Below are 72,089 nucleotides of genomic sequence, written 5' to 3'. Positions count from 1 at the left end.
TTTACCCTCCATGTGTTTGTATTTTTTACAGTATTTTTCCTGTGATTGATATCTAGTCTCATGGCATTGTGGTCAGAAAAGATACTTGATACGACTTCAAGTTTCTTAAATTTACCAAGACTTGATTTGTGACCCAAGATATGATCTATCCTGGAGAATGTTCCATGAGCACTTGAGAAGAAAGTGTATTCTGTTGTTTTTGGAAGGAATGTCTTATAAATATCAATTAAGTCCATCTTGTTTAATGTGTCATTTAAAGCTTGTGTTTTCTTATTTATTTTCATTTTGGTTGACCCGTCCATTGGTGAAAGTGGAGTGTTAAAGTCCCTTACTATTATTGTGTTACTGTCGATGTCCCCTTTTATGGCTGTTAGCATTTGCCTTATGTATTGAGGTGCTCCTATATTGGGTGCATAAATATTTACAATTGTTATATCTTCTTCTTGGTTGATCCCTTCATCATTATGTAGTGTCCTTCTTTGTCTCTTGTAATAGTCTTTGTTTTAAAGTCTGTTTTTTCTGATATGAGAACTGCTACTCCAACTTTCTTTTGATTTCCATTTGCATGGACTATCTTTTTCCATCCCCTCATTTTCACTCTGTATGTGTCCCTAGGTCTGAAGTGGGTCTCTTGTAGACAGCATATATACAGGTCTTGTTTTTGTATTCATTCAGCCAGTCTATGTCTTTTGGTTGGAGCATTTAATCCATTTACATTTAAGGTAATTATTGATATGTATGTTCCTTTTACCATTTTCTTAATTGTTTTGGGTTTGTTTTTGCAGATCTTTTCTTCTCTTATGTTTCCTGCCTAGAAAAGTTCCTTTAGCATTTGTTGTAAAGCTGGTTTTGTGGTGTTGAATTCTCTTAGCTTTTGCTTGTCTGTAAAGGTTTTAATTTCTCCATCGAATCTGAATGAGATCCTTGCTGGGTAGAATAATCTTGGTTGTAGTTTTTTCCCTTTCATCACTTTAAATATATCTTGCCACTCCCTTCTGGCTTGCAGAGTTTCTGCTGAAAGAGCAGATGTTAACGTTATGTGGTTTCCCTTGTATGTTATTTGTTGCTTTTCCCTCACTGCTTTTAATATTTTTTCTATGTATTTAGTTTTGGTAGTTTGGTTAACATGTGTCTTGGTGTGTTTCTTCTTGGATTTATCCTGTATGGGACTCTCTACACTTCCTGAACTTGACTGAATGTTTCCTCTCTCATGTTGGGGAAGTTTTCAACTATAATCTCTTCAAATAATTTCAAGTCCCTTTCTCTTTCTCTTCTCCTTCTGGGATCTATGTAATTCGAACATTGGTGCATTTAGTGTTGTCTCAGAGGTCTCTGAGACTGTTCTCAATTATTTTCATTCTTTTTTCTTTATTCTGCTCTGCGGTAGTTATTTCCACTATTTTATCTTCCAGGTCACTTATTCATTCTTCTGCCTCAGTTATTCTGCTATTGAGTACTTCTAGACAATTTTTAAATTCATTTATTGTGTTGTTCATCACTGTTTGTTTGCTCTTTAGTTCTGCTCGGTACTTGTTAAATGTTTCTTGTATTTTCTCTATTCTATTTCCAAGATTATGGATCATCTTTACTATCATTACTCTGAATTCTTTTTGAGGTAGACTTCCTATTTCCTCTTCATTTGTTTGGTCTGGTGGGTTTTTACCTTGCTTCTTCATCTGCTGTGTATTTCTCTGTCTTCTCATTTTGTTTAACTTACTATGTTTGTGGTCTCCTCTTTTCAGGCTGCAGGTTTGTGGTTCCCATTGTTTTTGGTGTATGCCCCCAGTCAGTGAGCTTGGTTCAGTGGGTTGTGTAGGCTTCCTGGTGGAGGGGACTGGTGCCTGTGTTCTGTTGGGTGGGGCTGGATCTTATCTTTCTGGTGGGCAAGGTGGCGTCTGGTGGTCTGTTTTGGGGTGTCTGTGAACTTAGTATGATTTTAGGCAGCCTCTCTGCTAATTGTGGGGTTTTGTTCCTGTCTTGGTAGTTGTTTGACATGGGGCATCAACCCTGGAGCTTGATGACTGTTGGGTGGATCTGGGTCTTAGTGTTGAGATGGAGATCTCTGGGAGAGCTCTCACTGATTGATATTGCATGGGGCTGGGAGGTCTCTGGTGGTCCAATGTCCTGAACTTGGCTCTCCCATCTCAGAGGCTCAGGCCTGAAACCATGCTGGAGGACCAAGACCCTGTCAGCCACATGGCTCAGAATAAAAGGTAGAAACAAAGAAAGAAAAACACATTTTTAAAATAAAATAAAATAATTAAAATTAAAAAATAATAATAAAAAAGAGCAACCAAACCAATAAACAAATTCACCAATGATAAGAAACACTAAAAACTATACTAAGATAAACATAAAAATCAGAAATAAGTCAGTCGCAGAGAGCAACCCCAAGTCTACAGTTGCTACCAAAGTCCACTGCCTCAATTTTGGGTTGATTCTTTGTCTCTTCAGGTATTCCACAGATGCAGGGTACTTCAAGTTGATTGTGGGGATTTAATCCGCTGCTCCTGAGGCTGCACGGAGAAATTTCCTCTTCTCATCTTTGTTCCCACAGCTCCTGGGTTTCAGCTTTGGTTTTGGTCCCACCCCTGCATGTAGGTTGCCCTCAGCCTTCTGTTCCCACCCAGACAGGACAGGGTTAGAGCAGCAGCTGCTTAGGGGGCTCTGGCTCACTCAGGCTGGGAGAGGGAAGGGTACGGTAGTTATAATTGGAATGTGGGGTGAGCCTGTGGTGACAGAGGCAGTGGGACATTGCAATAGACTGAGGTGTGCTGTGTGTTCTCCTGGGGAAGTTGCCCCTGGATCATGGGACCCTGGCAGTGGTGGGCTGCACAGGCTTCTGGGGGGTGGCATGTGGATAGTGACATGTGCTCGCACACAGGATTCTTGGTGGCTGTAGCAGCAGCATTAGCATTTCATGCTCATCTCTGGTGTCCGAGCTGATAGCCATGGTTTGTCCCTGTCTCTGGAGCTCTTTTAGGCAGTGCTCTGCCTTCTGTAGGCAGACAGGGAAAGAATCCCCTCCTCACACCCCAAAACAATGGTCTCTTGCCTCTTAGGCAGGTCCAGAGTTTTTCTGGGAGTCCTTACCAGCTAGCTGTGGTGCTCTAGCCCCCTTTAGGCTATGTTCACGCAGCCAACTCCAGTCCTCTCCCTGGGATCTGATTTCCGAAGCCCGAGCCTCAGCCCCCAGCCCCCACCTGCCCAGGCAGGTGAGCAGACAAGCCTCTCAGGCTGGTGAGTGCTGGTTGGCACTGATCCTCTGTGAGGGAATCTCTCCGCTTTGCCTTCTGTACCCCTGTTGCTGTGCTCTTCTCCATTGTTCTGAAGCTTCCCCCCGCCCACCCCCATCTCCACCAGTAAAGGGGCTTCGTAGTGTGTGGAAACTTTTCTTCCTTCACACCTCACTTGCAGAAGTGCAGGTCCTGTCCCTATTCTTTTGTCTCTGTTTTTTTTCTTTTTTCTTTTGCCTTACCCAGGTACGTGCTGAGTTTCTTCCCCTTTGGGAAGTCTGAGGTCTTCTGCCAGCATTCAGTAGGTGTTCTGTAGGAGTTATTCCACATGTAGATGTATTTTTGATGTATTTGTGGGGAGGAAGGTGATCTCCACATCTTACTCCTCTGCCATCTTGAAGGTCTCCCTGGTCAGGATTTTAGAATATCCCTCGATTGGAAATTCTCTGATTTTTTTTTTTTTTTTTTGCATGATTAAACTGGGTTTTTGTGAGGAAAGCCATAGAGAGATAAAGGGCTGTTCTTGTGACATCCTATGAAGGGTACATACTGTCAATGTGAATTATCACTGTTGTTGTTAAATTCGGTCACCTGGCTGAGGTAGTATTTTTTAGATTTCCTCACTCTAAACTTTCCGTGTTCTCACATTGTACTCTTTGGAAAGAAGGCACTATGAGCATCTCATACTTGAGGAATGGAGGATTATGCTTCATCTCCTTAAGAGTGAAATATCTACACCAATCATTTGGAATTCTTTTGCAGAAGAGATATGTTTATTCCCTTCCATTTATTTATTTATTCAATCATTTATTTATTTATCAATATGGACTATTCCTTTTTATGCTTTGGGTTACAATCCAACTTAGTTTCTCTCTCTCTTCTCCCTTTTCTCTCCCTCTCTCTCTATTTTGTTCAAACTGTTCCAGCCTTAGCCATTTAAACTCTTCCATGTGACTACAGTATGCTTTTAACATTATCTCCCCACCCCTTTTTATCTGAACACTTTATTACTTTCTGGTACAAGATGATCTAGATTCATCTTGCTCATTTGCTGCCCCAGTCCTAGAATCTGCCATTGTTCCAAGGAGCTCTGGTTCATTTAATGAGAGAATAGCACTAGAAACCAGTAGCTGAATGTTCATTGTACTCATTACTACTGGGGTGCCATTGTCTTTATGTCCTCTCAGCTGGCCAAGCAGGAGGCTATATGTATGAAGTCTAACCTGTGTATAGACACATATCTATAAACACTTCTATATGTAATCATCTGTGTCTATATTAAGCTACACTTAAGTTCACACTGATATCTCTAATTCTGATCCATTACCATGTGGAACATTCTAGCCTCCTTCCCTTGCTTATCTGTAACTTCCCACATCTACAGTGATACTCCTGGCTCCAGCCATTCATGAGTCATTTAATTAAGTGCTCAATTGCAGTATACCTGTATAGTATTTCCAGAATTGTTAACCTGTGCCCTATGGGACACAACTTCATCAACTAGAAATCAGTGTTTATGCACAGTTCCTTTTGCGATTAGTCTTACAGATTCCATTCATTTCCCTTCAAAGAGGTCAGCACCTTATGTCTCTGCTACCTTCACTAAGTGTGTTTCATATAATTTTAATACATTTAGATCCTTTGCCACATGCTGAATTCCATTCTTGGATCTTCTGACCTCATAAATGAATTTTTTAAAATTTGCTTTTGTGAATGATTACTCTTTGTCCTGTAAAGTTCTATGGATTTTGACAAATATATGTCTCATATTCACCATCAAAAAGAACAATCCCACCGCCCTTATAAAATCCCTTCTACTTCACCTATTCCATCCTCCTGCCCTCTACAATCCCAACCCCCACTACATGCACACACAGATATGCCTGACAACCAGTGACCTAATATCTCTACAGTTATGCATTTTCCAGAATGGTATATATGGGAGTCACACAGTGTGTAGATATTTCAGAATTTATTCTCTTACTTAGAACTATAAATTTTAGATTCATCCATGCATTTTTGTGGCTTGATAACTCGTTTCTTTTAATCACTTCATAATATTTTATTCTCTAAATGTTACATAGCTTATCCATTCACCTATTGAAGGAAATTTTAATTGTTTCCAGTTTTGGGCAATTATGAATAAGCTGCTGTGAATATTTGTGTGCATATTTTTATGCACATTTTTTAATCAGTTGGTAAATACTTAGAATTCTGATTGCTGAATCAGACTATGTTTAGTTTTGTAAGAAACTGCAAAATTGTCTTTCAAAGTAACAGTACTATGTTGTACCTCACCAACAACGAATGAGAGTTTCTTAACCATGTTTGGTATTGTCAGATTATTTGGACTTTAGTTATTCTAATGGGTGTGTACTGGCATTTGCCTAATGACATTATCCTCAACATCTTTTTATGTGCTGATTTGTCATTTGTACATCTCCTTTGGTGAGGTGTCTGTTAAGATAATTTGTTCATTTTTAATTATTTTTTTAGAGTTGAGTTTTAAAATATCTTTATATATTTTGGATATAATTCCTTTATTAGATATGTGTTTTACACAAATTTTCTCCCAAGGTCTCTCCTGTTATTTCATTCTCTTAAGAGTATCTTGTACACATTGGAAGTTTCTAATTGTAGTAGAGTCCATTTTTCATTTTTTTTCTTCTATGTTTTGTATTTATGTATCTGATATGTCATCATCAAAACCAAGATCATGTAGATATTCTTGTGATTTCTTCTGGAAATTTTATCTGTCTGTAGTTTACGTTTAGGTCTATGATCCATTTTGAGTTGAATTTTTGAAAAGGGTAAGGTCTGTGTCCAGAGTTTTTTTTGTTTTTTGTTTTTTGGGTTTTTTTTATATGGATATGCAGTTGTTCCAGCACCATTTGTTAAAAAGACTATTATTTCACCATTGATTTACCTTTGCATTTTTGCCCAAAATATCAGTTGACTATATTTGTATCAGTCCATTCTGGACTTTCTATTCTGTTTCATTCACCTATGTGTCTATTTTTTCCCCAATATCAATCTGTCTTGATTAATGTAGCTTTATATTATGTCTTGAAATCAAGCATGTCAGACCAACTTTCTTCTTCTTCAATATTGTGCTGGCTATTCTGAGATTTTTTTTCCGTATAAACTTTAGAATCAGTTTGTCAATAGCCATAAGGTAACTTCCTGAGATTTTGTTTGAGATTACATTGAATTTATAAAACAAGTTGGCAAAACTTGACAGCATAACAATTTTAAATCTTCCTATCAATAAACATGGACTAGCTATTCATTTATATTGATCTTTTGTTTCTATCATCAGTGTTTTGCTGTTTTCTGCATAAGATCCTATACATATTTTCTTAGATTTACACCTACATAATTTTTGTATTATTATAAATGGTATTATTTTATTCATTTCTAAATTCAATTGTTCATTACTGATATATTGAAAATAAATTTTAAAAACTATAGGCATTCTGCTACATTGCTTTGTCATTTATTAATTTCAGGAATATTTTTGTAGATTCTTTCCACTTTTCAGATAGACAATGATGTCATCTATGAATAAATTCATTTTTATGTCTTCCTTTTTACTCTCTGTACCTCTTATTTATTTTGTATTAAGAGTGGGGTGCTGAAATCTTCAACTATAACTGCCAATTTGTCTATTTCTTATTTCAGTTCTATTAATTTTGTCTCATGTATTATTGTACTCTCCTGTTAGTGCATACCTAGTTAAAATTATTATGTATTCTTAGAGAACTGACACTTTTATCATTACTGAATGTCTCTTTCATCCCTAATAATTTTCCTTCTTCTGAAGTCTGCTTTGTCTGAAATTAATATTGCAACTCCAGCTTTCTTTTAATTAATATTAGCATGTACATCTTTTACCATTCCTTAATGTTTAAGGTATCTGAGGCTTAATATTTAAAGTGGGTATTTTGTAGAGGGGACATGAAGATGGTGGAGTATGAGGACACTGAGCTCATCCCCCCCCATAAACACATCAAAATACATCTACACTAAAACAACTCTTGCTAAAAACAACTTGGAGACTGCCATAAATGCTTTTTTACAACCAAGACTATAAAGAAAGATCTACATGGAGTCAGGTAGGAAGGGAGGAAAAGCAATAGGATCAGGACCTGTGGCCATAGCAGGAGACACAGATGAGGAGGGGGATATCATGGGCTTGAGGATCTTCTATGAAGAATGAGGGGTTGAGTCACATATTGGGTATACCAGCCCTGGGGTCTGACACCAGGAAGATGAGTCCCCTGAGGTGGTTTGAAAACCAGTGGGACCTACCAAAGAGCTACAAGAAACCAAGACTCCATTTGTGAAGAGTGCATGCACATGCTTAATTCCTCCCAGGAACAGAATGGAGGAAGCATACTGAAAACTGCAGGGGGTGCTGGGCAGTTTCCCGTGACAATCCCAGAAAGTATCCAGCTCACACCGGTTGCCTGACTAGCCCCTTTGCTCTGGCACTGCTCTCCACTAGGGAAGAAGTGCTGTTGCCAAGGAGAGTGTGCACTCTTAGAGGGAACTGAGCTGGCTTGGACCCAACCCTGCCTCTGAACAAGGTGAAGGAAAACATCAGCATGCACAGAGGCAGCAGTTTGAAAATTGTCTGTGGCTCTGAGTGGCTTGGTGAACCATCCCAGCACACATCCTAGCCTGAAAAGGATGCCCCTCTCAATCCAGCTCTGCTCTCCACTAGGGTGGAGGCTGCTGTTGCCAAGGAGAGTACATACACTTAGAGGGAACAAAACCAGCTTAGACCAAAACCTAAGAGCTTCTACTTCAGCACCCGGAGCTCTGAACTCACACCTAATAGGGTGATGACTGACACTGAGCACAGTAGAAGCCTTGGATCACACCTGGCTCTGGCTCTAGATCCTCCATCTCCAGTCCACCTCCGACTAAGGACAGTATCTGCCAGCATACATCAGGGGAAGATGTGACTCATGCTCACTTCAGTTCCAGCTTTCCCACTAAAACCACTGAGCATACACTGACTGCATAGGGATGATCCCACCCAATGACATTCCTTAAAGACTAGGAGAGGTAACTGTTTCACCTGATTTCATAGAGACAGATAAAGTTAAATAATAAGAGATACAGAAGAATATGTTTCAAATTAAAGAAAAAGAAAAAACTTTGAAAAAAACCCTAATAAAACAGAGGTAAATGATTTATCACATAATGAGTTCAAGCAATAGTAATAATAATACTAACTGAATGTGGGAAAAGAATAGATGAACACAGTGAGAATTTTAACAAGAAAAAGGAGAAAGTAGAGGCAGAGAGTTGAAGAATACAATAACTGAAATGAAAAATACACTAGAAGGTATTAACAGCAGACTAGGTGACTCAGAAGAATGCATGTGACCTACAAAATAGAATAATGAAAATCACCCAATCAGAACAGCAAAAAGGTTAAAAATGAGGATATTTTAAAGGACCTCTGAGACAACATACAATCTTCCAAAACTGAATCAGGAAAAATAGATAATCTTAACAGACGAATCCTTGTAGTAAAACTGAATCAGTAATCAAAAAACTCCCAGCAAACCAAAGTCCAGGGCTAGATGACTTCACAGGGAAATTCTACCAAACATATAAAGAAGAGCTAATACCTATTTTTTTAAACTATTACAAAAAATGGAAGACAACGGAACACTCCAAATTCATTTTATGAAGCCACAATTGCCTTGATAAAACTAGGCCTAGACACTTAAAAAAACAAACAAACAAACAAAAAACAAAAAAAATTACAGGCCAATATCTCTGATGAATATAGAAGCAAAACACTTTAACAAAATATTAGCAAACAGAATACAACTGTATATAAAAAGGATCATACACCATGATCAAGTGGGATTTATTCCTGGGATGCAAGGATGGTTCAATACCTGCAGATCAATCAATGCAATACACCACATTAACAAAATGAAGGATAGAAATCAAATGATCATCTCAACAGATGCAGGGAAAAAAGTGACAATGTATGTATAGAGGGAACATATCTCAAAATAATAGGCCATTTAAGACAAACCCACAGCTAATCTTATACTCAATGGTAAAAAACTAAAAGCTTTTCCTCTAAAATCAGGAAAAAGACAAGGATGCCCACTCTCACTACTTCTAGCATAATTGGAAGTCCAAGCCACAGCAATCAGACAAGAATAAAATGATAAAATGATTTTTAAAAAAAAAGACCTATATGTAAGACCTAAAACCATAAAACTCCAAATTGGAAGGGAAGAAGTGAAACTGTCACTGTTTGCAGATGACATGATAGTATATATAGAAAAATTTAAAGTGTCCACACAAAAACTATTAGAACTAATAAATGAATTCAACAAAGCTGCAGGATACAAGATTACTATTTAGAAATATGTAGCTTTTCTATAGACAAATAATGAACTATCAGAAAGAAAAAGCAAGAAAGCAATACCATTTAAAATCATATCAAAAAGAATAAGATACCAGGAATAAACCTAACCAAGGAGTTGAAAGACATTAACTTTGAAAAATATGAAACACTGATGAAGGACACTGAAGATGATACAAAGAAATGGAAAGATATTCTGTTTTCATGGATTGGAAGAATTAATATTTTAAAATGCACCTACAACCCAAAGGAATATACAGTTTTAATGCAATCCCCATCAACATTCTCATTATGTTTTCACAGAACTAGAACAAATAATCCTAACATTTATATGGAACCACAAAAGACCCCAAATAGCCAAAGAATTCTTGAGAAAAAAGAGCAAAGCTGGTGGTATCACTCTCCCTTACCTCAGACTATACTGCAGAGCTATAGTCATCTAAACAACATGGTACTGGCACAAAAACAGATAAAGTGATCAATGGAACAGAATAGAGAGCCCAGAAATAAATGTATGCACATATGGTCAATTAATCTATGATGAAGGAGGCAAAAATATACAATAGGAAAAAGACAGTGTCTTCAATAAGTGGTGCTGGGAAAACTGAAAAGCTACATAAAAAAGAATGAAATTAGAAGATTTTCTCACACCACATACAGAAATGAACTCAAAATGAATTAAATATTGTAAAACAACTATACCCCAATTTAAAAAAATGAAACCAGATCCTCAAGGGTTTTATAGATATGTGTGCAGTGGCACAGAAGAGAGGAGGGGGGAGATAAAGAGAGAAGAAGGAAAGACAAAAGTAGGAGGAGAATGAGGCTCTAATTCTGCTTTTCTCTGGACTGTTACCAGCATCTTCTGAATTAGCAAGTTTGTTTACCATCCGTCCTTCCCCCATCTGAAGATAAACTCACTTCTGCTTTACATGAAGCTGGCATGCTAATGGCACAGTGTAAGTGGACATTTCTCTCTGTATAACATTCTACTGTCTAATTAAAGTCAAAATTACAAGGCATTCTGCTATGTGAATAAAGCCAAATTGATCCTCCAAAAAAAAAAAAAAAAAAAAAAAAGACCTATATGTAAGACCTAAAACCATAAAACTCCTAGAAGAAAACATAGGCAGAATACTCTTTGACGTAAGTCATAGCAATTTGGGAGGGGGAATTACCTATCTGCTCAGGCTATGGTAACAAACGTAAAAATAAACAAATGGGACCTAATTTAACTCAAAAGCTCTTGCACGGCAAAAGAAACCACTTACAAAATGAAAAGAAAACCAGTTGAAGGAGAGAAAATATTTGCAAGTGATATATCCAATAAGGGGTTACTATCCAAAGTATATGAAGAGCTCATACAACTCGCATACAAAAAACAACCCAATTAAAAATGGGCAAAAGACCGGAATAGACATTTTTCCAAAGAAGATGTACAGATGGCCAACAGGCACATGAAAAGATGCTCAACATTGCTAATCATCAGACAAATGCAAGTAAAAAACACAAGATATCACCTCACATCTGTCAAAATGGCTACTGTCAAAAAGACCACAAATAACACATTTTTAGGAGGATGTGGAGAAAAGGGTATCCTAGTACACTTTTGGTGGGAATGTAAATGTAAATTGGCATCCATCATGGAAAACAGTATGGAGCTTCCTAAAAAAAACTAAAAATAGAATGACCATATGATCCAGCAATTCCACTCCTGGAAATACAGCTGAAGAAAATGAAAACACTAATTTGAAAATATAGATGTACCCCAATGTTCATAGCAGCATTATTTATGATTGCCTAGATATGGAAGCAACCTAAGTGTCCATCAACAGATGAATGGATAAAGAAGAATTGGTATACACACACACATACAATGGAATATTAGTCATAAAAAAGAATGAAATTTTGCTATTTGCAAAATCATGGGTGGCCCTGGAGGGTATTATGCTTAGTGAAATAAGTCACACAAAGAAAGACAAATACTGTACGTATCCCTTAAATGCGGAATCTAAAAAATAAAACAAAGGAATGAATATTACAGAACAGACTCATAGAATAATCTAGTGGTTACCAATGGGGAGCAGGATATGGGAAGGGGCAAGATAAGGGTAAGATATTAAGAGGTAAAGCTACTATGTATAAATTAAATAAGATACCATCATATATTATACAGTACAGGGAACATAGCCAATATTTTATAAACCTTTAAATGGAGTATAATCTATAAAAATATCCAATTACTATGTTATACACCTGAAACGAATAATATAAATCAACTATACTATAATAACAAATTAAAAACAAAATAAATAAGTGGGTATCATTGGCTTGCTCTGTCACCCATGCCAACAATCACTGTTTTTTATTTGATGTATGTAGGCGGGTCACATTTAAAGTGATTGTTAATATAGTTGGATTAATGTTTATCATGTTTGTAACTATTTTCTATTTGTAAAATGATTTTCTTCTTTGCTCTCTTTTTCAGACTTAAATGGTCTCAAATGAACATTTTATGTGATTTCATTTTATCTTCTCTCTTAGCACATGAATTATACTCATTTTTTGTACTTTGGTGCTGTTTTCCCTAGTATTTTCAATATGCATTTTTAACTAATAAAAGTGTACTTTCTCATAACACTATTTTACTTTATATGTAGTGCAGGACCTTATAACAGTTTTCCAAATTTCTTCTTCCATCCCTTTTGATCTTGATACCACTCCTTTCACTTACCCAATATAATGTTAATATTACTACCTGGAAAAGACTATTTTTCTTTTACTTCAACTGTAAATAAAAATACTTAAAAGATATTTTACTACTAATGTTTTTTCTTTCTTTATGTAAGCATAAACTTCTGATCTATATCTCTGTATCATTTACCTTCTACCTGAAGAACTTTAACATTTCTTGTAGAAAAGAACCACTGGCAATGAATTCCCTCAGTGTTTGAGAACAACTTTATTTCCCTTCACTTTTGAAGAATAATATTGTTGGATATAGAATTCTAGTTTGGTTGACTTTAGTTTTCACTCAGGATGTTGGCTTGCCTTGAAATATAATTTCTCTGAGGAGTCCAAGAAAAGTCATTGATTTTCAGTTTGTTCAGAATGGTCTTATTTAAAGACCTAGTGATGAGTTCTAATCTCTACATGTTGGAATGAAAATCAGAAGTCACAGGTATATTTTTAAAGAAATTAGTGTTGCTATCAACAGTCATAAAATGGATTGCATTATCTAAGGTAAAATGATAATCAAATCACATATGACCTGTCTGTCTAATTATAACCAGTAGTGACACTAGCAGGTTATACTCACAGCTTCATTGGCTTCTTATGCCAGAGTATACCCATGACCCAACCTCACATTTTTCTCTATCTTTGGAGAGGTCCTTTATACTTTTTGTCATTCTTAGGTCATTATTATTTTTAAAGTCCTTATATGGTCTAATCAGGAATTCATGACCTGTTATCCACAAAATTCCCTATAAGCTTTATCTGAAACCTGACTTTCCCTGAAGACTTTCTTCTCTATCTATTCAATTGTGACTATTTTCTTTATCATATTTGTCTGACTTTGGTGTGTAGGTAAAGAAGATGCTCTTATTTCTTATTGATGCTTCCAGATTGATATTCATTCTTCCTATCAAAATACCACTCTTCCCATGAAGTTTGTAATATTAGAGTATATCTTAATCCTTCCAGTTGTTGTCATCTATAGAACTCTTTGCCATTCCTTGAAGAGTCACCCTTATCTCTAACATTATCCTCATCGAAGTCTTGGTAATTTTAATATACCCCTGTTCAGTCCTTTAAGTGCCATGGCTTTTCATTTCTTTGATCTATTTCTCTACAATGCTCTAGTCTTCATCCCTCTTCAACCATATACCTCATCCTTTTTCACCATCCTGACTTTGCCATTAAGTGTTACACATTATTTCTAATGTCAGTTATAATTCCACATTTTGATAGCCACTTTACTTTCTCTTTTTCTTTAATGTTGTCAACCCCAACAAGTTTTGACTTCTAATTTATTGACCATAACACTCTTCCATTTTTTTTTTCATTCCTTTAATGGTCTTGCTTTCTTCTTAGTCAGGTTAGATTGATGTCATATGATGAATACGCCTTCAAAATTTATGACCTCACCAACTGTATCACACTTGTCTGGCACAAACACAATCATGGTCTGCAATCTATCCCACTATTAGTGTGGAAAGTAAAAATGCAGAAAAAAAGACAAGTTCACAATGTTCTGAGTGGGTGAAAGTCGATGAAATGGAGGGCATAAATAATTAGAAGTGATGTCCTTACAAAGAAACAGTTCATATAGACCAACAGGAGGGGAGGGAGAATAGATGGGCACAAATTCAGGGACTGAAGGAAAAAAAAGTATTTCATAAAATTTGTGAGAAATGTGATTTGGAGGTAAATTTCTAATGTTTAGGATTACACTGGAATTAAAGAGTAAATATATATAGTGGAGCTAATTGGCATTGCTATGTACTAATTATCCATAATGTTTGCTGGCCTGGGAACAGAAAAAATCAAACAAATTGTTGTGACTACCTTTAGGTTTTGGACTGGAAAAAATATGACCAAAATTACAAAATGTAAGCTCTGTATAGTGTAGGTAAAAAGAATACTCTGCTGTTTGACCCATGAAATTCAATCTTAATTGGAAGGAAAATAAAATCAAACATGGGTAGTTTGACAGAAATAACAACAAAAAATGAACAATTCAGAAGATTAAAGGTCAAGAGAGTGTACTATTGCGATGATCTAAATTAATTTTGTCTCCACCTCTCACTCTATTATATTTACCTAAGCTCTGTCAAACCTTTAAGACATGGACATTGCACTCTGAACCAGTTTCAGTCAATTTGCTGCTTGCCTAGCAACCTGAGTTTGTGAACTACCATTCTTTGAATGGAGACCATATTTTATACAATGATGCAAATCACAATTTTTCTGTCTGGTAATACTGGCACTCTATAGAAACAAAACCACATAGTTCATAATTTGCGCCTAAACGATCTCAAATATGTACATCTAATATAAGCTCAAGTTCAGAATTAGAGAAAGCATGATTCATCCACATACCTCACTTAATAAATAAAGACTTTATGTAACTGACACATGAAAAGATGCTCAACATCACTAATCATCAGGGAAATGCAAATCAAAACTATAATGAGTTCCCACCTCAAACCTATCAGAATAGCTATCATCAAAAAGCACACAAATAACAAATACTGGCGAGGATGAGAAGAAAAGGGAACCCTCATACACTGCTGGTGGGAATGTAAATTGGTGCAGTCACTGTGGAAAACAGTAGGGAGTTTTCTCAAAAAAACTAAAAATAGAACTACCATATGACCCAACAATTCCACTCCTTGGAATATATCTGAAAAAACCAAAAACACTAATTTGAAAAGTTACATGGACCCCAGTGTTCCTAGCAGCATTATTTACAATTGCCAAGATATGGAAGCAACCTAAGTATCCATCAACAGATGAATGTAATTTTGCCATTTGCAGAAACATGGATGGACTTTGAGGGTATTATGTTAAGCAAAGTAAGTCAAAGAAAAACATATGATATCACTTATATGTGGAGTCTAAAAAATACAACAAACTAGTGAATATAACATAAAAGAAGCAGACTCACAGATATAAAGAACAAACTAGTGGTTGCCAGTGGAGAGAGGGAAGAGGGAGGGGCAATATAGGTATAGGGGGATTAAAAGGTACAAACTATTATGTATAAAATAAGCTACAAAGATATATTGTACAACACGTGGAATATACCCAATATTTTATAATAATTATACATGGAGCATAATCTTTAAAAATTATGAATCAATATATTGTACACCTGTAACATATATTATACATGTAGTATACAACTACATTATACATGTAGTTGTAGTCTACAACTACATTTCAATTTAAAAAAAGACTTTATGGATATCATCAAGTATATTCAATATTATAATGTCACTCATATATGAACTATCAAATTCATTATGAACCTAGTTGAATTCACAGTTGTTTCACTTAGCACATTTAGAATACCAATAACCTTAAAGAGAGAGAGAAATGTTCACAAAGGCACTCACAAAACTCTTTAAAACGTCATATTTTCTAACAAGTTATTTTTTCACCTTGAATACACTTGAAAAATTAGCACACTGAAATGTAGGCTTCATCAAAGCCAGCTTCCCTAGATCTGCTTTACATTAGTCCAAGTTCCAGTGGTAATTATTAGAGTTGGGTCATTTAACTGGCCTGTAATAAGAATACCAATGAGCCAGTTCTCTTAGAAAATTTCCCTATTGTAGATAGCTACCTCTTCAGTTTGAATATTTTAGTCATAAAAAACGGCTCTCTATACAAAACATATTATTTTCAAACTTGAAAAAGGAAAATGTGTATGCAGGCCATCCTTAATAGCCCCACAGGAAAACTGCCCAAGGTATTCTAATGAATTATTCAGCCATTAGATAGAACTGATACCCTGAACTTACATGAAGATGGACCAAACTTTTCTAAGCAGTTTGATTTTAAGGAGTCAGTAGAGGGTGATTATGATACACTGTATCATTATTCACTGGAGCTAGGATCTAGGGTAATTGATATGATGGAATGGCAGTTCTTGTGGGATTGGTGGGAAAAGAAGTTTGGCGAGCAATAATTAAATTAATCTAGCTTGAAAATCAGATTTGAAAAATACTTGAGTTATATCCCAGTAAATGTATTTTTCTAAACATTTAATACTTTGGAGTTATGAGTTCTTGAAGAAATGGTATATTGAAATGAAAATGTGTATACTTTGCTCCAAATGATGTCTCACAGCAACAGTTTTCAGGCTGATTTCTTTACACATTTTCTTTCTCTAGTTCCATTCCTCCTTCTGTGTGTGTGTGTGTGTGTGTGTGTGTGTGTGTGTGTGTGTGCTTTGCTCTTTTGCTTCAATCTTATTCTTTTTTTTTTTTAAATATTCCTTAGTAAGAACTTTTTTTTTTTAATAGCTACTTTGTTTATTTATTTATTTATTTATTTATTTTTATTTTTTTATTTTTTGGCTGTGTTGGGTCCTCGTATTTCGTGCAAGGGCTTTCTCCAGTTGCGGCAAGCGGGGGCCACTCTTCATCGCGGTTCACGGGCCTCTCACTATCGCGGCCCCTCCCGTTGCGGGGCACAGGCTCCAGATGCACAGGCTCAGTAGTTGTGGCTCATGGGCCCAGTTGCTCCGCGGCATGTGGGATCTTCCCAGATCAGGGCTCGAACCCGTGTCCCCTGCATTAGCAGGCAGACTCTCAACCACTGTGCCACCAGGGAAGCCCTGCTTCAATTTTAAATACAGTGAAGCAGGGATAGAAGAAAAATGGTTAGAGTCCACTGACTCTGGAGGTGGCATCCAATTCAATTTATACAGACTATGTTGTGACCTGGTTCCTCTCATATCCAAATCTAGGTTTTACCTTTCCATTTGTTTCTGAGACCCTCTCCTACCACCACCACCACGACGGCCACCACCACTACTACCATCTTTAATAGATTTCCCTATTGCATAAGTTAATTGGAGCCACACTCTTCCTAACAACCAAATAATCTGAGTGACACTAAGGTCTCTGGCTGGTTGGTTATATACATTTTTAATACCATGTAAAATGAATACATATATATGTCCACCTTTAAGGCATGAGTGTTGTAAATCTTTTCTCAAGAAATCTTTCTGTAATTTGAATTTCTGTATATAGAATGAGACATTCTATGCTATAGGGGTAGGTTGTATAACAAAATCAACATCTCATTTTTTTATTATGTTCTAACATAATCATGGTCACTCAGTTTATTTGCCATACATAACACTTGTTATTCCATTTGCTTAAGAATTTATCACTGCCTTTGAAAAACCGACCAAGATAGTTTAATTTATTTAAATTTTAATGCAAAATACATCTTTTTTACAAAAAAGAGATTTATAATTTTCTAATTGAAAAAAGTTAGGAAATTATATTATTTTAAAGTATTCCAGTGACTTCCCTGGTGGCGCAGAGGTTGAGAGTCCACCTGCCAGTGCAGTGGACACGCGTTCGACCCCTGGTCCGGGAGGATCCCACATGCAGCAGAGCAACTAAGCTTTCACGCCACAACTACTGAGCTCACATGTCACAACTACTGAAGCCCGTACACCTAGAGCCCGTGCTCCACAACAAGAGAATCCACCACAATGAGAAGCACGCACACCGCAACGAAGAGTAGCCCCGCTCGCCACTAGAGAAAGCCTGCACGCAGCAACGAAGACCAAACGCAGCCAAAAATAAATTTAAAAATAAAAAGTATTCCAGAAATCAGAAAGCCAAAAAAAGCCCAAAAAACAACCCAGAAAACAAAAAACCTAATGTCTAGCTGTAGAAACCAGAGCAGCAGCTCTAGAAACTGCTAGGGGAAAATATATCTGAACAAAATTTATAAAGATGCATTCCTAGTAAAATCTTGTATAATTATCATCTATTTCAATGAGTTATTCTTTTTTCCTAGTGGTTATTTTGCCAGGGTGTATAAAATTCTAAAAGGACACCTTTTCTGCCTATCTACTACCTAGTTCTTCTGACGACAACTCAGAAAAGGTGACTGCAGGGATTCTCTCGGCAATATTCCCTGTTTGAAACTTTTACTTTAAATCAAATCCCTTATGGTGAATGTCAGACATATGCCCTCATTTTGTCTCCAGTAGGAGGAAAATTCTTAAAGTATATTTTTTCAAGGACAGTTGTAATATTGTAGTGGTTAATAGCACCAGTTTCTAGAGTCAGAACCTTACCTCTGTCTCATATTATCTTTGTGATTTTATGCAATCTGTTTCACCTATTGAAGCTTCCATTTCTCATACATAAGGCAAGAATATTAAAGGCACCTACTACATCCAGGGATTACTGTTATGATCAACTGAATAATATGTGTAAAATTATCAGCACACTGCCTGGCATTAGTATGTACTCAATAAGTGTTTGCTATAAATTAATTGTATTTATGTGCACACTGCCTGGCATTAGTATGTACTCAATAAGTGTTTGCCATAAATTAATTGTATTTATGTAGCCTGTAAACAGATGAATCAGCATATTTTTTATTATCCTAAAAAATCATATTCATTGAAAAGACAATCTAAGTAAAATGTGTTATTCTTTCAAATATTTATTAAGTATCTCCTGTGTGATAAACATTGCTAAAAACTAATGAAATTTCATAGAGGAAGTATAGATCATAGGTGAAAATATCTAACAATTGTTTGCTGTGTGATTTTTAAGAGGAGTAGTTATTAATATCAACTAGGTCTATTTGGTTTTCAATTCTCAAACAAGTTTTGAATAGATAGTAATTGAACAAGAACAGCATAAATTCCTAACCCAATATTTTCTTCTAAGCCAAAGGACATCACAGATTTTAGCTGCTATAATACTATAAAGCCTTTTGAATACAAAGCCTCTAGTGCATGAAATGATTGATGATGATACCCCTGATGTTGTAAAGTTGTAATCTGTCTCTTGTTCAAATGGGATGCCAAGACAGCTAATAAATTTCCTAACACTGGAGAGACAGGCCTATGGCATGTAGAGGGTCAGTTGAAAGAGAATAGATCTTTTTCTGAGCTTGCTGAAGCACAGATCCAAAATCCCTAACCCCCAATAGTGTTTTTCTTAAGTCTGTTGCAGTCTTGGCAGACAGACCTGATGTGAAGGATGGGAGGATGTTATAGTCTTTAGTCTACAGTCCTTGTGATAAATAGCATATTGATATTTTTTATTAGAGTGTGCTGCTATAGGCTCCACTGAGAGTGTTACACAATATCCAGTCTATACATTGCATTGCCTTTAAAAATTGAAAAATGTTTAATTCTGGAGTATAACTGGACTCAGGGGTTCTAAATAAGTAATTGTGGACTTTTTTTGAGAAACTAGAAGTGTTGTTTTCTTCTTCTAAATTGTACTTTCTCATATTTGTCAGTCACTACGTGTGTGTGTTCATGTTTTAAACATATTTCGTATATAGATATACAAATATATATTAAACATGTTTTAATATGTGAATAAATGTATCTTACATTCTCATAAAATGAGCACAAAAATGCAGATAATTTTATAGTGCATGAAAACCAGTAATAAACTGTTTTTTCAGAAAATTCATATCACCCTTTATTTTCTTTTGATTATTTTAAATGTGATTGATATATTTTCACATATATTTCTAGGATTTTTATTAAAATAGGAATATTTTTATACCCTGATAATTTACATTTTGTCTTTTGTGCCTAATTTGCTCATATAATTTGCCCTATTTTAGGTCGACAGCCATTTCTCATTCTTATTATTTTACAGTTATATTACTTCAATATGTGTTACAATTTTAAAATAATATTTTTGAATATAGATATTCACTAAAAATACTTAGATAGAAAAAACATTTTAAAAATTTTGTTAATTCTTCCTGTAAAGTTACATTTTGAAGTTCTTACACAAATTTCAGGTAGTTACCAACAGATTTTCTTATGTCAAAAATTGCAAATTTTAGCGGTTTTAACAATATTTTTATAGTATTGATATTTACTTGTGTAAAGTGTGAAGTGAAAGAGTTATATTTTCCCAAAATAATTAATTCATTTCCCAGGAGTCTTAATTTAGTTTTCATTTAGAGTATTCATTTAATTGAATCACTATCTTTTCAAAATTAGGACAGGCAATGCTAATGGGCTTTATCTTGAGTGCCAATTTTGATGAAATGACTGTGAATATGCAATATGGTGAGAGTAACTGGAGTTCATGTTAAGACTTAGTGGCAGAGAGTGTCAGGATGGGTTATCCAAACTTCTCTTTGATGAAGGACAGGAAACTACTGGCACAGTTGCCTGTGTTTAAGCATATAAGTTTAAGGTTTTCATTTCTGCCTCATTTTTTTCTGAATATTTGATTAGTATCAAATCTCTTGCCAGCACTACCATATTGATTGTTAAATTTTCCATTTTATTTTAATATCTAGTATTAAAATTATCATATTGTTTTTTTCTTTTTCCCAACATTTCTTTTCAGTTCTCACATTTCATACTTTCAAATAAACCTTAGAATAATAATATGTATTGCAATATATTTTTAATAATGCATAACAGAGAATTTGATTGAAATATCTTTAAATCTGTTAACTAATTCATGGAAAACTGAATTTCCTACAAGATTTAGTATACAAATATTGATAGTATTTTGTTTCTCAGGAAGTGGTAATAGGTGTTATACAGATGCTATTAATTTTATTTCACTTATTATTCTTTGCATAATGAATAAGAACATCTTATTATTTTTTAACTAATAAACATAGAGAAGTTATGATTTTTTTTTTCCTACCAGCATATCTAGGAAAACTACAAAATTTTTTGCTTGGTTACTTTATGTCTAATGAATTTACTGAGTGTTTTATATTTCAGTTGAATATATTTGGTTAACAAGGTAAATATTCATATTTTTGTGAAATGCCATTGTACCACAAAAATAGTTGTTTATTTTTTCTTTGTATTCCTGATTATTAGCACTAAAAAGTCCCTAATTATCTTTGTTAAATAAAAATAATACTATAATAATAAATAAATAATAATACTAATAATGGTGGCTATGTTTGCCTCCCTCCTGATTTGAGAAGACTAAAATGATTTATGGCAAAACATACTAAGTTTAAGGATGGAATATTTTATTCTACTAAAAAAATAAGTAAGAAGCTTTAGTAGACTGCATCAAAAGATGTTACAGATTATATATCATGATGCTGTCATTCTTTTCCCCTTAGCTTAGTACTGCTCTTTATATATATCTACTACTGTTTATACATAAAAACACACAGTAATCAACAAAAATGCATACACAAATTTTATCTCTCTCTCTGTCTCTATTTATCGCTCTGTATATGTATCTGCTATCCTATCTGCTTTTCTGTTAACCACCTCTTCCTCTAATGCTCTGCCAAACTAGAAACAGTTTGTATGTCTGTCTCTCCTCAGAGGTGTTGAACATTCCTTGGAATTCAATCCTCTTAGTTGCATTGTGGCCTTAACTCTCTGATGGGTTAGAATAAGTTATGATTTTGTAGATTATTTGGATTTTTTCTCATTATTAGAATAGATACAATGTTTTTTTCTGTATTTGAAGCAGAATTCTACAGATTTATAATATATCATTTTTCATCAAAATTTTGTGCAAAATATTCTCTAATTTTCATTGGGATTTGTTATTACCCATGGTCAAGCTACTTAGGTAATTGTTATTTAATTCCAAAATATATGAGGATTTTAAAATTATATTTGGGTTTCTGTTGTTGTTTCTGGCTTAATTCCACCATGCATTTCAGTGCTTTTATATTTGTTGAAATCAGCTTTTTGTAACAATATTTGTTGAGATTAGCTTTTTGTAACAATGGCTAAATTTTGTAACTGTTTAGTTGTGTTTAGACAGTCATTCTCTATATATGTGTATATACACATATACACATGTTCAATTACATACACAAAGAAGAGAGAGAAAGATTGGGAGAGATTGCCATCATAATCCAAAAATCAGGTAAATTTTTATATGTGAATGATTATTATGTTACTTGCATGGCTTTTCTTTCTAGATAACCAAGTCTAGATGTCACACCATTTAATGAATTAAACTGCCAAACTGCTTTTTATAATATGTGAGTACACTTATAAATTGAGTAAAACAATGCCATAATTATGATTTGTAAGGTCTCTGATAAAAGTTGAAAAAAGACTGACAATGAAATTTCAATTTATACTTAGAACACAAATTTTAAAATACTACAATATGGATTTGTTCTTGAAACCAATTGTACTCTTTAGTTTTCTGTGGTTCCAACAAGAGCCAAGAAAATGTCTTTTTCCTAAGCTAATTTGAGTTTGTTATTTGCAAGTAAAGCTTTTCTTAGTCAAGTGGCTATACAACATGTGAAAATCCCTTTATATTTAAGGTAACCATATAATTTATCATCTAGGTTGGGACACTTATGAGAATGAAAGGGAATGCTATTGATAATTTACACTTGGAAATAGGCATAAACCCAAGCTGTTCAGGGGAAACTTGAAAGTCTGTCCACTTTACCTTACACCACTTTAAGTTTGATTGTAATCAAACTTACAATCAGCTCTAACAGTGGAAATGATATATTTTGCCACCAACATTAATAATATTACTGTTTTACTAAAGAAACACACTTAGGTACAAACTGAAGTTAGCTAACAATAAATCTTAATTCAAATTAACTCACAAATGAGACATTTATTTTTTCTGCTTTCTATTTCCTCTTCCTCCACCTTTAAAATTCATGTCGACATTCTTTCTAGTAAGCTCCCTTAATTACTATAATTCAAGATGACCAAGACTTTATAGGCATACTAGTGTTCAAGTTGATCCTTGTTTTGTATGGAGGTATGATAGGATACCATTCAGATCCGTTCTAATTCTGAAAATCTTAATAAAATTTTTATTAAGGTGGTTGAGTTATTCTTAAATTATACAAATAGAAACTAAACAATAGAATCAACAAAGTGATAGTTAATTATATGCACAATCAAGCCAGTCTTTAAACTAAGTATGAAGTGCCATAATAACTGAATAATTGAAAGTTTGCTATGTGCCAGTCACAGTTTTAAGTACTTTATATATAAATCAATTTGTCTCAGACTGCCATATTTTAAAACTCCAGGGGACATCATTTACACAGATACATGAGAATGGTAATTTTAGAGTGATGCAACTGTGTGGTCTTATTTAACCTTCTTAAAACCCTGTAAGTTGGTACTCCTGTTGTTCTCACTTTATGAATTAGTACAATGAGAAAAATTTAAATAACTTGTTCCAAGTATTTCAGCTAGTAAGTAGGGGAGCTGGTTTCAAAGCCTTCACTGTAAATACATTCACTCATCAAAAAACTGTTTATTGAGCACCTCCTCTGCTCAAGGCACTGTACTAAGCACTGAGAATATGATTAGGATTTGTGGTTAGAATGGGATCTCTATCTCTCTCACTCTCTCTCTCTGCTCCAGCAGAAATTGTGTTACTGGTGTATAAAAGGAATCTTCTTGAATATGTTTAGTAATTTCATTTAAATTTATTCACTGTACTGAGTCCTTGATTCCAATTTAAAATATAAATATATGATATTTAAGAATTGTATATGCAAAGGATATAAAATGTATACCTACATGAGCAGTCTCCCATTTCTTTTAGTTTTTTCACTTCTGACATTTCTACTTTAATGGAAAGCATTAAATATTACTTAGAGAAAAAAATTACATGCTGAGAAACTATCAGTGTAATTGAGGGGGGGCAGAAAATAATGCAGGTAAATTTGTTTGGTTTTAGTTTGTGTTTAGGGTTTTGGTAATGGCTTTATCGAAATGTAAAGTGGGATTCCAAGATCATTTATTTAGTAAAAAGAAATGTCATACAAATTATTATTTGTCACAAATGACATATTATTCTGAAAAATTTGTTTCTTGAACCTGTAATTTGAACAAATCAATGACTTCTAAATAATGAATAGTTGAAGGGAACAATTGCTAAATATTTCCACTACGTTTTGCCATAGCCATAATTTTTCTAATTTATACGGTGTTTTCCTATAAAAATATGAGAAAACAAGGCTTTTCTATTTTTTTGTAATAATTGCAAGACTGCTTTGGTAGCGTTTGATACAGAGTTATATAAAAGCTCTGGTAAATGGCATTATCCTTTTCTTCCTTAAAATCTTTACATAATAAGAATTTATTTCAGATTCAAAATGTGATAAATTGCCTGAAACAATATGCTACATTATTATTAGTATTTGAAAATCTTCCTATAAAATTCATAAAGATTTTCTTCATCTTCTTAAACATGTATTATTAATCTTTGAATTATTCAGTGCCTGAAAGCTGGTTAGCCACAATACACACCAACTGCATTTCATTTTTAAATACATTCAATGACTCAGCTCATTTTTCTTTTCTAATACAATTAGAAACAGATTATTGGCAATTTCCAGTTATTGCGCTTTGTCAAATCCCTCATTGACTACAATTTGTTAAATTTTCACTTTAAATGCAGACAGAGTAGGCCTGGGGAAAGTATACCAATAGTTATTTTTCATGACAATTATAGAAAAAGTGTAGTTAATGGAAATGTTATGCCTTGCTAGGCTAAATTCTCGTATAGAAATATCACTTTAGGTAATTTATTAAATACCAATTTAGAAAAAAATAACTTAAACTCTGTTATAATATTTCCTAATGCTTTTAAAACTTTATTCAATATTTTTAATCTATTTATTTTGGAGACATAGAAATACCCAAAAGCTTCCAAAAATTATTGTTACTATGTGGAATGCATGCTAGTACTTAACTTTCTTACTTTCAGATGTTTCATTTTGTAAAACGCTACTTATGAAAAATTAATTTCATGATGAATGCCTATAACAGTTACAGCTACTACCAAAAATGTACTAGTCCTTTGATAAATATATGTGTAATTGAATTGAATTGAATTGAATCATGGATGTTGAAACATTTTTTCATTTCCCATAGCAAAAATATTAATAGTATTTTCTTCCCAACCCTTAATTTTTAAAATTCATTTATTCGTATATTAGCCCCAGATATGTTTATTAAATATCTAATATCTAGAGAGAAAGCAGATAGAAATTTGAGGTTTGTGAGGATATATAAGATAGTATCATTACACAAAATGAGTTAATAACTTTAAAAGAGTAAGAAGGACATGAAGTATGAAAAGATAAATAACAACAAAAGGAAATATGCTTGAAATATTTATTTTCTATGAGTGTATAGGCCACTGAGGAATATGATTGCAATATTTTAATTCAAGGGAAAGAAATTAGTTAGATCTGTTGTCATATAAATAGTTACAGTTGAAAAAAGGTAGGTGCTAGAGCCATTCAATATTCAAGGAATATTTACTGATATTTACTGATCACCTAAAAAAAGCTTATAATCCCTATTGTATTGATTCACTTCATTAATTCTACTTAAACAGCCAAATATTGTTTAGTGAGTCAATTTACTCTACTGTTAACTAAGATACTTTTTTTTTTCCTTTAAGTAAATGCTCCTGGTTTAGGTTAATTTAGTTTCCTAATTATTGAAAAGATTGTGGTAATATTTCTGCAGTGAATGATATTAATGTTGAAAACTTCTGTACATTTAACTAATAAATAATCTATAAAGTTAGAAATATTTTTAAATATGAAATAAGATATATTTGTATTGTTTTATTATTTTATCTGACATCTTCTACCTCTGTATTCAATTCTGCGTTTTTTAATGAAGCTAGTGGCCTTACAGATTATAACATAGTGTGGCAATTTCATTAGTGTAAGAGCATAAAAATTCTTAGATCATCAACACATTCAGTGAATAATATAATTGGCTTATTTCTAAAGCCATTGGTTCCATGGATGATTTAACCTCAAATCTCAAACTCTCTGTGGAAGTTCCAGTCATATTGCAAAATCTAATTGGTCTCATGTTAATTTAGCTTGTAAATTATCTTCTTATTTTCCTTCTTGTCTAGTTTTGAATGATTTCCCCTTTGAAAATATTTAGAGCACCTTCAATACACATGCTTTCTCTGTTTCTTCTAACTGTCCTGTTATGATTGCTTCTGAAATCACATTTACCTAGGCCAATTATGAACCTGAGATATACTCTCGGGATCAGAGGATGGAATAAACTCTGGAAGAGGGGAAATTGATAGCAATCAAAATCTAATGGTTTAAGACACCCAGACTTAGTTATATATCCAGGGGAAAAGTATGCAAAAGTATGAAAAAAAATTGGTTTAGGGAACAGAAAGCTACAAGCCAAGGACATGAAAAAATGTGAGAAGACTATTGGAAATAATATTTGTTGACAATCAGAGACTCTCTCAATAAAAACTAGTTACTTCTTATCTTTTCTTCCGTTCTATAAATGCCTTATAATAAGATTTCAACTTCTTTAACAAGTCTACAAAACAGACTTCATTACAATAAAATAACTTAACGATAACCCCATAATGATTCTCATTTACTATGGGTCATCAAGCAATAAGAATTTATTTAAAAATATGGAGTTATAGTGAACCAGTTCTACTTACAGATTAAAAATATTAATTTTTCATAGGGACGTTTCCCTAGCTCTGAAACTATAAAAGGATATAAAATGCTTTAAGCTTTTAAATAAGGTAGATATTACAAATTTATATTGTTCATGGTTACAGTTTTTAAAATGTTTTTACTTTCAAAAGGCTTCAATTAAATTCTCCTTTCATATACTCCTTCAAAATTATGAAATAAATATAAAAATAGTACGAAATGTGTTACATGTATGCACAAGGAAGGGAAGCTCAAATTTATTTTTGAAAAATATTCTAAGAATTGAAACACATGGGATTGGAATTAAGAAAAAAAATATGTCAATTAGTCTGTGATTTGGCACAAATTAAGGAAGGCCCATATTGGACACCAGAAAAGATTTTAATACATGGAGGATTAAAAATATAATTTTGAGGGGGGAAGATAGAGGAGAGCTAAAGGGAAAGGAATTTCCTTAATTAAGGAAATTTTAGAATAAACATACCTAAACATATACTGGTGACAACATTTTTAAGATGGTAATTCCATCTATACTATACATATATACATACATAAAATATGAGATCATCTGTTACACTACCCACCAAGGTTTTACTTTAATGCAATATGGAGCCAAAAGTAACTGAGGCAGAGTACCCAGATGCAGTATTCAGTAAAGACAAAATTCTTAAACACGGAAGCCTACCTCTCTCACCTTCTCAAATTTAGGCAATTCAGAGCTAGTGACAATATAGGAAAGCCCAATCAACATAGAAATGTTTAGTATACTTTTTCCGTTACCAAGGTTCCTGAGAGCCTCAAGGCGCAGACAGTTACCTCCCAACACAACAGGCAGTGTCGTGTCAAACCACCTTATGGTGTATCCCTCCTGGATAACTTAGTTCTCTCCTACACCTCATTGGTAACCATGGTCCTGAAAGTGGTGATAATAATGTCCTGGCTTTCCTTATGTTTTACAACTGTATATGTGATACTTAACAAATTTATTTAATCTAGTTAGTTCAGTTTCACTCGTTTTTATCTTATAAGAATCTTTGTGTATTATTTGGTCATTTGCTTTTCTTGCATAACATTTTGTAGAGAGACTGATTTGTGTAGTTGTATGTGTGGCTCATTCATTATCTTTGTTGTGTTACATTTCTTTGTCAGAATATGTCACATTTTATTTTCTATTCTCATGTAGTTGGATTATTTCTATCTTGAGACTATTGCAAATTTTGCTGTGATGAATATACTTATATGTGTATGGGAATAATTGAGATTTTTTTCTTTGTCAGACACACACACACACAAATCAGGGCCTTTCAGAAGTTGCAAAGACACAATATTCAATAGAAGAACAAAATTAGAGGACGGACACTACCTGACTCTAAGACTTACTGTAAAGCTATCAAGACAGTGTGGTATTGGAGAAAGAACAGACAAGTATATCAATGGAACAAAATAGAGAGCTCAGAAATAGATTCTCATAAATATAATCAACTGACCTTTGGCAAAAGAACAAAGGCAATACAATGGAGGAAAGATAGTCTTTTCAACAAACGATACTGGAAAAACTATACATCCACGTGCAAAAACATGAATCTCAAGGCAAAACTTACACCTCTCTCAAAAATTAACAAATTGGATCACAGCCTAAATGTAAAATGGATAACTGTAAAACACCCAGGAAATAACATAGGAGAAAATCTAGATGCCCTTGGGTATGGTGATGACTTTTAGATATAACGCCAAAGGCGCAATCCATGAAGGAAATAATTGATAAGCTAAACTTCATTAATATTAAAAATTTCTATTCTATAAAAGGCACTGTTAAGAGAATGAAAAAACAAATCACAGACTAAGAGAAACTATTTACAAACTTTTCACTTATCTGATCAAAGACTGTTATCCAAAATATACGAAGAACACTTAAACCCCCCAAAATAAGAAAACAACAAGATTTTTAAAAAATGGGCCAAAAACCTTAACAGTCAGTACATCACATAAGATATACAGATGGGAAATAAGTATATGAAAAGATGCTCCATATTATATGTCATCAGAGAAATGAAAATTAAAACAACAATGCAATACTACTACACACCTATTAGAATGGCCAAAGTCCAGAACACTGACATTAAATGCTGGTGAGGATGTGGTGTAACAGGAATTCTCATTCATTTACGGTGGGAATGAAAAACGGAATAGTTTCTTTGGAAGACTATTTGGACATTTCTTACAAAATTAAAATACTCTTAACATACGATTCACAAATTTTGATCCTTGGTATTTTCCCAAAGGAGTTGAAAACATACCTCCATACAAAAGCAGGCATACAGATGTCTACAGCAGCTTTATTCATTGTTGCTAAAACGTGGAAGCAACCAAGATGTTCTTCAGCAGATGAATGGGTAAATAAACTGTGGTACCTTCAAAAAGTGGCATATCACTCAGCACTAAAAATAAATGAGCTAACAAATCATGAAAAAACACAAAGAAAGCTTAAATATTAGTAAGTGAAAGAAGATCATCTGAAAAGGTTACATACTGTATGATTCCAATTATACATTTCAGAAAAGGCAAAACTATCTAGACAATAAAAATATCAGTGGTTTCCAGGTGTTATGGGGGAGGGAGAGATGAATAGGCAGAGCAGAGAGGATTTTTTGGACAGTGAAACTACTCTATGATACTATAACAGTGGGCACATGTCATTATATGTTTGTCCAAACCCATAGAATGTACAACACCTGAGTGAACCCTAATGTAAACTATACATTTTGAGTGATAACCATGTGTCAAGGTAGATTCACCAATTATAATAAATGTACCACTCTGCTGGGGATATTGAAAATGGGGGAGGCTATGCATGTATAGATGTAGGGGGCATATGGGAAACCTCTGTACTTTATACTTGATAATGATTGCTGTAATCTTAAAACTGCTTTAAAAATAAACTCTATTTTAAAAAGTTGCAAAGACTTCATACTATCTCCATTTTTTGAGGGTACCCTCATATAGAAAAATTTTAAACTACCAAAAGAAAAATTAAAAACCTGCAACACCCTCCATTGAGAGATGATGTTCCTTCCTCTCAAACTTCAATAAAATGAGTAATGTTTTGGTCAACAGAATGTGGTAGAAGATGAGCAATAGAAAGTGATATAAATTCCACTTCACTCTCTCTTAGAACACACACTTTGGAAGCCCTGATCCTAAATATGAGAATTCTGGCCACCCTAACCATGATGGCTAGATCACAAGGAGAGAAAGAGATTCCTGAAGAATTTCAGTTGTTCCAGCTCTGAGCTGTTCAAGTCTTCCCATCCCAATTACCAGATTTGCAAATGTAGAACCCTTTGAGATAATCCAAGCCCCAGACAGTATTGTACTGCAACAGCTTGATGGACCCTAAGCTAGAATGGCCCAGCTGAGGCACTCCAATTCTTGATCCGCAGATATCATGAGAGATAATAATTACTATTGTTTTAAGCCATTTAAATGTCATTTAATTTGGGGTGACTAAACAAAAATAGTAACTGATAGAGAAATGTCTCATTATTCTGCAATTATTCTTGCTATCTTTATTTTTAACAATCATTTTAGATATACATTTAATCCAAGTTTAAAATTGATATTTTATTTTTCATTTCAAAGAAATCTTAGAGCAATTTGATTCTATTTACCATCTCCTGCACACACACAAACACACATACACCTATATGTTTATAATTTTTAGTATGCAAAAACTCATTATAATTGTTTTAAAATGTCAATGTCTGTTGACATTAACCCATACATTTACTGTTTCTGGAGGAATAAACAATCTTAGCCATTATAGCTTCTATTATTTCCTGTGTTATGTTCTCCTCTCTGTTTTTATCTGTCTGTCTCTCAAAATTCTGAACACCCAAAACTTATTGATTAAAACATATGGCTCTCTCCCACATATATCTGAGCTTCTCTTTTATGTATTCCACCATTTTATTCCTCTTTGTTGAGTTCTGCATAATTTCTTCTCAACTTTATGTCAGTTTATTAATTTCCTCTCAACTATCTCTAAACCATTGTTTTAAAAATACATTATATTTCTATGCATTTTACATATGTATAAATTTTATTTTACAGTTCTATAAGTTCTACTTGTTTCTAAAACTATCAAAATACATAATTTAAAATTTTACCTAAATTTTTTGTTCTATAGTGATCCACATGTTTTAGAAATATAAATTTTTAGAGATCAATATTTTTATGTATTTTATATATTCTTAAATGTATAAAAGATATTGTTTAATAAAAATAGTATAAACTAGAATATATTGGGCAGTGGGATACTAAGTATAAATAATACTGTGTAATTGCTCTCAAAAAGTTTGCTATAATGTAAAAGAAAAGCAAAGGAAACAGAATTATTTCCAATGATACAATTCATGGGCTCCAAACTAAATCTGATAAGTACTAAGCTTGAATATCAGTATTGCCCCTAAAATATATAGTAAATGCCTTGACAGCTTAATTCATGTACAGATTAGTTTTGTCAATAATTTTTAATAATACATGATCTTCAAGATTATATATTATTAATTAAAAATATATTGGATAAATAAATTATAAGGCATATTTGGGGTAAGTATTTAGGTCCTATTGTTCTTTTTGCCCACTTGTATGTGTTACTTATATATGATATATTTGAGAGAAATGTCAGGTGGATTACTCTTCATTGCCAAGTGTGTTTCACTGCCCAATTTTTGGATTAGTAGTAGAACTAATGCTAAAGTAAGCTGTATCTAGATGTAACTGGAATAACAGAACAAGCAAATGAAAGGCTAATGCTGAGAAGTACAGGGAAAAGTGGTTCCTGTTGCTCAGGATAGCCAAGAGGAAGATAGCTCCTAGAGATCTGCCTGTCACTGCCCCATCGCCCAGATGTCAAGGGACTATCTGGCACTGTATCTCAGATAAGGCACTCACTTAGTATCACTTGGGTGAAAAGAGTCAAGAATAGCTAAGTTATTTGTTAATTAGAGGTGTAATTTTGAAATTAATATTCTCCTCTCTTTGATGTGCAATAATATATGTGATATTTTATGGTATGATATGATATAAAATATTGTTGTATTTCACATGCCTTCTATAGAAATTACCTTCTCCACAAAACATTCTTAGAAGACTTTCAGGAAATATTCTGAATTTTGTAAACTAGAATGGAACACTGAGAGGAATAGATTGTGTCAAGTTAAAATGAAGAGAAAAATAGCCATTATAGGCAGAACCAGAGGGAAGAGAAGGCTGAAATTAAATTTATGTTTAGAACGTGTTCCAAATGGCCATGTTAAAAATTGTAATGCAATATTATAAAATAAACTCAGATACCTCTAAAAATTCAGAGATACCAAAAACACGGGATATATGTATACATATAGCTGATTCACTTTGCTGTACAGCAGAAACTAACACAACATTGTAAAGCAATTATAATCCAATAAAGATGTAAAAAAATAAATAAATAAAATAAAATAATGGCTGCTTTCAATATTTTCCTGTGGTCCACAATTTAATTTTTGATTTTGCAAGCCTTCTTTTAAATATATAGCTGATAAACACAGCCTCAGATTCCTAATTTTATACTAACCACTAGGCAACTAATTCTTATGTATTTCCTTTTTCAGTGATATTTTTCTTTACCCTTATCAGAGATAGTCAGCACATATTCATGTGACCTAAAGTGTAATATATTCAGCTTTATTACTGCCAGAATGACATACATTTTTTCAGCGGGATAGTGTTGTACAAAATTAAATCTCTCTTAATGGTGATCATTGTACAGGTGTAAGCCTGACCATGAAGTATTATTAAGTGCTATTGACCTATATATTTTCTGAATCATAATGTCCCTGAGTTTTAGTAATCAACTATGTGCTAACTAGAAAAATAAAAACATTTTTAAACATTAAATAAACAGTTTTAAAAGGATATGTATTTTCAAGACTGATGAAAAAACTGTCATATTGCTAGTATTAGGACTAAGCAGTAGAAATCTTTAGAAAGCAATATGAAAATATGTATCCATAAAAATGATAATATTTGTACTTATTTCTAGTAATCTGTCATTGGAAAATAATGAAAAAATATGCATAAATACGTTTGTCAGAATTTTAATATGTATAAAATCTTTATTATATATACATATATGTATTCTACTCTAATATAATTTTTAAAAGCATATGTTTTGAGAGAGTAGAAGATATGAGAGAGAAAGAGAATATATAGAATATATATTTTCTTTAAAACACTGTTACAATATATTTACTTAATTTTAAGTATAAATAATCTGTAGAAATAATAATATGTTAGCTGAGAAAGAACATTCTATAAATATGAATTGACATATGGACTCAGATTGGAAGACATGGGCATAATATATGTTAGTGTGTTAGAATTTTTGTAATAGTTTCTTCCTATTTCCAGATATTCTAAAAAATAATTAAAGAATTGAATTTTGAACTATTTTAAATATCCCAAATTCTTTAAAATAAAGAAAATTTATATGATAAAAATAGAAATGTTTCTTACTGTATTGGTTGCCAAAAAATGGATGGTTTAAAAGAACAGAAATTAATTATCTTGTAAATCTGGAGGTTGGAAGTCCAAAGTCAAGTTGTTAGCAGGGTTGGTTTGTTCTAAAAGTTATGAGGGAAAGATCTGTTTTAAGCCTCTCTCCTTGGCTTATAGATAGGATTCTTTATCTTCATACCATCTTCCCTCTATGCATGTTGTATCTGTATCCAAACTTCCTCTTTTACAAGGATATAATATTGGATTAGGGTCCACCCTATTGACCTCACGTTAATTACAACGACCCATTTCCAAACAATGTCACATTCCTAGGTATTGGGGATTAGGACTTTGTCATATGAATTTGGGGTAAGACACTATTCAACTCATAGCCCTATGCCTTCTTGCCCCCAAACAGTCATGCCCTTCTAACATGCAAACTGCATTCACCTCATCCCAACATTCCCCAAAGTCTTAACCCATTCTAGATCAGCTCCAAATCCAAAATCTCATCTAAATAGCATGTAAATCAGATATGGATGAGACCCCAGATATGAATCATCTTGAGGTTAAATTCCACTTTAGCTGTGAACCTATGAAACAGACAAGTTATTTGCTTTGAAAATGCAAAGGTAAGACAAGCATAGGATAGACATTCCAATTCCAAAAGGGAGAAATCAGAAGAAAGAATGTGGTCATGGGCCTAAGTAAGTTTAAAATCTAGCAGGCACATTCCATTTGATTATAAGGCTTGAAACTAATCCTTTTTGGCTTGATGCTCTGTTCTCCAGATCCAAAAGCATGGCAATCAAGTGGCCTAAGCTCACTTGAACTTAGAGGAAGATGGCCCAGTCCTCCAGGCTGTCTCCAGACTCTTTGGGCCTCTGGTGGCAGTGGCAACTGCTCCCCACTCTGGTTTCTGAATTATCTTTGTGGTCATTCTTTCCTTTTCTTAAAGGATAACATGTGTTCATAACTGAATAACTCCATTAATCCATTTTCTGTCTATAGAGTGCCAGAAATTCAATGCCCTTCTTTCATTCTGTTCCACCTTGTTTCCCTTCAGTCCAAGCTAGAAGTATTTCTGCTAAGATGGTTGATTAGATCCTCAAGTCATGCACCAAATCTCTTTAGCAAACTCAACCAGTCACACCTTTGGCATTCTCCCCCAAAACATACTTTTTGCTTAACAGTTTCTTCTTCAATTTATCTCTGTCCTCTGGTGTTTTACTATAAGTAGCATGAGAAAGTAGGGCTCCGCCTTTTAACATTTTCCTCAGAAATCTTCTCAGTTAGATATGTAAGTTCATTGCTTATAAATTTTACTTTCCATCCAACAGAACATTATTCAGTCAAATCCACTGCCACCTTATGACAACATTTATTTAAGAAAATACTCTTTTCCAAGGAAGGTACAAAGCAAGTTGTGTAATATTTCCTGCAAGTGCAATGAAGTTTCAGCTGTTTTTTCTTTAGGAGCTCCAAACACTCTTTCCATGAAAGATGCTCTCAAAGAAAACGCTCTGATAGATCAGAGGCAGGAGACTATTAGTCTTATAGATAACACTGTCACAAGAAGTCTTTCAAATGAAAGGATAGACTGGACACAAGCTCATTTAGGAAGTAAGGCTTGGACACCATTAATACATGTATGGAGTACAGTCTTCGTCAGATTCTTATTTCATATTCATGAAAATTCAGACACTCTCTAAAACATTCTGGTCAACCCACATATTATCAATATTCAATTTCAATGAGTACCTATTTCTAATATTCATTATAATAATCAATGAATCATTAATTTTAATTTCATCAATTCTCACACATTACAGATATTTACTAAACTAATAACTAATCACCTTATTTGATCAGAATTAAAGGAAGCTGAAGCGTTTATAGTACCAGTGTCTAAATTCTATCCTTTTTGATAAAATGCTAGATGGCATCCTCTGATATGAATTTGTGATGAGATATTAACTGCACCAGGGCATAATTTTAAGTACTACCCATATACATAGTATCACAATATTTTGAAGTGTTTTTAAATAAATTATTGTTATCATGAAAAATTGAAATTCTTAAAATTTTGAGCAATAATGTAAGAGTAGGTGATGCTAGGGAAAATGTATTGAAAATAATGCATTTTATGAGAAAGGAATAGAGCAGTAACAACAACAAAATATGGAGATGATAAATCTAAAATAAATTTTAACAGATGATTTATTAGTCTCCATATATGTATGCCCTGGGATAACACTTGAGAGCTAGCCACAAAATAAATTTTTATAACATCTTATATGATCCAACCCCTTCTTTATCAAGCTTTGATATACCGCTTTTGGCAGCAGGGAGATTGGTTGTTTTGAGGTGGTAGTGCAACCTTTCACCTGCCAAGACATTTCATTATATCCTCTCTTCTGTAAAGTTAAGCCTCTACTTCTGAAGATGAGTATAATTTAATCCCGAGACAGGGGCAAATCTAAAACTATTTTTAAAGTTTAAAGTGTGCCGTATTTCAAATCTATGCTTCCCTAAATATTGGCATGCTTTTGCTTGCAGTCCTCAAGCTTATTTTGTAGCATTTTGAAATTCTTTTTCTGGAAGCAAGGTTATTGATAATTTCCACTGTGTCTGTCATTTTATGTTTTGTTTGTTTTCTTTGATCCCCACACCATGGAAATGAGCATTTTATTTATAAATATGCTGTATTTCAAAACAAGTTGCATAAATGTCTGTTTATTCAATTAAGACTAAATGATTCCTTTAGAAGAATTGAAAACTTGTGGAATATATTAACAAAAGGAAACGATGTAAATGAACCTATGTATCTATAGAGTCTTCTATGAATCTTGAAAAAAATTAGATGAAAAAATACATCTAAAATGATTAAACACATCCTTACAAAAATCAGTATCATATGACAAGCTTTGTATTTTTATGATATAACCATATTATAAGGTGACTAGAATCTAATAATATACTTTGATCCTCATAATTACTTGACTTTAATAAAACTGTAAATGTGGCATGTGATTGTTAACTGAAATCAGTATAGTTGCAGAAGCTATTGTAGGCATGTATTAATAAATACTCAAGTATGCACAACAATATGAGCAAATTGTTTTGTGGTATTCATGATAACAGTATTCTTTGTTAAAATGATACTCTGAGCATAGTGTTGACCCAATTTTTGGCTAGAAATACAGAATTTTATTCTGTAAAAAATTTGTATTATATAAATATATTTTTTCTTAACTTTCACAACTACTAGGTTCAACTATAATTTTGATTTCATATCTCTAATAAACTTGTGGCCATCCACTACAAATGTCATAGCTTGGGAGTGTTTTTGGAAACATGTTATCTATTTATCTATCTATCTATCCATCCATAATCTATCTATCCATCCATCCATCAAAAATGTATCTTGTTACATATAATGCATCAATGTTACAATTGATAATCTGAATTTTAAATACAGAAAGGAGTAGAATCAAATTAAATTACTGCAGTTTGGAGCTGACCTTTCATTAGCAAGCAAAACTTTCAGGATGTAAACCATCCCTGTTACATTCTTTATTAAACAGAATTTAAACTAGTTAATATAGCATATTTATAAAAGATCATATATAAAATTCAATATTGTTATAATTACTTCAGAGCATTTCTACAAAATTAAAAAAGTAAAATCTGTATTGTGTATTATTTGATTTTAAGATGACTATATGAGAAAATCCTGATTATGCTTCAGAATTCTTTTGGGAGATGTAGTTTTATGCTAGTTTACATTGGCTTTCTCTTTTAGTACATTACTTTAGAGCTATATTCCCATCCAATGCAGCCTGAGGATTGAAAAAATCCCTAGATGCCAGCTTCTTGATTACAAGGAAGAAATTAGTAATAGAATCTATATTTGCATTCCTTAGATGGAGAGATAAAAATCTCATGAGAGTAATTCAGTGAGCTGCATTTCTAAGAGAGTCATACCTAGAAGAGCAAAATGCATGTTGGAAAAATAAAAAAAGGTGTAATACCATCTATGTATTTAGATGTATTTATTTAAATTTATCTCAACTTTATTTTTCCATGATAGTCTAATATAACATATTAGAACAATTAAGATTGAATTCCAGTCTAAACCATAGTACAGATTATTTGACTGTATATATTCCACTATTTTGAAGAATGTTCTGTCTTTGTGAAGTGTTACCCTTTTCATGTTTATTTTCAAAAAAGTAGATTAAGAATTTCTACAAAGAAAGAAGAGAATATCTGCAAAACATAAAGAAACAAAGTAAGAATCTCTAATCAACTCTTTGCTAATTAAAGAATATTCATTTGCTCACACACACTTTAATAATGGTATATTAAGGATTTAATTCACAAGAATTTTAAAAAAAGAAAAACATTCTACAAGATCAGTGGAATATATACCTCACTAAATATATCACTATATTACGTATAGCATATTTAAATAATGAAAATTCATTTCATGCAAAAATGATTGCACATATTTTATCTTAAAAGTCTTTTTGTGAGTACCAATTTACAATAAAAAATGTCAAATTGATTAGTCCAACATAAGTTATTGTTCATAGCTGAGGAGGCATTTTATCTATATATGCATCAAGTTGCCTACTTTATAAACGTAAGTAGACATCCTTTCAGATTATCATGACCATTTTATGGGTGAGCAAATAAAATTGTTTAGCTAATTATTCAGTCAATAAGGGGCACAATGAGATTCAAGCAATTTGCACACAAACGGTAAGGCTGAGAACTTGCCTTGTTCCACCTCTTTCCTGGATCTTACCAATAAATGTCTAACATATTGGCCTCCATTTGATGTCCTCCTTTCTCAACCACTTGTTCACACTTCAAACCACTGTGATCTAGATTTGCCCAATCACCCTTCTGAAACTATCTGTATCGAAGTTAGTTAGCTCCTCAAACATGGATCACCCAACAGACAAATTATTTTTTCAACTTTTAAGTTACTTAATCTCATTGCTAAACTTTAATAATTTTGGCTACTCCCTCTTTATTAAGGAAAACAAATACCCCTTCTGATGTTTTTATAATACCTCTCTTGATTCTCAATCTGAATTTACAGCTAAGTCTCCCTTGTGGACTACATTCTTTAATGTCAAATGCTTAAGTGGTTAGCATTCCCTACATTTCTCTGATCAGTCCTGGCACTTCCAGCAGTGAAATATTCCAAACAAGGACACAATTAATAATTTACATTATGATAACTTCTAATTTTTTATGGCCAGTGGAGAGTATCTCACTGGAACCCATACACATGTATTTGTTTTCCCCCTAATTGGATCTACTACATGGCCAAAAGGAGACTCAATATCATATTCCAAATTGAATTTCATATTTGTCCTGATAATTCTAAAGCCTACTCTGTTCTCTATGACTTGTTGGGTTATACTGCCATCTACCTAATCCTAACCCATGAAAGCTGAGATGATATTATTACATGCATATTTATTGTAACAGATATACATCATCCAGAAATCTTGAAACATCCTTATAATAGTTGTATAGCTCTCAATTACTGTCATAATATTCACCTATATATTTGGTATTTTATACAACCTATAAAAGATCAAATGAAACTAAAATTCAGTGGATTACAAAATAGGAAGTAAAACTTGGCTTTTAGTATTATATTTGCAAGATAGGAATGCATAGACTTTATATTAATTTAAATAAGCAAAACAATTCTATAGCACAGACTGTACCATTAACTGGTGAAAATCTATTTGCATAATTTTGGCCTTTGTACAAATTTTTGCCTTTTACCTAAAACACAGTGAATTAAGAAATATGTCAACTTGATTTAATGGTTAGGGCAGTCCGTTTTTGCAGATGTGAATACTGCTGCAAAAATGCTGCTTTTCTATCCCTGAAAAGTCACATTTTTTGACAAGCTTGACATTTCTTATGGTGGGTTTTGCATTTCTTCAGACAGTATCAAATATTCAAAGATTTGATATAAACCTACTTGCATATCTTTAAACCAAGTTTAATTCAAATGGGTGAAAAAAGCAATCCCTAAAAAATAAATGCTTCTCCCTGGCTTTTGGCATCTGATGAAAAAAGACTGTGCATATCTCAAATAAATAAACACAAAGAGACAAATTTTAAAATGAATCAATCAAAGGCATCAGGACATGTGACATAATTTTTTACTCAGAGAAAGCCATGTGTAGAGATAAAATGATTGGGTTTGTGAAAATTAGACAACAGTAATGTCCCTTTCTCCTGGCTACCTCACAAGTTTTCTCTTAGAGTTCCAAGAGGCTAGCAGATAAGTTTAAACTTATTACTATTCAATAAACTGTTCAAGCCATAGAAGTAGCAGTCGTGTTTTACAGCTCACTTTTCCTAGCTGTCCCTCTCCAATCCATCAACATGTTTGATTATCTCTACCTGTGAAGCAACCACAAAGCTGCCCTCTTCTCATCAGTTTCACCATTACCTTGCTTGTTCAAGCCACCACTATCTCTCCCTTGAAAAACCCTGCTGCTACTTATAAATTCCTAAAGTCCATTCTCCACACAGCAGCCAGTGTGATCTTGAAAATAATCAGATACTATCACTTCCTGGTCATGCTTTCTACCATGACCAACATAAACAGTGATAGGGTAGGGTCCAGTGCAAAAGTATATATGGTGGCAAATATACCATGTATTGAAATTTGCCTGGATATTTTAAAGTTATACGTAGTGCTAATAAAATGTTAAATAAACTATATTGTCTGTGTAGTTTGACAATATGTCATTATAAAAATTTGATTTTGGAGCTTATGGATTCCTCAGAATTCTGAATGTGGTCTCACAGGGCAAGCTGTTCACCAGGCACCAAGACCCTGACCCAAATTCTGCCCCACTTCTCACCCACAACCTTACTTTGTTTCAGAGCTCAAGGTATATCTTGTGCATGAATTTGGACATCCCAACCCTTATATCCAAGCTTTGTCCATACTCCTCAAAGGTAGCCAAAGGGCTACTATTTTGGCCACTCTTTGAGACTTGAGTAAGCACACTGTCTATATGGTACACCTTCTGAAGAATGGACCTAAGTAGACCTTTGAAGCCAACTACAGGGACAGAAAATTCCGGAGCCTCAGGCACCTGAAGCATCTTATGGGTAGAGCGGGAAGAGTGTCTGAGGGGAGGGCTCCTCACCATTTAGCAAGTAGCACAACTGGGGGAGGCAGGAGAGACCTTTCTAAATAACAAGGAAAGGACAAGGGGCCTCTTTGCCTTGGACTAAGAGTAACACCTAGAATAAAATCCAAACATTTATCATGGTCTACAACACCATACTTGCTATGACTCTTCTCCATCGCTCAAGGTTCACTTTCTATCACTTTTTATTGCTTACTTGCTTACAGTATCTGTGAATCAGGAGTCTGGGCATGACTAACCTGGGTAATTTGCTTAGATCTCACAAGGCTGCAAAAAATTTATCAGTCAGGCTGCATTTTCATCTAGAGATGACAATTTGTGAATTTAATGGTGTAAGTGGACAACATGGCAAGGGACTGTGGGAAGTCTGTAAGATGTGGGGGCAGTTTCTGATTGAAAGCCAGCAAAGAAATTAATTCTGTCAATAACCTGAATGAGCTTGTAAGTGGATCCTTCCAAAGTCGAGCCTCCCAATGAGAATGCAGTTTGGCCAACATCTTGATTGTAGTCTCATGAGACTCTGAGCAAAGACCCAGGTAAGAGGTGCCAGAGCCCTTACCCAGGATTGTGAAAAAATAATTGTGTTTATTTTAAACTGCTAAATGTGTGGTAATTTATTATGAAGGAATAGAAAATGAACATAGACAGTGCTACTGTTTCTCTCTTCTGTGTACTTTCATTCCTCCTTTCATTCCTTTCCTTCTTCTTTCCAAAAACATTACTAAGTATTCTTTATGTGCCTGCCTAATTTTAGGTCCTGGAGGTGCTGAGAGTTGGACCAGGCACTGGGAATTTTCTAACAAATTTAGACTCAGTAATCTACTTATATTCTACCTACTTCTAAAAGGATTTAAGGAAATTAACAACGGAAATGCATATTTCAGTGTGAGTACAATAACCACAGTGAAAATAATAGATAAGTCAGGAATATTACTGAGAAGCATACAGTTATTAATCTACTTAGAGAGATTTATTCTATGAGTTGTATTGGTTTGAAAATTCTACAACTATATGGATTTTTAGGTTTCCAAGTCTTTGGAAAGTTATCCATTTATGCTTCTGTAATGATCTACTAGCATTTTAAGACTTTAATTTGTTTTTGTTTTTCTTCTTTGGTACTAAATTTCAAACATTTTGATGTAAGAAATTTTCATGAGTGTGTGCCATTCTAGGCCTTAAAACGAAATTGGGGTAATTTCTCCTTAGTAATGAATCAATAACCCTCTTATGGAGTTTTATTTTAGTCAAAACAAAAGATTCTCTTCAGGGATATTCTAATTCATGTAGAATTCTAAACTGAGCTTAAAATCCACTGAGTCTATATAATTCAAAGAGGCAGCATGGAATACTAAAAAAGGTAGGAGATTCATTGTCATAAGGTTTGCATTCTGTCTCAGTATCAGTCACTTATTAGCACTGTAACTTTGGATAAATATTTTAATTCACTGGAGACTTGATTTTTCATCTATAAAAGATTAAAGGTAACATGTCAGTAAAATTGCTTTAAATTTGTATGGAAATTCAAAATATAAGTAGTAAAATACTGAACTAACCATATTACCTATAAATCAGGATATTGTTCAAAAATGCTATTTAGGGGCTTTCCTGGTGGTGCAGTGGTTGAGAATCTGCCTGCCAATGCAGGGGACACGGGTTCGAGCCCTGGTCTGGGAAGATCCCAATGCTGCGGAGCAACTAGGCCCGTGAGCCACAATTACTGAGCCTGCGCGTCTGGAGCCTGTGCTCCGCAACAAGAGAGGCCGCGATAATGAGAGGCCCGCGCACCGCGATGAAGAGTGGCCCCCACTTGCCACAACTAGAGAAAGCCCTCGCACAGAAACGAAGACCCAACACAGCCATAAATAAATAAATAAATAAACAAACAAACAAACAAACCCAAAAAGTTAAAAAAAAAAATGCTATTTAAATGCCTCCAAATTTGTCATCACCTTAGAAGTAAAAGACTTAGTGTAAATCTTACTCTGGCTACTTAAGAAATGTCAATAGGGATGAAATTAGGAAATGGTTAAAGCCTGCAGAATAGTGCACTTCTATGAATCTAGAAAAAAGGGAGTGATCCTTCTTTTATTTAATCTGCTGCCTAGTTACTTAGTATGGAAATCTGGACTGACAAGAGAACTACGCCATTCAAATTAGGAGAGTGAACTCTTGAGAGATAATAGACTTAGAACTTGGGTTTTCATGGGGTTACTAGAAAAACAGATATGGCAGTTCTCAAAGCTACTAGCGATTTCAGTTGATTTTTCTGGTTGAATGGCTGTAGCTGATGACCACAAATCAATTACAGTTAACTTATTTTTCCTCACTGTTCAAAAATTAGACTTGAACAGCAAGGGCCTTGTTTCTATGAACGGAGGATATGATGAACAATTGGGAAAATTACTCTCTCACTAGGGAGCATTGGTAAATTGAAATAGTACAGGGAAAAAAAATTCTTAAAAAAACTTGGGGAAAATTCTGGACACTTTATTTCAAGAAATATCCAAGCATTTCTCTGGAAGTATTTGTGAAAGTAATCTCAGTAAATAAAGCAATCTCAAATTCCATCTTTCTCAGTATCTGTATGTCTGAATGTATTAAGCATAAGAAAGCCACATTTTTAAAAACGTATGCCCTGTAAGGAATAGCTTGTCTGCCAAAACATTTCTAAAATAATACAGTCATGGCATTGCACGTTTAGAATTTAAAAAAATAGTACTTTCAGACATTGGATAACATGGTATTAGCCAAATGTCATAAAGTAAAATATTTGGTATTTTATTTATTTATTGCTATGTTTAGATATTTTTTAAAATGAAATATTCAGAATTATGTTGAGATCTGAATTCAAAGTGCATGCATGATATAGTAGAATGTGGATACAGATTGGGAGGAAAAATAGATTTAAAGTAAGAAGATTTAGGTAAGCAGAGTATTCATCTTATTCAATATTTGCCTATATAACAGCCATTGTACATTTCCAAATCTCAGCTATCTATCAGATAAAGATGCAGACAATTATTTTCCAACAGAATTATAACATTACAATAGTAGTATAAGGTCATTGTTAACTAGAAAATGTATCATAAATACTAAGTTTCAAAGGTTTTATATTTTATGTAAGCATTTATGAAGTGGTTTATATATAGTTGTCTTTAAGTTTTTATCTGGGTATATCTTTAAGTTTTTATCTGTTTGGGTATGATAATTAATGACTGGGATTTTCAGGCTCTTTTCTCTTAGTGTATGTTTTTCTGATCATCTCATTGGTCATTATACCTATCAGAATAATTGGTGTTCAGGAAAAGAGAGTCAGAATTTATAAAACAATTATATAACTTTGGTAACTGTAGTAACAAACTTTCATATGAAGTTTGAGAATAGCCAAAGGTGTTCATGTAGTCCACTTTTATATCAATAACCTGTGTAACATTATAACTGTGCCTATAACGAAAAGAGATGCATTTTCCTTTTCTCATATTGGTTGAAAAAATACAACCTTAAAAAATCTACTGCTAAGGGAATGAAAATAAACAATATTATTTGTATATACACTTTTAGAATACTCCTTGATATGTAATTGGAACAAAATGAAAAATTACATTTCAAATAAGATTATTTTTTGTTTTCGTTCAAAACATGATTTTGCCATAAGTAGTATCTTCAGGGAATATATAAAGAGAACTGTTAATGACTTTTGTCATGTATTGGATTTTACAAAACAACAATTAGATATATAGCTGTATCTAGATATAATTTGGTATTGCTTTTTTTTTTTTTTTTTAATGATTGGAGACATAAATGAAATGCAAACATAGGCATTTTATTTTTATCTTAAAATATTCCCAGAAGTAACAAGGTAGCACTTTAAGTAAGTGTAACAAAAATAAAAATGGAGAAAAAGAAAGGTTGCTCTCAAAATTGGTAATTACTCCTCTACTGATATGTTATATTATTCAAGTGGCAATTTTTAGTAGACAACTGATACAATATTATCTTAGCAAATGCACCTGTAATATTCAATATGAAGGATTTGTTTTTATAACAGTTGTTACCAGAATAAAAAAAATCTAAGTAATTATATTAATGGACTGTATCCAACTCTGCCTTACATCCTCATCACTGTTAAGCTTCACATTCTTACAGTATTTCTCTGTTGTAAGAAGATAACATGATGATTTATAACTGATTACCACATCTATAATAAATTGGTAAAAAAAAACTGTTAACAACAATTTTAATATTTTTAAATTAACCATTTATAATTGCAGGGTAATATAAATATAGATGATAGAGTTAAAGATAGAGATAGATGCATTGTTTCTCAGAATTTTTCTTCCATACTAAAGAATAAATTTTTGGCCAAGGAATATAGAAATAATATGTAATATTATACATTTGACTGATTATAACCTACTTGTATAAGGTCCTTTCCCTGAATATAATCCACTTGTAAAGCAACGTTGGAATTTGTAGTTTTAAGATATGACTGATATTTGGGAGACTTATAGAATCAGTATTTAACTTATAATCACAATTTTTTGAGGTAGATGATACAAGACACTTAAAAATATTTCATATAATCTACTGTACCATTATCGATTCTGATTCTAATAAAAATGGCATTTTAAGAGGTCTTAATATATTTCTCAGTGCTTTCAGATAAATTAGTTACTACTTTTATATTTAAGTTTCTGCCATTTAAGATCACAGTAGAAAATAATCTAGAAAAGTAAAGTGATCTAGAAGGTGAAGGATCTTATTTATAACAATAAGAAAATTAGTTACACCTAGTAGACTTATTCAGCATGCATGACAGTTGTTATTAAACATTCAAGACCCTATTATTTTGATAACAGGAATAATATGAACAATGGGCAGTGTTCTATTCAAATGTCAAGGGTGAAGATGGTTAATTAAGCTGTTCAGATGTCTACAGAGCAAATGAAGTGAAATAAAAGATAGGTACAAACAATAGAACATATTCCAGGGAGCTGTTCATGTAATTACTGTTCATAAATGCAGGCCAAGGGTAATATTGTCAATTATTCCTTTGGGGAATAATCTTTAAAAATGACACCATAAATAGTTAAAAAAGCAGATATCTATTCATTAAATCCATAGTGAAAACCTCAAGGAAAATTTACTGATGTTCTCAAAATAAATAAGAAGGAATGTGTGATAATAATGTTAATAATAGAAGAGTAAAATCTTAAAAACTCATTTTCCAATGCAGAAACCATTTTATTTAAGTATCATTAATTCCAAAGTAAGGGTTTAAGAAACTAATCATTACCAAAGGGAATATGTGGATAGCATTTTATTTTTAAAAAATGGCAATAATACAAACTTATAGGATGTTTAGAATTTAGAGCAAAGAAATTATAGGGAAATTGAATTAACTATTGAAACACGATGTACTTAGAATTAATGTACACTTTTAATAGGTCTTTAAAGTTAGAGTTGGAGTCTATAGATAGAAAAATCTGAGAATGAGAGAAAAGAAACTACTTACCTAAAATCACAGCTAGTCAATCATAGAACCAAGACAGAAACCCATATTAGAAATTCATTAAAGAAACTTAACAGTTACTGAGTACCTAATGAAAAAAGAAGCACTAGGGACTTGGGACAGAAAAAATGACTAAGATAAAAGAAAAAGCCTCAAGAATTCCTCTGGGAAGTAGCATCATACAAAGTATTATAAAATGATATACGAATGGACTTCCACTTCTGAAAATACAGTATATACTAAATTTTTCCTATTCTTCACAACAAGTACAACTTAAAACTCTGAAAATTACAACATACACATATACAGACAAGAAGACTCTGAAAAGCAGAAAAAAAGAATATAGAATGACTAGGAACTTTAAAACACAAAGAAAAGCATGAGTTTTGAGTTCCCTACATTTTCTTTTTGCTTCATTTATCCCAGAATAGGTACTGGAGAAGCCAGGAACCTATAAATGTCAATGAGCACAGACCTAAAAAAGTTATAACAAAAGTCTACTCTCTCAAATCAAAGAACCTAAAAAGGAGATCCTAGCAATGAGACAATATCTCATTATGGCCTTGATTTGCATTTCCCTGATGACTGGTAATGTTAAGCAACTTTTCATTTGCTTGTTGGTCAGTTGTATATCTCTGGAAATTTTTCTTTTGAGGTTCTTTGCTCATTTTTTAATTGGATTTTTGTGTTGTCCTTGTTAAGTGGTAGGAGTTCCTTATATACTGTAGATATAAAACTCTTAAATTTATGGTTTGCAAATATTTTCTCTCATTTCATTGGTTGCCTTTTCACTATGTTGACTGTTTCTTTTGCTGCACAGAAGTTTTTAAGTTTGATGTACTCCCATTTGTCTATTTTTTCCTTCGTTGACTGTGTTTCTGGTGTCATAACCAAGAAATCTTCCTTGGTTAAGTTTAGTCCTAAGTATTTTCTTCTTTTTGATGCAATCATAAAGGGGATTGTTTTATTAATCTTTTTTTTTAGATTGTTCATTGTTAGTATGTAGAAACAGAACTGATTTATGTGTGTTGATTTTATATCCTGCAACTTCACTGAATTTGTTTATTATTTCTACCAGTTTTGGGTGGAATCTTAAGTGTTTTCTATATTTAAGATCATGTCATTTTTGGATAGAGATAATTGTATTTCATTGTTTCCAATTTAGAGGTCTTTCATTTATTTTTCTTGCCTCATTGCTCTAGCTAGGACTTCCAATACTATACTGAGAAGTACTGAGAGTGGGCATTCTTTCCTTGTTCCTGATTTTAGAGAGAAAGCTTTCAGGTTTTCACCATTGAATACAATGTTAGCTGTGGGCTTTTTTGCTGACTTGTTAAAAAAAATTATTGAAGTATAGTTGATTTACAATGTTGTGTTAGTTTCAGGTGTACAGCAAAGTGAATCAGTTATACATTTACATATATCTACACTTTTTTTTAGATTCTTTTTTCATATAGGCCATTATAGAGAATTGAGTAGAGTTCCCTGTGCTATGCAATAGGTTCTTATTAGTTATTTATTTTATATATAGTAGTGTGTATATGTCAATCCCAATCTCTCAAATTATCCCTTCCCCCCTTTCCCCCAGTAACCACAGTTTGTTTTCTACATCTGTGACTCTACTTCTGTTTTGTAAATAAGTTAATTTGTACCCTTTTTTTTTTATTTTAGATTCCACATATAAGTGACATCATATGATATTTGTCTTTCTGTGTCTGACTTACTTCACTCAGTATGACAATCTCTAGGTCCATCCATATTGCTGCAAATGGCATCATTAGCTCTTTTTTATGGCTGAGTAATATTCCATTGTATATATGAACCTCATTTTCTTTATCCATTCTTCTGTTGATGGGCATTTAGGTTGCTTCCATGTCCTTGCTATTGTAAATAGTGCCTCAATGAACATTGGGGTGCATGTCTTTTCGAATTACAGTTTTCTCCAGGTATATGCCTAGGAGTGGGATTGCTGGGTGATATGGTATTTTTAGTTTTTTAGGGAACCTCCATACTGTTCTCCATAGTGACTGTACCAATTTACATTCCCACCAACAGGGCAAGAGGGTTCCCTTTTCTCCACATCCTCTCCAGCATTTATTATTTGTAGATGTTTTTGATGATGGCCATTCTGACCAGTGTGAGGTGATACCTCATTGTAGTTTTGATTTGCATTTCTCTAATAATTAGTGATGTTGAGCATCTTTTCATGTGCTTTTTGGCCATCTGTATGTCTTCTTTGGAGAAATGTCTATTTAGATCTTCCACCCATTTGATTATGTTGAATTACTTTCCTTCTACTTTGTTTGTTCGTTTTTTAATCAGGAAAGGATGTTGAATTTTCAAGTATTTTTTTGTATTACTTGAGATGATCATGTGGCTTTGCTCATTCTGTTAATATCATATATTATAGTCATTGTTTATCAGATGTTGAAAATCCTTGCATTCCAAATAACAAATCTCACTGGTCATGGTGTATAATCCTTTTAATTTATTGTTGAATTTCATTTTCTAGTGTTTTGTTGAGGATTTTGGCATCAGTATTCATCAGGGATATTGATCTGTGGTATTCTTGTAATATTTTTGTCTAGTTTTGGCACTAGGGTAATGCTGGCCTAACAAAAAGAGTTTGGAAGTATTCCTTTTATTTAATTTTTTGGAAGAATTTGAGAAAGTTTGGTGCTAATTCTTTAGAATTCTTTAGAATTCCCCAAGTGATACCATCTGGCCCTGGGCTTATTTTGGGGGACTTTTTTTTTTTTTTTTTGATTACTGATTCAATCTCCTTATTTGGTATAAGTCTATTTAGATTTTTTTATTTCTTCAGGATCCACTCTTGGTAGATTATGTGTTTCTAGAAATTTTTTTTTTTTTGTATGTTATCTAATTTGTTGATAATTATTCATGGTAGTCTATTATAATCCTTTTCTTCGCTGTGGAATCCATTGTACTGTCTCCTGTTTTATTTCTAATTTTTGCTATCTGAGTCTTTTCCTTTTATTCTTAGTTAAGAATTTGTCAATTTTATTGATTTTTAAAGTAATCAACTATTATTTTGTTCATATTTTCTATAGTTTTTCTATTTCTATTTCATTTATTTCTGCTCCAATATTTATTATTGCCCTTTTCCTGCTAACTTTACATTTATTTGTTATTCTTTTAGTTCCTTGAGGTATAAAGTTAACTCACTGACGAGGTTCTACAAGTCCCTTAGGGTTTCTTTGCTTTTCTTCATTCTTTTTCCTTTTTCTTCCTCCAATTCTATAATTTCAAATGACCTATCTTTGAGTTCACTGATATTTTTTCTTCTGCTTGATCATGTCTCTGGTGCACAAGAGACCTCCCAGCTCCACGTAATACCAAACAGCAAAAATCTCTCAGAGATCTCCATCTCAACATCAAGACCCAGCTTCACTCAACGACCAGCAAGCTACAGTGCTGGACACCCTATGCCAAACAACTAGCAAGACAGGAACACAGCCCCATCCATTAGCAGAGAGGCTGCCTAAAATCATAATAAGGCCACAGACACCCCAAAATACACCAACAGACGTGGACGTGCCCACCAGAAAGACAAGATCCAGCCTCATCCACCAGAGCTCAGGCACTAGTTCCCTCCACCAGGAAGCCTACACAACCCACTGAACCAACCTTAGACACTGGGGACAGATACCAAAAACAACGGGAACTACGAACCTGCAACCTGTGATAAGGAGACCCCAAACACAGTAAGATAAGCAAAATGAGACGACAGAAAAACACACAGCAGATGAAGGAGCAGGGTCAAAACACACTAGACTTAACAAATGAAGAGGAAATAGCTAGTCTACCTGAAAAAGAATTCAGAATAATGATAGTAAGGATGATCCAAAATCTTGGAAATAGAATAGACAAAATGCAAGACACATTTAACAAGGACGTAGAAGAACTAAAGAGGAACCAAGCAATGATGAAAAACACAATAAATGAAATTAAAAATACTCTAGATGGGATCAATAGCAGAATAACTGAGGCAGAAGAAAGGATAAGTGACCTGGAAGATAAAATGGTGGAAATAACTACTGCAGAGCAGGATAAAGAAAAAAGAATGAAAAGAACTGAGGACAGTCTCAGAGACCTCTGGGACAACATTAAACGCACCAACATTCGAATTATAGGGGTACCAGAAGAAGAAGAGAAAAAGAAAGGGACTGAGAAAATATTTGAAGAGATTATAGTTGAAAACTTCCCTAATATGGGAAAGGAAATAGTTAATCAAGTCCTGGAAGCACAGAGAGTCCCATACAGGATAAACCCAAGGAGAAACACACCAAGACACATATTAATCAAACTGTCAAAAATTAAATATAAGGAAAACATATTAAAGGCAGCAAGGGAAAAACAACAAATAACACACAAGGGAATCCCCATAAGGTTAACATCTGATCTTTCAGCAGAAACTCTGCAAGCCAGAAGGGAGTGGCAGGATATACTTAAAGTGATGAAGGAGAAGAACCTACAACCAAGATTACTCTATTCAGCAAGGATCTCATTCATATGTGATGGAGAAATTAAAACCTTTACAGACAAGCAAAAGCTGAGAGAGTTCAGCACCACCAAACTAGCTTTACAACAAATGCTAAAGGAACTTCTCTAGGCAAGAAACACAAGAGAAGGAAAACACCTACAATAACAAACCCAAAACATTTAAGAAAATGGGAATAGGAACATACATATCGATAATTACCTTAAATGTAAATGGATTAAATGCTCCCACCAAAAGACACAGGCTGGCTGAATGGATACAAAAACAAGACCCATATATATGCTGTCTACAAGAGACCCACTTCAGACCTAGAGACACATACAGACTGAAAGTGAGGGGATGGAAAAAGATATTCCATGCAAATGGAAATCAAAAGAAAGCTGGAGTAGCAATTCTCATATCAGACAAAATAGACTTTAAAGACTATTACAAGAGACAAAGAAGGACACTATATAATGATCAAGGGATCGATCCAAGAGGAAGGTATAACAATTGTAAATATTTATGCACCCAACATAGGAGCACCTCAATACATAAGGCAAATACTAACAGCCATAAAAGGGGAAATCGACAGCAACACAATCGTAGTAGGGGACTTTAACACCCCACTTTCACCAATGGACAGATCATCCAAAATGAAAATAAATAAGGAAACACAAGCTTTAAATGATACATTAAACAAGATGGACTTAATTGATATTTGTAGGACATTCCACCCAAAAACAACAGAATACACATTTTTCTCAAGTGCTCATGGAACATTCTCCAGGATAGATCATATCTTGGGTCACAAATCAAGCCTTGGTAAATTTAAGAAAATTGAAATCGTATCAAGTATCTTTTCCGACCACAACGCTATGAGACTAGATATCAATTACAGGAAAAGATCTGTAAAAAATACAAACACATGGAGGCTACACAATACACTACTTAATAACGAAGTGATCACTGAAGAAATCAAAGGGGAAATCAAAAAATACCTAGAAACAAATGACAATGGAGATACGACGACCCAAAACCTATGGGACGCAGCAAAAGCAGTGCTAAGAGGGAAGTTTATAGCAATACCAGCCTACCTCAAGAAACAGGAAACATCTCGAATAAACAACCTAACCTTGCTCCTAAAGCAATTAGAGAAAGAAGAACAAAAAAACCCCAAAGCTAGCAGAAGGAAAGAAATTATAAAGATCAGGTCAGAAATAAATGAAAAAGAAATGAAGGAAACAATAGCAAAAATCAATGAAACTAAAAGCTGGTTCTTTGAGAAGATAAACAAAATTGATAAACCATTAGCCAGACTCATCAAGAGAAAAAGGGAGAAGACTCAGATCAATAGAATTAGAAATGAAAAAGGAGAAGTAACCACTGACACTGCAGAAATACAAAAGATAATGAGAGATTACTACAAGCAACTCTATGCCAATAAAATGGACAACCTGGAAGAAATGGACGGATTCTTAGAAATGCACAAACTGCCGAGACTGAACCAGGAAGAAATAGAAAATATGAACAGACCAATCACAAGCACTGAAATTGAGACTGTGATTAAAAACCTTCCAACAAACAAAAGCCCAGGACCAGATGGCTTCACAGGTGAATTCTATCAAACATTTAGAGACGAGCTAACACCTATCCTTCTCAAACTCTTCCAAAATATTGCAGAGGGAGGAACACTCCCAAACTCATTCTACGAGGCCACCATCACCCTGATACCAAAACCAGACAAAGATGTCACAAAGAAAGAAAACTACAGGCCAATATCACTGATGAACATAGATGTAAAAATCCTCAACAAAATACTAGCAAACAGAATCCAACAGCACATTAAAAGGATCATACACCATGATCAAGTGGGGTTTATCCCAGGAATGCAAGGATTCTTCAATATACGCAAATCAATCAATGTGATACACCATATTAACAAATTGAAGGAGAAAAACCATATGATCATCTCAATAGATGCAGAGAAAGCTTTCGACAAAATTCAACACCCATTTATGATAAAAGCCCTGCAGAAAGTAGGCATAGAGGGAACTTTCCTCAACATAATAAAGGCCATATATGACAAACCCACAGCCAACATTGTCCTCAATGGTGAAAAACTGAAACCATTTCCACTAAGATCAGGAACAAGACAAGGTTGCCCACTCTCACCACTATTATTCAACATAGTTTTGGAAGTGTTAGCCACAGCAATCAGAGAAGACAAAGAAATAAAAGGAATCCAAATCGGAAAAGAAGAAGTAAAGCTGTCACTATTTGCAGATGACATGATACTATACATAGAGAATCCTAAAGATGCTACCAGAAAACTCCTAGAGCTAATCAATGAATTTGGTAAAGTAGCAGGATACAAAATTAATGCACAGAAATCTCTTGCATTTCTGTACACTAATGACGAAAAATCTGAAAGTGAAATTAAGAAAACACTCCCGTTTACCATTGCAACAAAAAGAATAAAATATCTAGGAATAAACCTACCTAAGGAGACAAAAGACCTGTATGCAGAAAATTATAAGACACTGATGAAAGAAATTAAAGATGATACAAATAGATGGAGAGATATACCATGTTCCTGGATTGGAAGAATCAACATTGTGAAAATGACTCTACTACCCAAAGCAATCTACAGATTCAATGCAATCCCTCTCAAACTACCACTGGCATTTTTCACAGAACTAGAACAAAAAATTTCACAATTTGTATGGAAACACAAAAGACCCCGAATAGCCAAAGCAATCTTGAGAACGAAAAATGGAGCTGGGGGAATCAGGCTCCCTGACTTCAGACTATATTACAAAGCTTCAGTAATCAAGACAGTTTGGTACTGGCACAAAAACAGAAATATAGATCAATGGAACAGGATAGAAAGCCCAGAGATAAACCCACACACATATGGTCACCTTATCTTTGATAAAGGAGGCAAGCATATACAGTGGAGAAAAGACAGCCTCTTCAATAAGTGGTGCTGGGAAAATTGGACAGGTACATGTAAAAGTATGAAATTAGAACACTCCCTGACACCATGCACAAAAATAAACTCAAAATGGATTAAAGACCTAAGTGTAAGGGCAGACACTATCAAACTCTTAGAGGAAAACATAGGCAGAACACTCTATGACATACATCACAGCAAGATTCTTTTTGACCCAGCTCCCAGAGAAACGGAAATAAGAACACAAATAAACAAATGGGACCTAATGAAACTTAAAAGCTTTTGCACAGCAAAGGAAACCATAAACAAGACCAAAAGACAACCATCAGAATGGGAGAAAATATTTGCAAATGAAGCAACTGACAAAGGATTAATCTCCAAGATTTACAAGCAGCTCATGCAGCTCAATAACAAAAAAACGAACAACCCAATCCAAAAATGGGCAGAAGACCTAAATAGACATTTCTCCAAAGAAGATATACAGATGGGCTACAGACACATGAAAGAATGCTCAACATCATTAATCATTAGAGAAATGCAAATCAAGACTACAATGAGATATCATCTCACACCCTTCAGAATGGCCGTCATCAAAAAATCTAGAAACAATAAATGCTGGAGAGGGTGTGGAGGAAAGGGAACACTCTTGCACTGTTGGTGGGAATGTAAATTGATACAGCCACTATGGAGAACAGTATGGAGGTTCCTTAAAAAACTACAAATAGAACTACCATACGACCCAGCAATCCCACTACTGGGCATATACCCTGAGAAAACCATAGGTCAAAAAGTGTCATGTACCACAATGTTCATTGCAGCTCTATTTACAATAGCCAGGACATGGAAGCAACCTAAATGTCCATCGACAGATGAATGGATAAAGAAGATGTGGCACATATATACAATGGAATATTACTCAGCCATAAAAAGAAATGAAATGGAGGTATTTGTAGTGAAGTGGATGGAGTTAGAGTCTGTCATACAGAGTGAAGTAAGTCAGAAAGAGAAAAACAAATACAGTATGCTAACACATATATACGGAATCTAAGGGGAAAAAAAAAAAAAGGCCATGAAGAACCTAGTGGCAAGACGGGAATAAAGACACAGACCTACTAGAGAATGGACTTGAGGATATGGGGAGGGGGTGGGGTGAGATGTGACAGGGTAAGAGAGTGTCATGGACATATATACACTACCAAATGTAAACTAGATAGCTAGTGGGAAGCAGCTGCATAGCACAGGGAGATCAGCTCGGTGCTTTGTGACCACCTAGAGGGGTGGGATGGGGAGGGTGGGAGGGAGGGAGATGCAAGAGGGAAGAGAAATGGTAACATATTGTATATGTATAACTGATTCACTTTGTTATAAAGCGGAAGCTAACACACCATTGTAAGGCAATTATACTTCAATAAAGATGTTTAAAAAAAAAATCCTCCTTTATATTGATTTAGCAAATATTAGGATAAATTTTGCTTAATAGTAGTCTTCTGGAAATGAAGAGAGGGGAAAATGGTTATGGACTAGAACAACTCTTCAGTGAACTTTTCAATTCTGTTATTGTAATTTGAAGATCCAGAATTTCTCTTTGGTTCTTTTTATAGTTTCTATATCTTTGTTGATGTTCTCATTTTGTTCATGCCTAATTTTCCAGATTTTATTTAGTTATGTATCTGTGTTCTCTAGTGGCACACTGAGAATCTTTAACATGATTATTTTGAATTCTTTATCACATACCTCATAGACGTTCATTTCTTTAGGGCTGGTTTCTACAGATCGTTATTGTTGTTTTTGTTGTTTTGATTGGGCCATGATTTCCTGTTTCCTTCTGTGCCTTGTTATATTTGTGGTAATTTGTGAATTTGAAAAAACAAAACAAAACTGTCATCTCTCCCAGGCTTTACAGACTGTCTTCATACAAAGAACGAACTTCACCAACTATCTCATCTAGAGATTCTGGCAGCTTATCAAACCTTTAATCCAGATGTATCTTTTCTGGGCTTATGTTTGTAATTTCCCAATTAGAGAAATTTACCAGTTTTTTTTTTTTTTTCTTTTTTTTCCCCATGTGCTTGTCAGCTCTTACTCTAATGAGCAAGGTCTCTGGGCTGCAATAAGCCACAAAGGTACATTTTTGTTCTCAGCAGCCCCCAGGCATCCAAAGTAAACTGATTCCCTGTCAGTGCTCTGAGTCAGGCAAGACAGTAACCAGTCCTTCTGGCAGCTCCTAGAAAAGCTGGAATGTTTGATATACATCCCACACTTACCTTTGTCTCCTAAGGGAGAAGCTACAAGCTGGATAATGTCTCCTGATTGCTCTGAGCTATGCCAGTGTGGAGGAAGGGCTGACATGGTTGAAATGAAACACTTTTATTTACCCGTTTAACTTTGGAATGTCTTGGCTTTGAGCTTGGCTAAGACATTGTTACTTCTTAAAAGTTTTCTGTAGTTCTTATTGGATTTTGGATCATATATCATTAAGTCAGTGTCTCTGTGGGGGAATGAGCTCTGGATCTTCCTGCCCCACCATCTTGCCGACATCACTTTCCACTTACAACTGACTTTTGACAAATGTGCAAAATTAATTCAAGGGAAGAAAGATGACCCTTTTAACAAATGTTGCTGGAGAAACTAGACAACTTCAAAACAGTAAACCTAAACTTAAGTCTCACACCATATATAAAAATACATCATTGTTATGAACTGAATGTTTTTGTCCCTCCAAAATTCATATTTTGAAATCCCACCTCACAATGTGATGGTATTAGGAAGTGATGTCTTTGGGAGGTAGTTTGATTAGATGAGGTCACAAGGGAAGATCTCTAATGAATGTGATTAGTGCCTTAATAAGAGTCATGAGAAAGCTTGTTGCCCTCTGCTTTCTGCCATGTGAGGATATAATGAAAAGTGAGCAGTTTGCAACCTGAAAGAGAGCCTTCATCAGAACTAGACGTTGCTGGCCCCTTGGATTTCCAGAATCCAGATCTGTGAGAACTAATTTCTGTTGTTATAAGCCACCCAGTTTATGGCATTTCTGATACAGCAGCTCAAACAGATGGAGACAATCATGTAATTAAATAAAATGTAAAATTAAAACAGAGAAAAATTATAGGCTGAAATCTTCCATATCTAGGATTAAGCTAAGAATTCTTAGATATGAACCAAAAACATGATGAATAGAAGAAAAAATTGATAATTTAGACTTTCTCAAAATTAAAGAAAAAAGTTTTGTTCTATGAAAGACAAAAATACAAGCTACTTATTGAATTTGCAAACCACATATCTAACAATGGACAAGTATCTTGAGTAGATCAATAACTATCAAATTCAATGGTAAAAATAAATCAAAGAATCCAATTAGAAAATGAGCAGAAAACATGAAGGGATTTTTTTTTTTTTTTTTTTTTTTTTTTTTTTTTTACAGAAGAGCATGTATAGATGGCAAATAAGCACATGAAAACATGTTCAACATTTGCTATTAGGGAAATGCAGATGTAAACCACAATGGAATATTACTACACACTTATCAGAATGGCTCAAGTGAAAAATAGTGACAATACCAAATATTGACAAGGATGTGGAGAAACTGGATTACTCATACATTGCTGTTGGGAATGTAAAATGCTATAGCTACTCTGTAAAAATTTGGCAAGTATACAGTTTTTCCAATGCCATTTGTTGTAATGATTATCCTTCCCTCATTAAGTTGCTTGGAATATTTATTGAAAAATCTGTTGACTATACAGGCATGGGTCTGTTCCTATACCTTCTATTCTGTTCCATTGATCTGTATGGCTATATTATTGCTAATGATATCCTATCTTACTTAAAATTTAGAGTAAAATTTGAAATTCAATTGTATAGTTTTCTGCAAGTTTGCTCTTCTTTTGAAAGATTGTTCTTTATTTTTCTAGGTTGATTGAATTTGCATTAAACGCTAGAATTTTGATTGGACTGTTTTGAATCTATAGATCGATTTGTGGAGAACTGACATTTTAACAACACTGAGTTTCCTATTGCATTACAAGATATATTTCTTCATTTATTAAGTTCTTTATTTTATCTAATAGTGTTTTGTAATTTTCAACATGGAGGAAACACAGCTCCGTATTCTTTCAAAATTTTTGCCATGTGTCCCATTTTTTATATTATTGTAAATCAATGTTTTTAATTTGTATTTACAATTGTATCTCTTTTATTTTTTTACCAATAAACTTACTACTTCCATAACTTTCAACTGTGTATTGCAGTTTGCGCTCCACATCATATCTCTTCAGCCAGAGAAAACTGGCTTTTCTTGTAGTACAGGCAGGACCACTGGCAGCAAATTCTCTAAATTATTTTTGTTATGTAAAAATAGTATCCTTTTGCTTTTAGAGGATAATTTTACCAGTAATAATTGACAGTAATAATTATTATTACTATTATTATTACCTATTGTTCTTTTCAGCATATTGAATATGTCTTTTTTATGTCTTCTGCACTCGATAGTTTCTGCTAAAAGCTCAATCATTAATTGTAACATTTTCCCCAATTTACATAGAAAAAACATACTGTTTGTTTTTACATAAATGTTTAAGATTTTCTCTTTATCTTAGGCTTTTAGTAGATTTATTATCATGGGTTAGATATTGCATTTTTGTGTTTTTATCCTACTTGTGACTTACTGAGCTTTTGGGATCTGTAAATCAGTAAATCTTGTACTCTGGCAAATTTGCAAAAATTTTGGCCATTGTTTATTCAGTAAATTTTTCTACACCTTTTTAAACTCCCTTCCCTTTCTGGGACTCTAGTTATATAAATTAGACACTTGATATTTTTTCACATGTCTCTGAGGCACTTTCAATTTTTTCCTTTAACCTTTTTTCTCTCTATTCTTTAGATTATGTAATTTTTCTTGATCTATTTTTAAGTTTGCTGATTCTCTATCCTATTAACTCAAATCTGATATTAAGCCAATCTTGTTACTTTTTCCTTTACAGCTACAATTACTTTTTAGCACTCAATTTATTTCTGTATAGTTTCCACTTCTCTGTTGAGATTTCCCATCTGTTCACACATTAAGATCAGTTTCCATTAATTTTGTAATATGTCTCTATAATTATTGAGGATATTTATGTAATAGTTGCTCTAAAATTTTGTCTTGAAATGAATTCAATCTGGGTCCATTCAGTTTCTATTGGTTGTCTTTCTTCCTTGTTATGAGTGACACTTTCCCTTTTCTTTGATGTAGATATTTTTATTGAAAACTGGACATTATAGATCATGCATTTTTGTGGCTCTAGGTTCTGTTTTGTACTCTCTGTAATTTTCCTGCTCTTAGGGGATTTACCCTAGATTCTTAGTTGTTCTACCAACCTCAGGATCTGTCTTCTGACATCTCAAACGAGTAAGGCTTCTACTGACAATTGCCTGGGTAGCGCACAATTGGGAACTAATTAAAAAAACAATACAAAGCAACAAAATCCCAGATTTTACCCCATGCACCTCTGTCTTTAGAAAGTAATGTCTTTGTTTTCCTTTGGCTAAAATTTGCTGTCCCTCCTGCTGTCTTTCCCATGATTCTGAAGTTTAGATGACAGCCAAGAATATGGGCAAACTTACACACCAATTTTGGATCTTACTTTCTGCCATTCTCTAGCTGCCACACTTTGTCTTTAATTTCTCAATTACTCTTTTAGCACTAACCCCTGTTTACTGGCATCTTCAGTTGATAAAAACGAAGTTTTCTCTGCTTATTTTTTAAGTAGCCTTGGGTGTTGGGGAGAGCACTCAGGCCAGAAAGCCAAAGACTTGCAATTCTCACCCAGCATTTTAAAGAATAAACTCTCCTCTAACTCTATTTTTTTTTCACTCCTTTTTTTTTTTTTTTGAGTTTTATATGTGGGAGGAGTCACACTATCAATGTTACTAGAAGTTGTCCAGGTATAGATGTTTATGCCAATTTTTAAAAAATCCTCCTTTATATTGATTTAGCAAATATTAGGATAAATTTTGCTTAATAGTAGTCTTCTGGAAATGAAGAGAGGGGAAAATGGTTATGGTCTAGAACAATTTATTGTTAAAAGTTACTGAGAAAAATAAAAAGAATTTACATATTAACCTAGCACAGTGAATTTTTAGGTTCCCTGCCTGAAAGAGACACACTTGCAACTGGCAAGCCGGAGCTTCCCTATAGATATAATGTGGAGGTATCCACTCTTCTCCCTGTGTTTCTGCAGGGTGGAGTCTGGAAATGTTAACTTATGCCTGTTGCTACTGACACATCAAGATCTAAAGAGAAAGCTGTTATATTGAAGTAAGTATATATTGATAAATAGGAGAAGATAAGGAAATAAAACATTTAGGCATTCTTCTCTAATGCTGCCTCCCCTTCACCACCATCCCTTTCCCAAATCTACTGTCAATCTTTTCACAAGTGCCCATAGCCCTCTTCACATACTAAATTTGCAGAACTTATACTGCTCATTCCTCAAAATATCTTGTGAAAGTCATAAGAATGCATATATCAGGTTCCTAAGTTCAGGATGTGCAATTGAGTGATGATCCCAGCTAATGCACTTTAATAACCATCACTATGTTCACACAAAAGCCATGCTTCCTGCGGCCAACTCTTAGCCAATGATTGAGCGCACAAGAGATATTAAGGCAGCCCCATTCCTAGGAACCACAGGACTTTGCTGATAGGCAGCTTTGATTTGAGGACTCTCTAATCATTTTGCTGAGTTCTTTTACACCTATACTGCAGGCTAAGGTATCGGCACCCCCTCCTTCCTTCCTTCCTGTTCTCCTTCATACAGAGTCAGACCAGCCATAGTTTAATGGCTCTCATAGCCTAACCTGGATCCCACCCTACTGTCTCTAATACATACGTTGCAGAGCTAACCCTGTCTTGGTGTCTGTTTCTTTCAGGATTCAAATACAGATCTTAATCTATACCAGTCACCTTGGAAAAATTCCCCGGATAGGTACATTTTATTTTTTCTGTTAACTCTTTTTCCTCTCTCATTCCCCAAATACAGGACGAAAAAGTAGAATATAAAGGAGAGAATTGATGGAGTGATTAAGTACAAGGGAAAACATTGTTTACATTTCCAAAATATTGGTGGTAAACTTCTCAGACTGCTGTGTATTTGTTTAATTTTAGAAAAACATGGAAAAAGATCTCTGTTTGGCAGTGAATGAAATTTGCAGGAAATTGACCAGTTACTAAAGTCTAAATAACAAAAAAGGGAGAAGCTTGGGACACTTGCAATGAACTAAGATATACCTTATTCCTTAGATCTTTCACAATTACATAATTTCTTCCTCAGGTATTTATTTTGAGGAAAGAGTCTTTACTATTTCTTTAGTAACCTGTCAAAATTGAAGTACCATCAAAAACCAACATGACTATGAATGCTGATAAAAACATTGCACCCAAATTCTGCTTCTGTTTGGTTAAAAATGGTAGCCCTTAGATTATCCAGGCTCTATTAGTATACTTTAAGGGTAAAATAATTACATAGATAACTCAAAATAAACAAGAATATAATTGCAGACCTATAGGTACACAGGGAACATAATTTGAAACCAATGACTTACAACTGAGGACATTTTTAAATCCAAACTCTTCATGATATGGCTATCACTTCCTTTTCTAACCTTATGTTCTACTTGAATGAGGGAAATGTTTAAGAAAATCATAGTACATGAACAAGTACATAGCCACTGAAATTATATTATAAAAATGTTCCTGACACATGAATGTAATTTTTGCTGAAAAATTGAACTAAAACTTGTTTAGTTATATTATCTCAAATATGTAAAATACTGAAACAATAGTAATCACTGCTGATGGGAGTAAGAGGTTTTTCCCATTTTCAGAGTACAGGTCTTTCACCTCCTTGGTTAAGTTTATTCCTAGGTATTTTATTCTTTTGGATGAAATTTTAAATGTGATATTTTAAACTTTCTGTTTATGATAGTTCATTATTAGTGTATTGAAAAGCAATAAATTTCTGTGTATTAATTTTGTATCCTGCAACTTTGCTGAATTCATTTATTAGTTCTAGTAGTTTTTGGGTGGAGGCTTTAGGGTTTTCTATAGGGTTTTCTATATAAAGTATCAAGTCGTCTGCAAAGAGTGACAGCTTTACTTCTTGCCTTCCAATTTAGATGTCTTTTATTTTTTTCTTGTCTGATGGCTGTGGCTAGAACTTCCAATACCATGTTAAATAGAACTGGCAAGAGTGGGCATCTTTGTCTTGTTCCTGATTTTAGGGGAAAAGCTATCAGCTTTTCACCTTTGTGTACAATGTTAGCTGTGGGTTTGTCATAAATGGTCTTTATTACATTGAAATATGTTCCCTCTATACCCACTTTGTTGAGAGTTTTTATCATGAATGTATGTTAAATTCTGTCAAATGTTTTTTCTGTGTCTATTGAGATGATCATGTGATCTTTATCCTTCCTTCGGTTAATGTGCTGTATCACTTTGATTGATTTGCAAATGTTGAACCATCCTTGTGACCCTGAAATAAACCCAACTTGTTCATGGTGTATGATCCTTTTTGTGTGTTGTTGGATTCAGTTTGCTAATATTTTGTTGAAGTTTTTGTATCTATATTCATCAAATATATAGGCTTATAATTTTCTTTTTTGTAGGTCTTTGTCTGGTTTTGGTATCAGGGTAATGGTGGCCTTGCAGAATGAATTTGGGACTGTTCCACCCTCCTTAAGTTTTTGGAATAGTTTGAGACGGAGAGGTATTAGTTTTTCTTTATATGTTTGGTAGAATTCCTCTGTGGAGCCATCAAGTCCTGGAATTTATTTGTCAGGAGGTTTTTTTGTTTGTTTTTTGTTTTATATTACAAATTCAATTTCACTACTAGTGATTCATCTTTTCAAATTGTCTGTTTCTTCTTGAGTCAGTCTTGGCAGGTTATATGTTTTTAGAAATTTGTCCATTTCTTCCAGGTTATCTGATTTGTTGACATAACTGATCAGAGTATTCCCTTTTGATTTTTTGTATCTATGTGGTATAAGTTGTTATTTCTCTTCTTTCATTTCTTCCCTTATTTGGATTCTCTCTCTTTTCTTGATGGGTCTGACTAAAGGTTAATTTTGTTTATCTTTTCTAAAAACCAGTTCTTGGTTTCACTGATCTTTTCTATTGTTTTTCTTGATTTTTTTTTTCCTCTCTGATCTTTAATATTTCCTGTCTCTGCTCACTTTGGACTTTGTTTGCTCTTCCTTTTCTAATTCTTTTAGGTGTTGTTATGTTAGGTTGTTTACTTGAGATTTTTCTTGCTTGAGGAAGGCTTATATCACTATAAACTTCCCTCATGGAACTGCCTTTGCTGCATCCCATGATTTTGGAGTACTGTGTTTTGATTTCCATTTGCCTTAAGGTGTTTTCTGATTTTCTCTTTGATTTCTTCATTGACCCATTGGTTTTTTAGTAGCATGTTGTTTATTCTCCATATGCTTGTTCTTTTCCCATTTTTCCTTCTGTAGTTGGTATCTGGTTTCATACTTTTATTGTCTCAAAAAAAATGTTTGATATAATTTGTAACCTCTTAAATTTGTTGAGGCTTGTTTTGTGGCCTAGCATGTGCTCTATCCTGGAGAATGTTCTATGCACTTCAAAAAAGGTGTTTTGGTTATAATATCCTATAGATATCTCTTAAGTCTGAGTGGTTTATTGTATCATTTAAGACATTTTCTCATGTTTTAAATTGTTTTCCAAGCTGAAAAAATATTTTAAAATTTTACTGATCAAATATCAGTCTTCCAGGAATGTTAAAGAACAGAATACCAATGTGCTTGATGTAATCAAGAATTTTTTAAACCAGTGATCACACTTCAAGAAAATGCATATAAGTAATTCATGTCATTTATTCAGCAGGAAAAAAAAAATTTCTAACATGAGAATGGTTAGGATTTTATAAGACAAGTTAATTGTGAATGCATTTTTTTTAAACATCTTTATTGGAGTATAATTGCTTTACAATAGTGTGTTAGTTTCTGCTTTATAACAAAGTGAATCAGTTATACATATACATATGTTCCCATATCTCTTCCCTCTTGTGTCTCCCTCCCTCCCACCATCCCTATCCCACCCCTCTAGGTGGTCACAAAGCACCGAGCTGATCTCCCTGTGCTATGCGGCTGCTTCCTGCTAGCTATCTATTTTACATTTGGTAGTGTATATATGTCCATGCCACTCTCTCACCCTGTCACATCTTACCCCTCCCCCTCCCCATATCCTCAAGTCCATTCTCTAGTAGGTCTGTGTCTTTATTCCCGTCTTGCCACTAGGTTCTTCATGGCCTTTTTTTTTTTTTTTTCCCTTAGATTCCGTATATATGTGTTAGCATACTGTATTTGTTTTTCTCTTTCTGACTTACTTCACTCTGTATGACAGACTCTAACTCCATCCACTTCACTACAAATACCTCCATTTCATTTCTTTTTATGGCTGAGTAATATTCCATTGTATATATGTGCCACATCTTCTTTATCCATTCATCTGATGATGGACACTTAGGTTGCTTCCATGTCCTGGCTATTGTAAATAGAGCTGCAATGAACATTTTGGTACATGACTCTTTTTGAACTATGGTTTTCTCAGGGTATATGCCCAGTAGTGGGATTGCTGGGTCGTATGGTAGTTCTATTTGTAGTTTTTTAAGGAACCTCCATACTGTTCTCCATAGTGGCTGTATCAATTTACATTCCCACCAACAGTGCAAGAGGGTTCGTTTTTCTCCACACCCTCTCCAGCATTTATTGTTTATAGATTTCTTGATGATGGCCATTCTGACCAGTGTGAGATGATATCTCATTGTAGTTTTGATTTGCATTTCTCTAATGATTAATGATGTTGAGCATTCTTTCATGTGTCTGTTGGCAATCTGTATATCTTCTTTGGAGAAATGTCTATTCAGGTCTTCTGCCCATTTTTGGATTGGGTTGTTTGTTTTTTTGTTTGTGAATGCATTTTTGAATGTCACGACACAAGTTTCTTTCACTCGTAAACAGTGTAAACACAGAGAAGTGTAATTTCTCACAGAAAAAAATCTTTTCTCAAATTTAAATAGTATTATCCATTTTTCAAACAGTAAAAAGGGGGAAAACACATCAGGCCAAGTAAACCTTTATGAAACATAGTTAATTATCAGAAGTGGAAACTATTTAATTATCTTATGAAAATATATCATGTTATACTTTGTCTTGGTGGCAAAACATAAATGGTAGTATCAAAGAATGACAATCCTAACTGAGATACTAATTACTGGCATTTTACTGTATTTCACATAACACTGCTACAATAAAACAAATGTCTTGTTTTGGTTTGGTTTTGTTTTTATCTTGGTTTCTTTACTTATTTTGAAGATATTTTAACTGAGAGGGAAAATATATTTTAATATTTGGACAGATAGTCTTTACACAAGTACTCCTGGGCAATTTACACTTTGCAGATGTGGATCACTGAGCAAGAAAATAAATAGCTAAGACATTAATAAAAATAATTGGATGGCTTTTCTTGAAGTCTTATTCAGCTGTAGATATGACACATCAATTCATTTGGTGCAAACATAGCCTGCAGTGGTGGCTGTATTACAAGGTCTGATTCAGATTGATAACTCAAAGTATCTCAGACAGTTCAACATTTACTTTAGAAATATCAAAAGCAATTAGGTCAAGAGTTTAGCATTTCATTAAAGCATAGTCTATTTGAACCTTTTACAAGCATAAGAAAAGGATCTGCAATCAATAGATATCTATTTTATTAAGCTTTGGAAATTCCTACTGATTATCTCTGAGAAATAATCAGAAAAGAAGATCAGTTAGAAAGTAGAAAATAAATTATAAGAACATATTTTAAAATACAGAGTTTTCTACTCATTTCACCTTTATTTTCTTTTCTGTAAAGAACTGATTAAAGAGAATGAGATAAAATCAGATATAGGAATGTATGTTTCTATAACACAAAATGATTATCAATACTAATGTTATTTTCACAACATCCTACTCTGAAGTACTTAAAAAACTTAAATGCTATGCCTTAGAGGACTATAAGAATTGGAAAACTGCCTTCCTACCAACGTCTTCAAAAGGAAGCCTGGAGCAGAGTTCCAAGATATGACCATGTAGAATGCTATGATAGAAACATGCAGAATCCTAGCAAAATGGAGCTGCAAAGTCAAAGGAAGGCAGAGGGTTAAGAACAGGGAAGAACTCTAGAATAGAAAGATATCTAGGACAAACTTCCAAAGCCACTAAAAACTAGTCTTCTTAATGGATAAAGCAAATCTTCATCAATTATGTTCATTTTCAGCTATAAGTTACAAGTGGAATTTATGGTAAATGACTCTACTTGTATGCACTTGTATTCCCTCAAGATGATGCAGGGCACAAGAACTGAGTTATATCTGTAGAGTATAATCCTATCCCACAAGGAGATTGACCAGGACTGAATGAAAATGAGCCAGTGTTGCTCTACTATATCATGTAAGCTTAGCAGAAAAGTACAGAGGCATAGAATTAGATCCAACACCAGCAATCACAGTATAGAGTGCAATTACCAGGAGACAGATAGTGCTGGAGATATTGGGACAGTAAAATGTTCAGGAAGGTTCTTTCATCAGAAGCCTGGAACTATCCTTTCCTGGTGGAGATATTATGCCCTTAACCTTGTGAGCTGGGACAAGTGTTGTGCATAACTGTATGCACTTCTGTGGAATTACTAAAGAAAGTTTGACTGTTTATTTAAAAATAAAGGAAGTCCAGTAAGAAATAGATGGAATGGAAGGGAGAACACAGACAATACAAGTTTCAGTCCCACTTACTTTGCAACTTTCATTTAAGGTCTTGGATAAATAACAGGATAAGCAATGTAGCCTGGGCTGGACACTACTGCTGAATATAAGTACAAGACATTCACAGGGGGTGTCAAGTAAAGTCCAGAGGAAGATGAATGGAATTAAACACCATAGGGACATGTTACAGGAATTAAATGATCAGAAAAATGCAGGTGGGCTTTAGAAACCCTATAGTGTCCATCCTTGAGAAGCTGCATCAAGCAAAAAAAAGGGAAAGAAATTTACCTGGTGTTCATGAGTTCCTGGCCCTTGAGCAGAGTAGAAACACCGAGGAAACAATATGTTCCTGAACAGCCTGAGGAATGATGATGCTTCTACTTTGGAAGTGAAGCTGGGAATCTTTATTATGGATACTAGAGAAGAATTGCTAGAGCAGGTTTAGGAGAATATCAAACAAATACTACTGGACCCACCTATGCTAGGCTTGACTAGCAAATATCTTATGTTAGAAACCTAAGACCCACACACTATCCTCCTCTTCCCCATTCACACACAGAGGTATGTGCACCCTGCCGTGCGAATAGCATCTTGTTAAAATTAAGAAAGGCTGTGAAGCAGATATGGAAATATTCAGAGTATAAGTCAAGTTTGGCAGATTTTGGCTTGTGGAGTAAATGTATCCCACTACATGTTTTTGGAAGTAAAATTATATTGGAACACAGCCATGCTCTATTATTACATATTGTCTATGGACACATTTGTGCTGCAAAGGCAGAGTTGAATAGTTGTGACAGAACTGCATAGATCCAAAAATTCTAAAATATTTATTATCTGTCTTTTTACAGACAAAGTTTGCCAATTCTTGTAAGATGGTAGGGTCAAACAATAGGTTAAGGGTCCAAGGACAAAGCTGAAACTGGAAAAAATTTAATACTCATGAGCTACTTAATCCAAAAGGCAGTGGATCTCTAATGTGGGCTTCTTGGTCTAGGATGAGATGTTGCTAAGGGTACTATGGTTTTACTTCCTAATTTTTAATGACTAGGAGGGAATCTCAGCTGCTGTTGACCTATTTGGGATGGGACACAAGGAAGCAGATGGGGAACATCTCACCTTGCACAGCTAAGTTAGGGACTAATATACAATCAGCAGATAATATCTACATCAGCAGGTAATAAGAACAATGTAACACCCCATTTTGAATCTGCTATCAATAGCTATATGACAAACTAAACCCAAACTTAGTGGTTTAAAAATTGCAACCATTAATTTTAATCATGATTTTTGGGTTTGCAATTTGCACTAGACTCAGCTAGACAATCCTGCAGCTCTCATCCTTGTGTCTGTGGATGAGTGAGAGTCAATGGCTTCATTCTATATCTGATGGTTATCTGGAATGACTGGGTTAACAGGGACACATGCTCTTATCCTTCTGCAGGTTAACCTGGGCTTATTCATATACTTAGGATCACAGGGTTTCAGGGAGAGAGCAAATCTCAAAGCTAAAGCACTTATAACTCTTTGCTTCCATCAAGTTTGCTACAGTTTTATGGATCAAAAACCAGACAAATGGCCAGACCAAGGGTAAGTATGGGTTACGACCACCCAAAGTCATGAATTATTTCAACAATTTGGCACATAGTGACTGTTTAATAAGGTACCAAAGTTGTAGACTAATGATAGGAACCTGTTTTAAGATGAATAATAGTTAGTGCTATTTATCCATTGAGGAACAGAGATGGGGGATCCACACAAGTGCAACATGGTAAGCATCATGTTCTGATTACCAGGTAGTACTTCAACAGCCCAGAGAGAAGCCTCTCCCTCACACCGACAAATGGTAATGACCTGGAAGGAAGCGCTAAATGTGTCTATGGAGAGTTTGGGACACTATCTTAGCACTGGGAGGCAGAGTTCCCTCTTAAATTCCTTAATCCAGAGGCCTCAGAATTTGGCTAGTTCAGTAACTCTGTAAGGAGAACAGAGTGTCATAAAAATAGAAATGAATATTTCTGAGTAAATGGAAACAATGAAATTGGAGGTAGAAGTGCAAGGGCAAGGAATACACAAAGAATCCACCATTATCACAACAAATAATACTATGTTGAATGTTCTAGGACATCTTCTTTTACCCAGGTCATAGCTGGTTTATGACACAGTTATTACTCTTATTCTGATTCCACGGATTTTAAACCAAATACTCAAGGGAATTTTGTATCTTCATTCTAGAGATCCTGAAAGAGTTAAAATATGCTCCCATGGGAAGAAGCATATAAATGATTATCCCTTCTGGTTTAGTTATACAGGCCACACAAAATGGAGGAAATAATCCAGGGTATGGGCAGGGTAGTAGAAAAAGAAAGAGGGTTACAGGACAATTCAGAGTATCAGGTTCTCCTCCAAAACCTACTTGGTAGTGTCTGAAAGAAATAACTACTAGTTGTAGTTATTTTCTGCTTGCATGTATTACTGATGCTATCATGCTGAAGTTCAGAAATAAATTTGTTCTAGGAATACACAAATAATTATAAAATATCATAAGCACTTACCAGTCACTATTCTCATCTCCTTATTAGCATTATCTAGGCCTCCATCTTTAGAGATTCTGATCTAGTTGTTGTGGAATGGGGTCTGAAAGCCTGTGATTGTTTTTAAAAATCAACCCAGGTGATTCTAACTTGCAGGCATCTAAATTAATCCACATCATACTTTATTCAGGAGGCACTAATATATTCCATTTTAAAGATGTGAAAACTGAAACAGAATGAGCTAATCAGTGTACCCAGACGTACTAGTTCATTATAGAATATCCCCCATCACAGAATTAGTACATGTCAGCTTCAGGATTTGAACCTAGGAAACCTGATTCCAAAGCCTTTGCCACTACTCTCTCCTGGTCAGAAACATTTATCTCAAAACTATTAGCTCCTTTGATAGCACCACTTTATCAAAATCAAGGCCTAGACAATTCGAACATTTTATAATACAACTCTAAGTAAAGAGTTATCAGTTTCCCCTCTGGCCAGTGCAGGAATAGGCACTGGAAACTTGGAAATTTTCAGCCTACAGCTTCAGTCATCTGGTCTCTATGGCAGTACCATGGAAAGCCTGCTGATACAGTAGAATCCTCAATAGTAAAGAGGCTTTGGATATCAAAGTGTTGTCCAATTCATAGATTATCAGTGTGTGGCATAGACTCTGAATAGGATTTTTTTTTCCCTCAGGATGACCTTAGGAGTTGTAATCCCAAGCTAGACAAAGATTTGGAAAACATACAGAATCCAGTTGCATACCATCTTAACATTCATAAGACTTTTAAAGGTAAAATGACAAAACAATGAATGAAGCATAAACACATTATTTAAATCTAATTAAGCATTAGAGACAATAGGGTTGGATTTACAGACCCCAATTTGATTTGACAATTAAGTAATGATGATTCAAATACAGGGATATGACCATTTATTTCTTTATATATTTTAGTCCATGATATGATGAATATACTACACTCAGCATGGCAGCTGGGGTCATGAGAAAAATTGTGTTGATGTTCATAATAACAAATTATGGTACAGATTGACTCTCTGAGCAATAAACAATCTCAGGAGCCCCCAAAATTTGCTTGAGGAGGCCAACATTTTTTAGGATCATATTTTTTTTTTAGTGAGTCAGTATTATTAACTTCTGGGAGATTTAGAATTTAGAGTAGAAATGCATTAAAACAAACCTTTAATGTTAGTAATTTTTGTGTTAAGTTTAGAAATCATGTATATTTGTTACTTAAGCACTTGTGATTTATTTTAAAATGTGACATGTTAGCAGTCAAACTAATGAATCTTATAATTCCAATTTTAATCAGTGTAATTGAGAAATTAATATAGATTTCCTAATTTTATATTCAGTATTGTAACATTTAAGAGAACTTATGGTTTAGTTTACCACATTAAATTTACATGAGTTATTTAAGTATTCAGGAAGGTTTTATTTGTTAATTAGACAATTGGAATACTTAAAAATAAATTGAATATATTAAATTTATGAATGCTGTTTAAAATGTTGAAGGTATTTAATTAACTAGGTTTGTAAATGGGGCCAAACACTAACCAAAACCCATTAAAATAGGTGGCAAAATTTTACCTTACAGAAATATAATTTTCATATGGAGAGCTTAAAAGCTTAAGGGAGAACTAGTTTTGGGATTTGTAAATTTAATAAATTGAATATTGGTTTTTGAAAATTAAGTAAACTCTAATCTTCTTAACATAAAAACCTCCTTTGAGAACATAATGAATTTTATAATGATTCTTAATTTTGCAGTATTTTTGGGTAATGCATGACATGGCAGCTTTGTCCTATGGCTAGTTTTTCCCTCTGGTTGCTAGTATGTACTCCTGTTCCATCAATGCAAAAAACCCTGTGCTAAGCTCAGCACTGGGCTTCAAACCCTATGTCAACCTTTTAACCATTTTTCCTGAAGCACCTGATGGCTCCTGTACTCTCCAGAGGGTTACTGACTCCCTGCTTCAAAGTGAATAAACCTAATGGAATCAGAACTTTCCCACCTATTCATGCCTTGATTTCTACATGCTTAAAGGCATACGCTGTCCAGCGCATCCATCGTGCTAGACGTAAGTGGTTTCCTGAGTCTGGAGGGAACCCAATCAGCTGCAGTGGACTGTCATTTGTAACCCACTTGGCTCTTCTCACCAGTCCTTTATGCCTTCTGCTTTGACTCCTCCTCCCCCACAGCACATTCAAGTGTTCTATGATTGAGGCTTTGGTATTATCGATAACTGTGATCATAACAGAAAAAAGTAATATATTTCCAGAAATGTTAATATAAATGAAAAATTGGCCATCATATCAGGCTTTGTATAATTTCTGTGCCTGGGTTTGAGAGAAGTAACCCATCTCCAGTGTCACCAGCCTAGTCCAAGTGATCTCTACCTTGATCTAGAATATATTAATGGTGTCCTAGTTGGATTTAACTAGTTTTCTCATTGTCATTTTTTGATCAGTTCAACACAAAATCAGTTCTTCATATAGCTGAAGTATACTATTTTAATAACTCTTATCTGTTTGAAATATCCTCACATTTAAAATCACTTGATGATTCTCCTGTTTTCTTTTAACAGTAACTCCAAAATCTTTTGAGGGCCTAAAATGGCCTATGGTATTAGGCATACACCAACACCTCTAACCTCACTACTTATCACCTTACCCCTGGTTGCTTTTGCATACCTTGAATGACTATGCTTCCAACCCCTCTGACTAAACCCTCAGGCATGAGACATTACTGATATTCCTCCCTCTAGATGACTTGACAGGTGTTAGAAATATACCTGCTTCCAGGAGGTAAGCTGAATGTCATCATACACATACTGATACCTATGGAAAAATTAAAAGTGATGCAAAGGAAAGAAATAAAGGGGGAGGGGAATTTTTAGACCTATTGTCATCTATTTTCATTTGTCAATAGAGAGAAATGTATCAACATTGCCCATTGACCTGAGACCTGGTGATATAACAAAAATAAGAATTTGACTTCATATAGAATACTTTAATAAAAAAAAATTATTGTGATCTAATAAACCTATTTTTAATAAATTCTCTTGGTTTCAGAAGCATATTTGCCCTCAAAACATTGAAATTTAAAGATTATACTAGCTAGTAGGTAATAATTACTTTGGGATAGTGTATATGAGTACGACAGACATATACAGATATAGATATATATTTTTTCTTCTTTCCT

Source organism: Balaenoptera borealis (genome assembly GCF_965194805.1).
Source record: "Balaenoptera borealis genome assembly, chromosome: 5".
Classification (NCBI taxonomy): domain Eukaryota; kingdom Metazoa; phylum Chordata; class Mammalia; order Artiodactyla; family Balaenopteridae; genus Balaenoptera; species Balaenoptera borealis.
The sequence above is the reverse complement of the archived record's forward strand: the minus strand, read 5'-3'. Positions refer to the sequence as shown.